The 65,016-nt window shown below is 42.5% G+C and overlaps 1 protein-coding gene across 1 annotated transcript; it reads left to right on the top strand.

Moving 5' to 3' along the window:
• Positions 1 to 27,363: 27,363 nt before the first annotated feature.
• LOC123042684 (barwin) lies at positions 27,364 to 28,138 on the top strand. The gene has a single exon (XM_044465083.1). It carries the CDS (start codon positions 27,453 to 27,455, stop codon positions 27,951 to 27,953), a length of 501 nt encoding a protein of 166 aa, XP_044321018.1. The 5' UTR covers positions 27,364 to 27,452; the 3' UTR covers positions 27,954 to 28,138.
• The last annotated feature ends 36,878 nt before the right edge of the window (positions 28,139 to 65,016 follow it).

Below are 65,016 nucleotides of genomic sequence, written 5' to 3'. Positions count from 1 at the left end.
CCATCCTACCACCCGGTGGTAGTTACCCCACATGCCTCATATACTACCATGTGGAACTATATATACTATTTTATTATTTTAAATATGTTCATACACTATATCTAAGATATTTCAAAGTAAGTTACATGAAAAAATTGCATATGAGCCCATAGTTTTTGTTATATTTGTAAAATATGTACATATTTGTACGTAAAAATGAGCATACTCAAAAAATGGTACATACTACCTAAAAATTAGTATAATACTACCTAATCATTGTTATATACTACATACTACACGTACATACTCCCGGTTCTGACAGATACTACATACAACATACAAAACGCAAGTGGTGGTAACTACCACTGCTTGTAGTATATATATATATATATACACACACACACACACACTAGTATTCTGTCCTCTACAACATTCACTTATAGCTATGTCTTCATTTGTGAATCTTTTGAACTAAGTGAATATGATCGGACCCTAATCTCTCTATGCTTTCTATCTCAAACTCCATCTGTTCAAATCATATGCATTCTATTGAAACTGTCAAATGTCTTCTTTGCATCCTTGTCAGCAGAAGACACAGAGACAAACATCAAGTCCTTTTAAATAATTCATCTTTATTGTTGAAATCCGGAGAAGCCGGAACAACCATCCGACAAACTTGGCGGGCGTGGGAACGTGGGACAACTCTGAGTATGTTGCATGCTTGCCACGTGTCCCACGAATGTGAACAGGCAGGGGCACCTGCGTAATTGCGTTGTGCCACACACCTACTTATATATACATGTCCCCTGCGGTCAAGAAAACCTTCTTCCACCTCTCCACCTCGTCAAAACCCTAGCGCCACCGCTAGCTCTCGACGAGGCCGGCGACGAAGCGCTTAGCTGTCGCGACTCCTCCGACGCCGTCCTCACGCCTGCCGCAGGCATCGTCCTCTCTGCCGCCGCCGTAGGTGTCCTCCGTCGCCAAGTTAGGGCACGGTGGATTGAACTGCGCGGTCTCCAATTCATCCCATATAGCAGTTCTTCGTGTGGTAAATATAACTCTATTTTTAGCATCTTTTTGATCCTCAATGATTCATCCAATTTACCAAAATTGGTTTCTATCTATACAAAGTTAGATCTATTCTGTCTACATCTCATACTGCGTAGTATATTCACTTAAGCCTCATATCTAGTTAGATTCCTCACTTGTACTTATTCACGGATTCGTACAAATCTGGAACCAACTCTCAACATATAAGTGAATGTCTTCGCAACATGAGGTCAATGTCTTTAAACTGATTTATCTTCAAAATCTTCTGAGAATGCATATGACCTCTTACCCTTCCCTCGTATCTCTAATGCTGTCACAGGTACATGTCCGTGGGAGAATCCCTAGGTTCTCATAGTCTGTATTCGTTTGCAGAATTCTTACAGCAACACATTAACTCTCCTGAAGCTAGTTCCTGTTTGACCAGCAAGCGAAAGCCCTTGAAGCCTTTGAACATATTGAAACCATTCAGTTTGAAGTTCATGGCTGCAGAGAAATCTGTAAGGAAGGGTGGCACACAACGTCGAGGGGGAACATCAAAGGATCTGCCTGATGATCTTGCAGAACTTTACAAGATAGATCCTAAAGAGGATTATAATCAGCGCAAGACATGAATCCAATGGATTCGACGCTATTGGGCTGAACAATTGTTCAAGTACAAGTTCGTGACCCAGGAGTACGCTGAGAAGAATGCTATCAAGAGTCCTTGGGGTGATATTCTCTATCGAGGCCTTCCCCCCAAGAACAAAGTTGAAGCCATTGCACAAGAATTCTATCCTTGTATGGTCCGTGGACCACAGCCTGAGAATGCCGATCCATCATCATTGCTCTGGTGTCGTGACGATAATCTCTTCAAGCACAACTTCCAGTATGCAAAGGCATCGGCAAAGGAAAACAAGAAGTCATGGGGATTAGACTTCAATCCTGGTCCCTTTGCTCCCCGTGATGATGGCACACGTGAAGCGGAATAAAATAGAATCGGCCCCTTTTTGAACCTTGATGGCCTCATCTCTTACATCTTGGTACAAGGTGCCAAAGTGGATCATTCTGATAATGATGCTGATACTGATGAAGCCCCAGCTCCTCTCCAAGGCCGCAGAAGCCAAAGAAAATTAAGGCTTCAACATCAGCTGCACCTCCAAAAGCTTCTTGTGTGAAGCCACTGGCCACTGCACCTCCTGAAGACAGTGTGCAGTCTGAAGATCTTTCATGCATCTCCAAGAAGATGGAGAAGAAAAAGAAAATCATCAAGAGTACTGATCAAACATTGACTCCTGCTGCCATTCTGCGTGAAGAGCACATCGATCTGTCCAACGATGACGATCTTGCTGATGATGCTCTTGAGCAACTGATCAAGAGCAAGGAAGAAGCTGAGATCTTCAACAACTTGCCTCTATTTGATGTGGCAATCATCCATAACTTCATTGATGAGTGGTTTGACACACCAAATCTCAACTTTGATGACTTGCAACTTCCCATTAGCCTCAGCGTCGCCTTCAATGGCGCCATTGCTTCTAAGCTAGCTATTGCTCAGCGCATCATCGAACTGAAGCACAAGATTAACTATGAAAAGGCTCAGTTCAAGAAGCATGTGGCCAAGCTTAGCGTGCAAAATGTCAAGAACTTCAAGATCATGCTTCACGAGCTCAAAGAGGCGTTTCACAAGAAGCGTGAAGAAGCTAGAGGCTCTCGTGAGCGCATGAAAAATCTGGCTGACAAGTGTGTGCTTGCCTACAATGAGGCTGAGAAGCGCAAGGCTCTTGGTCGTCCTGGCATCGACCCCATGATGGCTGCAAAGAAGAAGAAGCTACCAACTGTCCAACCTGCACCTTCAAGGCAAGATGAACCTTGCATTGTCTTCCCAAGCAGCATGACTGGCTCGAAGCCAAAAGTCACGTCAACCGCTTCAGAACAGAAGAAGACGAGGGCTGCAGAGGCTGAAGCCAGAAAAAGGAAAACCTCAGAAGCCTTTGATGCTGCTCCCTCCAAGAAGAAGCGCAAGACCAAGAAACATCGGGCTGCTCGCACAGAGCCCCTTGTTGTTGAACCCATCTTAGTGGTTCATCCTGCATCTGCAACCCAAGAACTACGAATGACTGTTCATGAGCCTGCTTCCACAGAGGCTCCTGAAGCTGAAGAGATTCCAGCAGTTGATCCCATCACTGCTGAAGACATTGGTCACCATGACAATGTTGAAGATGATGAAGTTCTTCCTCAAATTGAATACAATGTGGTATCATCGCCTGTTCTTACGAACAGCGAAATCATCAGCATTGGTCATCCTCTGACGCCAATTGCTCAGGATGCTTCATGGGCTGATCGCCCGCAACAACAAGACTCCCCCAGTACTCCCCAACAACAACAAGCCACACCATCCGTGCAAGTTGAAGAGGATGAGGACCTTCCTACTCCATCTCCAAAGGCGTCGCCTGTATTACAAAGGCTTCGCAAAGGACCAAGGCCTCAAGTCCCTCTTTCGAGCGTTCTAGAAGGAGAAGTGCATGATCAACCTGTTGCACGTCAAGTGTTTTCAGAAGCCACTCCAACTGTGAATGTCTCCATGTCTGAAGCCCCAGCTGCTGAAGATAATCCGGCTGCATCAGCCGATGATGAACTTCAAGAAGAACGTGTCCCTACTCCCCCATTCCTGAAGAAGTTGTTCATGAAGTGAACGTGTCTGTGCCTGACCTCCAGCTCATCAAGTGGAGGTTGAAAACCTTGAGGCTGCCAACACCAACACCAATGAAGCAAATGACATAGTCATGGTTGAAGCTAATGTGGAGCCTATCCCAAGCACCGTACCAGAAGTCAATGCTGAAAATGCTCCCGAAGCCAATGTCGCTGCCACTGCTCCTGTTCCGCCACCAAGGCTCTATACAATTGAGCAAGCATACAACCATGGCGAGCTAATCACAGTAAGATGGCCCGTTCTGGTCCCTCCGCCTAATGTCTCTGGTCCTCAGTTTGACTATCACATTGAGCATAGGCCTCAGGTCCAGAAGCCAAAGCCAAGACTGCCAAGGTTTCCAGGTACTGCCACATCTGTTGGGTCCTTCAATGCAAATGGCTTCAAAAGCCACAACACAGTCTTTGATAGCTCAAAGAACCCCTACACAAGGCCAAGAGTATCATCTGATCGCTTCTGGAGTCATCAGCAACGAAGCTATTACTCCTGTGTTCTGTATGATCAAGGGCGCATTTTCCCTCATATGCGCCTCAACGCTGAAGCCTTTGCTGGACTGCCATGCTTAGAAGAAGCACTTGACTGCTTTCATGATGCTGGTCTGCTCAGCTTTGTGACAGACAAAGAACATTGGAATGAAGAACTATTGCTTCAATGCTACCCTCCACATTCGCGGCTACAACAGAGATACAAAGACATGGGTTCTTGAGTGGATGACAGGAAATGTTCATCATGAAGCCAAAGCTCTTGACATCATTGAGCTTACTGGCCTATCCACTCCCGGAGAGCTGTATGAACTTGGTTGTCAAAACCACCGCAATACACTGGAGAGCATCTTCCACAAGCCAGAACCAAACATGAGCCAGATGTTGAGCATGATGAAGCCATTGCCACATGACGCTGAATACCCAAAGGAGTTCTTTGTTGATGACCTTGAGTATCTGCCATGCACTATATATCACATCATCAGGCGGACTCTATGGCCAATCAAAGGACATTCATCAGCTGCAAAACTTGAAGGAGCCATGAAGACATTTGTCTTTTACATCCTCAATGGCATTAGCTTCAATGCACAGGATTTCTTCGTCAGGCAACTGGCTGCATCTGGATCTGACCTTTTCGGACTGAAATTCTATGCTCCATGGGTCATGCGCCTCATCAAGCAACATTCTGCCATCAACTATCAGCCCTATGCTCGCAATCATGTGATCTTCTTACCAGAGGTTGATATGTCAGTTGAAGCCATATACTCTGAGCCTGCCAAGAAGCCTCTTTGTCTTCACAATGCTGAACACCAAAGCTTCACTCAGCCTATTGAAGGAGTCCAAGCATTAACTCGTGTCTATCCAATGGCTGGAAACACTCGTCTACCTCATCGTGCGCCAACTGAAGCTACTGAGAGCACAATTTCTCAAAGGCATCGGAAGCGCTCTCGGGTCCTCAATGACCGAGAACTTCTTGTGGCCCTGCATCAGAAACAAGATAAGCATCATTTTTGGCTCAAGCGTCAGATGCAAAGACTCTTGGTGGATGTAAATCGCATTCGAAACATTGCCACCAAGAATGCATTTGTCACTCACGAAACTTGTCGGCGATCATGGAAGAGTTTGACCCTGCTCAGTGCTGAAGCAGATCTTCAAGACGATGGCTTCACTGAAAGATTCAAGTTTGACTCCACTCCTCCATGGAATGCTGTCCTACGAAGAATTCCATCTCTTGAAGACTCTGACTATTCTTCCTCTGCGGCAACTGTGCATGCCAATATGATCGATGATGAAGATGATGCAACTTCACCGCCCCCTACTTCTGCACGCATCGACACTGCACCAAGTTCGTCTACACCGCCAAACAACAACGACAACCCTACTGCTTCACCTACTCCTCATGAGGATGAGTAGATGCTCTATGTCTCCAAGCCTTTTTGGCCATTACTGACAAAAGGGGGAGAAGCATATGAGTTGTTAGTCTTCAAGCGGGTTCATAAGGGCGGTTGCTTTATATTTTTTGCCTAGTGCTTACAATTCTTGCTTTTTGATACACTTCGTTCTTTGAGTTGTAACACTTAAACTTGATGGTCGTCTGCTACTTATTTGCGTTTCCACGTGCGATGATAACTTCCGCACTTAGATCATTCTGCAGACGTCCATTTTTCATTATGCATGTCATTCTCTTAGTTATATCATTTCGTGCATGATGAATTATCTTCATAAGTTGAAGAGGATCTCCACAAGTACAACCTGCCATGTGCATTTGCATTCCAAAAGCAAATTATTTATATGCACATCTTCAGGGGGAGCCCTTGTCACTTATGAAGACAATACGCTATCCTTTACAATTTCACATACTTCTTTCCCGTTGAAAACTTCAACCAGTTTGTCATCAATCACCAAAAAGGGGGAGATTGTAAGTGCATCTAGTGCCACCCCTAGTTGGTTTTGGAGTATTGACGACAAAGTTGGTTGAGGGACTAATGCATTTGTGAGAATTGCAGGATAACGCAGGAAGTGTCCCTCATTGATTCGGTTTACCTATCGGAGATGACCCTAAAAATGTATGAAGACATTGAAGACAATGGTGGTGTGTGAATATATTCACACTGAAGACTATGACATGAGAAGACATTGAGTGAAGACTATGGAGCGCGAAGACTGAGTTGTTTCGTTGTTTCCTTTTCTTCTTTGTTGAGTCATAGGAACCAGTGTACTGTTAAGTGGGGTCCAAGTGAACAAAGTTAGAGTGACTGAAGTGATGCTCAACCCAAATCCTATGTCTTCGAGGGAAGACAATGAGAGCAAATCTTATCCAGAGCTGGATGAGTCAGCTTTGCTTGTAGCCCAAGTAAAGTTGCCGTGTGTGTTTGAAATCTGACTGTTAGAACACGTGTCAGTTCCTTAGTGACCTAAGGTCATTTCGGACATATCAGGTCGGGTTGCCTTATGGCTATAAATAGTCCACCCCCTACACCATAAATTGGTGGCTGCTCAGAGTTAGTTTACGGCTTTTGTCGTTTTGAGAGCAACCCACCTCGAAGCCTTTGAGAGAGAAATCCTTGCGAGGACAAAGCCCAAACACCCAGAGCCAAAGAGTGTTAGGCATCACTGAAGTCTTTCTGTCTGTGTGACTTGAAGACTTATTACACTTGAGGACTGTGTATCCTCCAGCCGGTTAGGCGTCGCGTTCTGAGCATCCAAGAGTCATTGTGGATTGCCGGTGAACAAAGTCTCTGAAGGTTCAGGAGTCTACCTTGAAGACTTACCAGAGTGATTGGGCGAGGACTGTGTGTCCTTAGCTCAAGGGGAATAAGGTGAAGACGCAGTCTTCTGAGTTGAATCTCAGCCTCCCTAACCAGATGTACAGTTGTCACAACAACTGGAACTGGTCCAACAAATCCTGTGTCTTCAACAAGTGACTGGTTCTATCCCTTCCCTCCTTTACTTTGAGTTTGTCTTCGTGAAGTCATTGCTTATTTGTCTTATCTGTTTGACTTCATTGCTTGACTACTATTGTTGATTGGCTTCATACTATCTTCCATCCTGATCCTTACTACCTAGCTGCTATTAGTCTTTGTACGTTCACATTATTGCATACTTGACTATGGCTTGCTTGTTGTAGTTTATCTTTCGCTGCATATCAATTAGGTCATTTCTATTGTTTGTCTTTGAAACTTCCAAGTTTTGAAGACTTTAATAAAAATCGCCTATTCACCCCCCCTCTAGTCGATAACTAGCACTTTCAGTAAATCTTCTTAATTGTGGCATGAATATTCACATCCGAAAGATTCAAGACAAAAGTTCATATTGACATAAAGAATTTTAATACTTCAAGCATACTAATCAAAGCAATCACGTCTTCTCAAAATAGCATGGCAAAAGAAAGTTCATCCCTACAAAATCATATAGTTATGCTATGCTTCATTTTCGTCATACAAAGATGTTCCCAACTTCTATACCCCCGATGACAAGCCAAGCAATTGTTTCATACTTAAATAATCTCAAACTTTTTCAACCTTCATGCAATAGATGAGCGTGAGCCATGGATTTAGCACTATGGGTGGAATAGAATATGATGATGGGGATTGTGTGGAGAAGACAAAAAAGGAGAAAGTCTCACATTGACAAGGATAATCAACGGGCTATGGAGATGCCCATCAATTGATGTCGACATGAGGAGTAGGGATTGCCATGCAACGGATGCACTAGAGCTATGAATGCTCAACAAAAGAAAACTAGTGGGTGTGCATCCAACTTGCTTGCTCATGAAGATCTAGGGCATTTGAGGAAGCCCATCGTAGGAATATACAAGCCAAGTTCTATAATGAGAAATTCCCACTAGTATAAAAAGACAACTTATGAGACTCACTACATGAAGAACAAGGTCCTACTTTGAAGCACAATATATGAGACTCACTACATGAAGAACAAGGTGCTACTTTGAAGCACAAGTGTGGAAAAAGAGATAGTAGCATTGCCCTTTTTATTTTCTCTCTTTTTTTTGGGCCTCCCTTTTTTTGGCCTTTCTCTCTTTTTTTTTTATTTGGGCAATGCTCTAATAATGATGATCATCACACTTCTATTGATTACAACATAAGGATTACAACTCGAAGCTTAGAACAAGATATGACTCTATATGAATGCCTCCGGCGGTGTACCGGGATGGTGCAATGAATCAAGAGTGACATGTATGAAAAATAATGCATGGTGGCTTTGCCACAAATACGATGTCAACTACATGATCATGCAATGGCAATATGACAAAAGTAATGTATGTCATGATGATGATGATGGAAGTTGCATGGCAATATATCTCGGAATGGCTATGGAAATGCCATAATAGGTAGGTATGGTGGCTGTTTTGAGGAAGATATAAGGAGGTTTATGTGTGATAGAGCGTATCATATCGTGGGGTTTGGATGCACCGGCAAAGTTTGCACCAACTCTCAAGGTGAGAAAGGGCAATGCACGGTACCGAAGAGGCTAGCAAAGGTGGAAAGGTGAGAGTGTGTATAATCCATGGACTCAACATTAGTCAAAAGAACTCATATAGTTATTGCAAAAATTTAGAAGTCATCAAAAATCAAGTACTATGCGCATGCTCCTAGGGGGGGTAGATTGGTAGGAAAAGACCATCGCTCATCCCCGACAGCCACTCATAAGGATGCACAAGCCAGGTACACTTCATGTTTCAAATTTGTTACACAACTTTAACCATACGTGCATGCTACGGGACTTGCAAACTTCAACACAAGCATTTCTCAAATTCAAAATTACTCAACTAGCACGACTTTGATATTATCACCTCCATATCTCAAAACACTTATCAAGCATCGAACTTATCTTAGTATTCAATTCACTCAAAAGAAAGTTTCACATATCTTGAACACCAATTATATTACTATTAAGCAAATTACCATGCTAATAACGACTCTCAAAATAATCCAAGTGAAGCATGAGAGATCAATAGTTTCTTTAAAACAAATCCACCATCATGCCCTAAAAGATCTAAGTGAAGTACTAGAGCAAAAACTATGACTCTCAAAAGATATAAGTGAAGCACAATGAGCAAAACTATCAAGCTCAAAAGATATAAGTGAAGCACTATGAGCAAAACTATCAAGCTCAAAAGATATAAGTGAAGCACATAGAGTATTCTAGCAAATTCCAATTCATATATGGCTCTCTCAAAAGGTGTGTACAGCAAGGATGATTGTGGTAAACTAACAAGCAAAGACGCAAATAATACAAGACGCTCCAAGCAAAACACATAACATGTGGTGAATAAAAATATAGCTCCAAGTAAATTACTGATGGACGTAGAAGAAAGAGGGGATGCCTTCTGGGGCATCCCCAAGCTTTGACTTTTTGGTGTCCTTGGATTATCTTGGGGGTGACATGGTCATACCCAAGCATAGGCTCTTGCCACTCCTTGTTCCATAATCCATCAAAAGAATTCACTCAAAAGTTGAAAACTTCACAACACAAAACTCAATAGAAATCTCGTGAGCTCCGTTAGAGAAAGAAAACAAAGAACTACTTGAGGTACTGTAATGAACTCATTCTTTATTTATATTGGTGTTAAACCTACTGTATTCCAACTTCTCTATGGATTATAAACTATTTTACTAGCCATAGATTCATCAAAATAAGCAAACAACACACGCAAAACAGAATCTGTCAAAAACAGAACAGTCGGTAGCAATCTGTAACTAACGCAAACTTCCGGAACTCTAAAAATTCTACAAAAATAGGAAGTCCTGGAAATTTTTTCTATTTAACAGTAGCAAAAAGAATCAACGCAAAATCACGTTCCTGTGATTTAACAAAATTATATTCGTTCATGCAAAGTTTCTGCTTTTCAGCAGAATCAAATCAACTATCATCGTAGATTATCCTATAGGTTCTACTTGGCACAAACACTAATTAAAAGATAAAACCACATCCAAACAGAGGCTAGATGGATTATTTATTCCTAAATAGAAGCAAAAACAAAAATAAAAATAAAATTGGGTTGCCTCCCAACAAGCGCTATCGTTTAACGCCCCTAGCTAGGCATAAAAGCAATGATAGATCTAGGTATTGCCATCTTTGGTAGGCAATCCATAAGTGGCTCTCATGATAGATTCATATGGTAATTTTATTTTCTTTCTAGGGAAGTGTTCCATGCCCTTCTTTAAGGGAAATTGGAATCTAATATTCCCTTCCTTCATATCAATAATTGCACCAATCGTTCTAAGGAAAGGTCTACCAAGAATAATGGGACATGAAGGATTGCAATCTATATCAAGAAAGATAAAATCTACGGGTACATAATTCCTAATTTTAACAATAAGAACATCATTAATTCTTCCCATAGGCTTTTTAATAGTGGAATCCGCAAGATGCAAGTTTAGAGAGCAATCATCAAAGTCACGGAAATCTAGCAAATCACATAAAGTTTTGGGAATAGTAGAGACACTAGCACCCAAATCACATAAAGCATGAAACTCATAATCCTTAATTTTAATTTTAATAGTAGGTTCCCACTAATCATCGAGTTTTCTAGGGATAGAAACTTTCAACTCAAGCTTTTCTTCATAAGATTGCATCAAGGCATCAATAATGTGTTCGGTAAAGGCCTTATTTTGACTATAAGCATGAGGAGAATCTAGCACAGATTGCAACAAGGAAATACAACCAATCAAAGAGAAATTTTCATAATTAAATTCCTTGAGATCCAAAATAGTGGGTTTAGCAACATCTAGGTTTTTATTTCTTTCAATCCCACTTTCATTGACTTCATCATCGAGATCTAGAAACTCCGAATTCTTAGAACACCTTCTAGGTAAAGGAAGATCATATTCAGTTTCATCAAGATTCATATTGCAAAACAAAGATTTAATAGGGGACACATCAATAACTTTTAGATCTTCATCTTGATTTTCATAGGAATTGGAAGAACACACTTTAATAAAGGCATCTTTGGAAGCATGCATCCTAGCGGTTCTTTCTTTGCACTCATGAATGGAAATTCTCATCGCTTTGAGGGACTCATTTATATCATGCTTAGGAGGAATAGATCTAAGCTTTAAAGAATTAATTTCAAGAGAAATTCTATCAATGTTCCTAGCCAAATCATCAACTTTAAGCAATTTCTCTTCAAGCAAAGCATTAAAATTCTTTTGTGAATTCATAAACTCTTTAACACTACTCTCAAATTCAGAGGGCATCTTATTAAAATTTCCATAAGAGTTGTTGTAGGAATTTCCATAATTATTAGAAGGATTACTAGGATAGGGCCTAGGACTAAAATTCCCTCTATACGCGTTGTTTCCAAAACTATTTCTACCAACAAAATTCACATCCATAGTTTCATTATTATTCTCAATCAAAGTAGACAAAGGCATATCATTGGGATCAAGAGAAGTATTTTTAGTAGCAAACATCTTCATAAATTCATCCATCTTTTCACTCAAAACATTGATTTCCTCTATAGCATGCACTTTTTTACTAGAAGATCTTTCGGTGTGCCATTGAGAATAATTGGCCATAATATTATCAAGCAATTTTGTAGCATCCCCTAATGTAATTTCCATAAACGTGCCTCCCGCGGCCGAATCTAAAAGATTTCTAGAAGCAAAATTCAATCCGGCATAAATTTTTTGTATGATCGTCCATAAATTCAAACCATGAGTAGGGCAATTGCGAAGCATCAATTTCATTCTTTCCCAAGATTGGGCAACATGCTCATGATCAAGTTGTTTAAAATTCGTAATACATTTCTAAGAGTGATGATCTTAGCGGGAGGAGAATACTTAGAGATAAAAGCATCTTTGCACTTGTTCCAAGAATCAATACTATTTTTAGGCAAAGACGAAAACCAAATTTTAGCATGATCTCTTAGTGAAAACGGGAATAACTTCAATTTGACAATATTGTTATCCGTATCTTTCTTCTTTTGCATATCGCACAAATCAACAAAATTGTTTAGATGAGTAGCGGCATCTTCACTAGGAAGGCCGGCGAATTGATCTTTCATAACAAGATTCAGCAAAGCGGTATTGATTTCACAAGACTCACCATTATTAAGAGGAGCAATCGGAGGACTAAGGAAATCATTATTATTGGTATTCGAGAAGTCACACAATTTGGTATTATCTTGCACCATGGCAACAAGTAATCCAACACACAAGCAAACAGAAAGGCAACGGGAAAAGGCAAAAGGGAAAGAGAGGAGGAGATTGGGAAAGAGAGGGCGAATAAAACGGCAAGGGTGAAGTGGGGGAGAGGAAAACGAGAGGCAAATAATGTAATGCGAGAGATAGGGATTGTGATGGGTACTTAGTATGGTTGACTTGCTTGCGTGAGCCTCCCCGGCAATGGTGCCAGAAATTCTTCTTGCTACCTCTTGAGCACTGCGTTGGATTTCCCCGAAGAGGAGAGGATGATGCAGCAAAGTAGCGTAAGTATTTCCCTCAGTTTTTGAGAACCAAGGTATCAATCCAGTAGGAGACCACACACAAGTCCCTCGTACCTACACAAAACGATAGCTACTCGCAACCAACGTGATTAGGGGTTGTCAATCCCTTCACGGTCACTTACGAGGGTGAGATCTGATAGAGATGATAAATAATATTTTTGGTATTTTTGATATAGAGATGCAAAGTGAAAAGTAAAAGGCAAAGTAAAAACAAAGCAAATAATAAAGTGATGGAGATTGATATGATGAGAATAGACCGGGGGGCCATTGGTTTCACTAGTGGCTTCTCTCAAGAGCAGAAGTATTCTACGGTGGGTGAACAAATTACTGTTGAGCAATTGACAGAATTGAGCATAGTTATGAGTATATCTAGGTATGATCATGTATATAGGCATCACGTCCAAGACAAGTAGATCAAAATGATTCTGCATCTACTACTATTACTCCACTCATCGACCGCTATCCAGCATGCATCTAGAGTATTAAGTTAACAATAGAGTAACGCCTTAAGCAAGATGACATGATGTAGAGGGATAAAAATGCATGCAATAGGATAAAAACCCCATCTTGTTATCCTCGATGGCAACAATACAATACGTGCCTTGCTGCCCCTGCTGTCACTGGGAAAGGACACCGCAGGATTGAACCCAAAGCTAAACACTTCTCCCATTGCAAGAACTACCAATCTAGTTGGCCAAACCAAACGGATAATTCGAAGAGACTTGCAAAGATAACTCAATCATACATAAAAGAATTCAGAGAAGATTCAAATATTATTCATAGATAAGCTGGATCATAAACCCACAATTCATCGGTCTCACCAAACACACCGCAAAAAGAAGATTACATCGAATAGATATCCACAAGAGAGGGGGAGAACACTGTATTGAGATCCAAAAAGCGAGAAGAAGCCATCTAGCTACTAGCTATGGACCCGAAGGTCTGAAGTAAACTACTCACACTTCATCAGAGAGGCTATGGTGTTGATGTAGAAGCCCTCCATGGTAGATGCCCCCTCTAGCGGAGCTCCGGAACAGGCCCCAAGATGGGATCTCGTGGATACAGAAAGTTGCGGTGGTGGAATTAGGTTTTTGGCTCCGTATCAGATCGTTTGGGGATACGTAGGTATATATAGGAGGAAGGAGTACGTCGATGGAGCAACAGGGGGCCCACGAGGTTGGGGGGGGCGCCCCCCACCCTCGTGACCTCCTCGGTTGTTCCTTGGAGCACGGCCCAAGTCTCCTGGATCATGTTCGGTGAGAAAATCACGTTCCCGAAGGTTTCATTCCGTTTGGACTCCGTTTGATATTCCGTTTCTTCGAAATACTGAAATATGCAAAATATGCAAATAACAGCAACTCCGTTTGATATTCCGTTTGAACTAAGTTTTCGAATCATTCTTTTGTAAAAACTCTATATTTTGTGATGCTCATCCATTCTATCTCATCTATAACTATTCACAGGGTCAGCGGTCAGTGTTTGCAGTATGTCAGACCAAAGTGACAGCCAGAATCAGTCAGAAGAGCAGATTCACATGAGTGAGGGCACTAGTCCCTCTAGCAGCTCAGATGATGGCAGAAGGAGCACCCCAAGCAACTTGCCCAGAGCTGCCACCAGGTCCAGAAAGAAGAAGACCTCAGAATCTGAGGATGAAGACTATGTGGCAGCTGAGGATGAAGCCACTTCCAAGAAAAAGGTGCTCAGAAAGGAGTATGGCACAGCTGCAACAACTAAGCCTGGCATGAAGATCAAAGTCCCTACTAAGAGGACTCCCATGTCTAAAGCCAGAGCCTCTACAAATGCGCCACAGACATCAGAACCCAAAGAGGCTACTGCAGAAGGGAAGAAGAGGAAGGAAAGGGTCAAGAAGACCATGGCCAGAGTTGTTGGACAACCTTCCATGATGGAAGAGGAGGAAGAAGAGGTTGCTGCACCAGCACCCAAGGCTCAAAAGCTTATGGGTGATGCTATAAGGTCAGGGGCTGCATCATCAAAGCCCAAAGAAGCACCCAAAGCTGCCTCCAAGCCAAAGACTGCACCTAAGAGGATTACCAGGAGCATACCAGCTGCTGAGAAGAAAAAGGCCCCAGTGCCTAAAGTTGCTGCTGAAGAAGAAGTTGAAGGACAAGTTCTGAGGAAGCTGAAACCCAAGATTCCAGACCACAATGATGCTCATCCAGTGGCTGAGAACATGAAACTATGGAAAGATGCAGGGCTCAGACAGTGGAGGATGTCTGATCCATATGCAATCAGGAGAAGGACTACTATGGACTACATGTTCCACACTAAGGAATAGCAGGATTTCTACGAGAGAATGCTGCTGGACAAGAAGACAATTGTTTGTGACATGAGGTGGGTGGACTAGAAATTCATCAAGGAGAATGAGGAACACTATCCTGGAGTATATGACATCTTCAGTGCTTGTGGAGTTGCAGACTTTGTGGGACAGAAGTTCAGAAAGTGGAATAACGAGCTCATAATGCAATTCTACCCCACAGCACACTTTTATCCTGATGGTAGGATAGTCTGGATGTCTGAAGGTACAAGGTACCAATCAAAAATTGAGGAATGGGCAAATCTGATTAATGCCCCTAAGGAGAGTGAAGATGACTTGGATGTCTATGCCAAGAAGAAGAAGGATCACAACTCTATGGCACATATGTACAAGGAGATCCCACATAAAGCACTTGAAACTCATCAGTTTGGATATGTACACTTTCTTCTGTCAGGACTGCCAACCATCAACTGGATCCTTAGGCACACTCTCTTGCCCAAGTCAGGTGACCACAACATGATCAGAGGCCATGCTATCAACTTGCTACACATATTTGATGCGCCTCAGAAGTTCAAGGTCATGAGCCTCATAGTAGAGACAATCAAGAGGACAGCAACAAACCAGAAGAGAAGTTGTGGATATGCCCCACAAATCCAGGAGCTGATTAACTTGAAGATGGGCACAGGCACATATCAGTTGGATAAGGAGCACTTTCCTATCTATCCAGACTTTGAGGACAATGAAGTTGTGATGAATGAGGATGAACCATCTTCAGTGCAAGAATAGGAGAAGAAGGAGAAGGCAAGGACAGAGAAAGCTACCAGGATGCCAACCATGGAAGAGGCATCTTAGTACTTTTTGAAGAGCAAACAAGGTCAACTAGGCTACTTGATTGCATCCACTCTCAGGATTGAGAAAGGGCTGGCCACCTTGACTCAAAACCAGGAGAGTCTGGAGAGGATCATGGAGCAGAAGTTCTATGACTTGGACGTGAAAGTAACTGAGACCCAGTCTGTTGTTGAGCAGCTTCAGGATGACATGCAGGAGAGGAAGGGCAGGACAACCACAGATGCATTTGCTAGAGTACCACGAGCTCAGAGATCAGCTGCAGAGCCAGTGACAGACACCAGAGCCACTTCATCTGCACCAGCTATAGGTCCTACAGCTCCAGTGCAAGCAGCTTCAGCACCTACACCTCCAGCTCCATCTACATCGACTGAAGTCTTCGTCCAAGGAGCCATCTCTACACCACCACACCAAGATCAAGCCTGAGAGTCGATCTAACACTATGCATTTTCTATGAACTTTTTGGTAACTTGTTGCCAAAGGGGGATAAAAATGTATAGATCATAGGCTTCGAGAGAGAGAGAGTTTGCTTTTGTTCTCTCTTATTTTGGTGGTTGAACTTTATTTTCTTTGCTTGCTTGACATACTAAGTTATTGCCTGTGTGAGACATTGATGATCATGTGTTTGATCATAAGCTACACTTATGCTTGTTGGATGACATTATCCCATTTATCTCTATATGATCATTCACATTGCTTGGTGATGAGTGCATGTATTCAGTCTTTATTATTTTGAGCGCTCCATCAAGATGTATGTGACATGGAAGAGTAACCCATGAGCCTAATTCCTTGTGCATTTGCAGTCCAAAGCAAATCTTAAAACTATGCACAAATTTAGGGGGAGCTCTTGCTTATCACATACTTCTCAAAGCGACGATGTTTTTCAATCTTATTATCATTTGTCGAAGCTTTGATCTATATGTTGTCATCAATTACCAAAAAGGGGGAGACTGAAAGTGCAACTATCCCTAGGTGGTTTTGGTAATTCCTAACAACATATAGCTCATTGGGCTAATACTATTCCAAGACAAATATTTCAAGAAAGCTCAATGAATGGCATGGCATGGATGAGGAAAGTGTATCCCTCAAAATACTAAGGACAAAAGGATTGGCTCAAGCTCAAAAGCTCAAGACTCTGCATTTTATATTTTAGTGATCCAAGACCACATTGAGTCTATTGGAAAAGCCAATACTATCAAGGAGGGATGAGGTGTTGCTTAATGAGTTTCTTGCTCCACAGTGCTCAGTGATATGCTCCAAAAACCCTCAACTACTTTCTCATATCCTCATATGATACAAACCAAAAGTCAAACTCGGCCCCATCAATTCTTTATATCCGGCGCCACCGAGTTTAGATGTCATAGCCACTGCCACAAACCCTAGGCAAATCGGCCTCACCGATAGGGATCTCGGTCTCACTGAGATGGGATTGTAATCTCTCTGTTTCCCTTTGTAACGTTTCGGTCTAACCGAAGTGAGCGATCGGTCCCACCGAGATTGCAATGTAAACTCTCTGTTTCCCTTCATAACATTTCGGTCACACCGAAATGAGCAAATCGGTCCCACCGAGTTTACCTGACCAACTCTCTGGTTAGCTTATTACCAAAATCGGTCTCACCGAGTTTGTGTAATCGGTCTCATCGAGATTACATTATGACCTAACCCTAACCATATCGGTCCCACCGAAAAACCTAACGGTCACTAGGTTTACTAAATTGGTCTGACCGAGTTTGTTGATTCGGTCCCATTGAGATTGATAAATTATGTGTAACGGTTAGATTTTGTGTGGAGGCAATATATACCCCTCCACCTCCTCTTCATTCGTGGAGAGAGCCATCAGAACAAACCTACAATTCAAACTTACCATTTCTGAGAGAGAACTACCTACTCATGTGTTGAGGCCAAGATATTCCATTCCTACCATATGAATCTTGATCTCTAGCCTTCCCCAAGCTGCTTTCCACTCAAATCTTCTTTCCACCAAATCCAAATTCTGTGAGAGAGAGTTGAGTGTTGGGGAGACTATCATTTGAATCACAAGAGCAAGGAGTTCATCATCAACACACCATTTGTTACTTCTTAGAGAGTGGTGTCTCCTAGATTGGCTAGGTGTCACTTGGGAGCCTCCGACAAGATTGTGGAGTTGAACCAAGGAGTTTGTAAGGGCAAGGAGATCGCCTACTTCGTGAAGATCTACCGCTAGTGAGGCAAGTCCTTGGTGGGCGATGGCCATGGTGGGATAGACAAGGTTGCTTCTTTGTGGACCCTTCTTGGGTGGAGCCCTCCGTGGACTCGCGCAACCGTTACCCTTCATGGGTTGAAGTCTCCATCAACGTGGATGTACGATAGCACCACCTATCGGAACCACGACAAAAACATCAGTGTCTCCAATTGCGTTTGAATTCTCCAAACCCTTCCCGTTATATTCTTGCAAGTTGCATGCTTTACTTTCCGCTGCCCATATAATCTTTGCATGCTTTCTTGAATTGTGTGAAGATAGTTAAAATCTGCCAAAGACTAAAATTGGGAAAAGGTTAAGTTTTTAATTGGTAAAGTAGTCTAATCACCCCCCTCTAGACATACTTCAAGATCCTACAATCATCTACTCGAAAAGTTACTTCCGAATTTGAGGCAATATGATGTCAACTACATGATCATGCAAGGCAATATGACAATGATGAAACGTGTCATAATAAATGAAACGGTGGAAAGTTGCATGGCAATATATCTTGGAATGGCTATGGAAATGCCATAATAGGTAGGCATGGTGGCTGTTGTGAGGAAGATATAAGGAGGTTTATGTGTGATAGAGCATATTATATCACGGGGTTTGGATGCACCGGTGAAGTTTGCACCAACTCTCAAGGTGAGAAAGGGCAATGCACGATACCGAAGAGGCTAGCAATGATGGAAAGGTGTGAGTGTGTATAATCCATGGACTCAACATTAGTCATAAAGAACTCACATACTTATTGCAAAAATCTACAAGTCATCAAAACCAAGCGCTACACGCATGCTCCTAGGGGAAGGTTTGGTAGGAGTTAACCATCGCGCGATCCCGACCTCCACACAAAGGATGACAATCAAAAGAGCACCCCATGCTACAAATTTGTTACACAACTTTTACCATACGTGCATGCTACGGGACTTGCCAACTTCAACACAAGTATTTCTCAATTTCATAATTACCCAACTAGCATGACTCTAATATCACCACCTCTATATCCCAAAACAACTATCAACCATCAAATTGATCATAGCATCCAATTCACTTCCTATGATAGTTTTTATTATACCCAACTTGGATGCCCATCATTCTAGGACCAATTTTATAACCATAGAAAATACCATGCTATTCTAAAAGAGTCTCAAAATAATATAAGTGAAGCATGAGAGTTCAATAATTTCTACAAAATAAAACCACCACCGTGTTCTAAAAAGATATAAGTGAAGCACTAGAGTAAAATTGTCTAGCTCAAAAGATATAAGTGAAGCACATAGAGTATTCTAATAAATTGCGATTCATGGGTGTCTCTCCCAAAAGGTGTATACAGGAAGGATGACTGTGGTAAACTAAAAAGCAAAGACTCATATCATAGAATACGCTCCAAGCAAAACACATATCATGTGGTGAATAAAAATATAGCTCCAAGTAAAGTTACCAATAGACGAAGACGAAAGAGGGGATGCCTTCCGGGGCATCCCCAAGCTTAGGCTTTTGGTTCTCCTTGAATTTACCTTGGGGTGCCTTGGGAATCCCCAAGCTTAGGCTCTTGCCACTCCTTATTCCATAGTCCATCGAATCTTTACCCAAAACTTGAAAACTTCACAACACAAAACTTAACAGAAAACTCGTAAGCTCCATTAGTATAAGAAAATAAATCACCACTTAGGTACTATTATGAACTCATTCTAAATTCATATTAGTGTAATATCTGCTTTATTCCAACTTCTCTATGGTTCATACCCTCCGATACTACTCATAGATTCATCAAAATAAGCAAACAACATATAGAAAACATAATCTGTCAAAAATAGAACAGTCTGTAGTAATCTGTATCAGTCGAATACTTCTGTAACTCCAAAAATTCTACCAAATTAGGAAAACCAGAGCAATTTGTGTACCAATCCAGAGCAAAAATAATCAGATCAAAATAACTTTCCTGTGAATTATCAAAACTAATTTACTTGGCGCAAAAGTTTCTGATTTTCAGCAGGATCAACACAACTATCACCGTAAGCTATCCTAAAGGTCTTACTTGGCACTTTATTGAAAAAAAAGATATAAAACATGATTACTACAGTAGTATAATCATGTGAACACACAAAAACAGTAAAGGTAAATATTGGGTTGTCTCCCAACAAGCGCTTTTCTTTAATGCCTTTCTAGGTAGGCATGATGATGACAGTGATGCTCACATAAAAGATAAGAATTGAAACATAACGGGAGCATCATGAAGCATATTACTAACACATTTAAGTCTAACCCACTTCCTATGCATATGGATTTTGTGCGCAAACAACTTATGGGAACAAGAAACAACTAGCATAGGAAGGCAAAACAAGCATAGCTTCAAGATTTTCAACACATAGAGAGGAAAGTTATTATTATTCCTACAAACATATGTTCCTCCCACATAATAATTTTCAGTAGCATCATGAATGAATTCAAAAATATAACCAGCACATAAAGCATTCTTTTCATGATCTACTTGCATAAAATTTTACTACTCTCCACATAAGCAAAATTCTTCTTATTCGGAATAGTGGGAGTATCATAAGAGACTCGAATACTATAAATTGTTTTCACATTAAAAGAGTAATGTTTAGAAAAGGGGTAATAATAATCATGACAAGATTTATAAATATAATGATCACTACTTTTTATAGCATAAATGTCATCACAATAATCATCATAAATAGGAGGCATGCTATCATCATAATAAATTTGCTCATCAAAACTTGGGAGGCTAAAAATATCATCTTCATTAAACATAGCATCCCCAAGTTTGGGACAAACATTAATTGCAGCAAATATATTCTCAAATGTGTCATCCTCATCAAACATAGCTTCCCCAAGCTTGTGCATTTTCATATCATAAGCATAATCACTCTCATCATTAATAGTATGAATAGCACCAATAGTATAGCAATTATTATCATCACAATGAGTAATAGGAGCAACATCAATTGGGAGGGATACCTTTCTACCTTTGCTTCTCCGTCTTTTCTTTTTCTTCTTCACATCATGTGTGGGTTTAACCCTCTTTTTTGAGCTCCTTATTAATGAGATTGGTTGAATAGAAAGCTCCTCCTTGTTACCTGATTCATCATAAGAAATAATAGGAGGATATTGAGAAGTCTCTTCCCTTTCATTAATATTCTCTTCATCTTCTATTGGTTTTCTTGATTTTATGTAATTGGCAATATAAGGATTTTCAATGCAATTCACCGCACAATACATATAAATTTCCTATAGATCAATATCAAGAAATTTCTCAAGGTTATATTCTGTAATATCCTTAGTTAAATGTTTCATTTATTCATAACCCAAAAGCAAACTAAGTTCGTTATGATGCACAAGGGAAATCAAGTCATCACAACTTTTGGACACGATTCGATCATGAAAAAATTTGCATTGGACATTTAAATGACCACGTTCATTGCAAAGTTCACAAGTATGGCTAAGAAATTTTAAATTTTCAGCACAAACATCTAGCCTCTCTTGCAACCATTTAGTTTCTAAATACTTATGCCTCTTGTAGGATCTATCTTCCCTATTTGGTGCGTACTTGCAAACTCTATGCACTCCACAAAAGTTGACATGCTTATAAGAGACATTTTCATCATGACTAGTGCAATCATCATTAGTACCATGGATATTCAAAGAGTTCATACTAACAACATTGCAATCATGCTCCTCATTCAAAGATTTAGTGCCAAACATTTTATAGACTTCTTCTTCTAGCACTTGAGCACAATTTTCCTTTCCATCATTCTCACGAAAGATATTAAAAAGATGAAGCATATGAGGCAAACTTAATTACATTTTGTTGTAGTTTTTCTTATAGAATAAACTAGTGATAAAACAAGAAACGAAAAGATTCGATTGCAAGATCTAAAGATATACCTTCAAGCACTCACCTCCCCGGCAATGGCGTCAGAAATGAGCTTGATGTCTACTACGCAACCTTCTTCTTGTAGACGTTGTTGGGCCTCCAAGTGCAGAGGTTTGTAGGACAGTAGCAAATTTCCCTCAAGTGGATGACCTAAGGTTTATCAATCCATGGGAGGCATAGGATGAAGATGGTCTCTCTCAAGCAACCCTGCAACCAAATAACAAAGAGTCTCTTGTGTTCCCAACACACCCAATACAATGGTAAATTGTATAGGTGCACTAGTTCGGCGAACAGATGGTGATACAAGTGCAATAAGGATGGTAGATATAGGTTTTTGTAATCTGAAAATATAAAAACAGCAAAGTAACTAATGATAAAAGTGAGAGTAAAGGGTATTGCAATGCTAGGAAACAAGGCCTAAGGTTCATACTTTCACTAGTGCAAGTTCTCTCAACAATAATAACATAATTGGATCATATAACTATCCCTCAACATGCAACAAAGAGTCACTCCAAAGTCACTAATAGCGGAGAACAAACGAAGAGATTATGGTAGGGTACGAAACCACCTCAAAGCTATCCTTTCTGATCGATCTATTCAAGAGTCCGTAGTAAAATAACATGAAGCTATTCCTTCCGTTTGATCTATCATAGAGTTCGTACTAGAATAACACCTTAAGACACAAATCAACAAAACATACCCTAATGTCACCTAGATACTCCAATGTCACCTCAAATATCCGTGGGTATGATTATACGATATGCATCACACAATCTCAGATTCATCTATTCAACCAACACAAAGAACTTCAAAGAGTGCCCCAAAGTTTCTACCGAAGAGTCAAGACGAAAACGTGTGCCAACCCCTATGCATAAGTTCACACGGTCACTGAACCCACAAGTTGATCACCAAAACATACATCAAGTAGATCACATGAATATCCCATCGTCACCACAGGTAAGCACGGCAAGACATACATCAAGTGTTCTCAAATCCTTAAAGACTCAATCCGACAAGACAACTTCAAGGGGAAAACTCAATTCATCACAAGAGAGTAGAGGGGGAGAAACATCATAAGATCCAACTATAATAGCAAAGCTCGTGATACATCAAGATCGTACCACCTCAAGAGCACAAGAGAGAGAGAGAGAGAGATCAAACACATACCTACTCGTACATACCCTCAGCCCCGAGGGTGAACTACTCCCTCCTCGTCATGGAGAGCGCCGGGATGATGAAGATGGCCACCGATGAGGGATCCCTCCTCCGGCAGGGTTCCGGAACAGGGTCCCAACTGGTTTTTGGTGGCTACAGAGGCTTGCGGCGGCGGAACTCCCGATCTAGTATGATCCCCGATGTTTTTAGGGTATATGGACATATATAGGCGAAAGAAGTCGGTCAGGGGAGCCACGAGGGGCCCACGAGGGTGGGGGCGCGTCCAGGGGGGTAGGGCGTGCCTCCCTGCCTCGTGGCCACCTCGAAGCTTCCCTGACTTCCACTCCAAGTCTCCTGGATTGCTTCCGTTCCAAAAATAACTCTCCCAAAGGTTTCATTCCGTTTGGACTCCGTTTGATATTCCTTTACTTCAAAACACTGAAATAGGCAAGAAAACAACAATTTGGGTTGGGCCTCCGGTTAATAGGTTAGTCCCGAAAATTATATAAAAGTGTTTAGTAAAGCCCATAAACATCCAAAACAGGTAATATAATAGCATGGAACAATCAAAATTTATAGATACTTTGGAGACGTATCAGGGTGCGTGCGATGATCTCTCTCTCTCCCAAGTTTGCCGATTTGCTAATCTCATAGCCTAACGTGTCGAGCTCGAAGGAAACGGGACATAGCAGTTTACCCAGGTTCGGGCCACCTTGCAGTGTAAAACCCTACTCCTACTTTGTGGTGGATTTGCCTCGAGGGCTGAGAAGGAACTGGTACAGTGGAGAACAACATCAGGAGGTGTGTTCTTGGGCTCAAGTGAGCTGGCGAGCTGGTGAGGGTGGAATGGATCCGATCCACCTTCTCCCTCTCTTGCCCATGGTGGCTAGGTCCTATTTATAGCGGCCTTGGTCCTCTTCCTAAATCGAGGCGGGAAGGGATCCCACAACGACCAAATTTGAAGGGAGACAACAAGTACATCTTATGCTGACTAAAGTGGTCTTCCCTGTAAAAGCCTCTGGTCATGACGATGCGGTGGGCTCAGCGATGACCTCCGTCCTGCCGCCCTGGCAGTCTTGGTCTTGTTGCATGGGAATGAAAATCTTTGGCTGCTTCCTCGGGACTCCACGCCTGCTGCTTGCCTCCTTTGCACCAAAGAGGAAACTCATAAACTGCGCACGTTGGCACCTGCCTGGCCATGATCATCATGGCTCACGTCACCCGAACCTCACGAGGTGAGCCTTGCATAGAAATCTCGCCTGAGGAGGCTGATCCCCTTGGAGGTCTTGGTGTTGTCCGCCTCGCGAGGCCTGGCCCCTCGTGAGGGTCTTGAGTGGTTGACGTCAAAACTGGGCCGTACCAGGCCGCCGATGGAGCCATACCACGGGCCACAGGCAGGCAAGTCTGGGTACCCCCCGTATCCAGAATGCTGACAACCCCGCTGCCATGGGAGGATAGGACAAAAGATGTCATGCAAGCCCTTTCCCATAAGCACATATGACTATATATGGAATACATGCCTACTTTACATTGATGAACTGGAGCTAGTTCTGTTTCGCCCTAGGTTATAACTGTTGCATGATGAATGCCATCTGACATAATTATCCATCACTAATCCAACGCCTACGAGCTTTTCACATATTGATCTTTGCTAAGTTACTTTCGTCGTGCTGCTGTTACAATCGCTACAAAATTGCTACTGCTACTGTTACTGCCAGTACCGTTATTTCCATACTACTTTGCTACTAAAAACTTTGCTGTAGATACTCGCGAATATTACAGGTGTGGTTGAATTGACAACTCAACTGCTAATACTCGCGAATATTATTTAGCTCCCTTTCTGTCGAATCAATAAATTTGGGTTGAATACTCTCCCCTCGAAAATTGTTGCGATCCCCTATACTTGTGGGTTATCAATGTTGATTTCTCGCGGTTCAATGTCGTCAAGTGTAGAAGGAAGATGATGTCGATTACCCTAGGATTTGTGTCTAATTTTTTGCTTTTCTATGGATGATCATAGTTGGACAATTTTAACGTGTAGCCTTGGCCTTCTACGAAAACCAAAACGACCATCTCCGATCTCCTTCTAGCCGCTAATCTAGTGCAATTTAACGTAACGGTCGATGATGCCACACAACTATGCGACAACTATCTAGACTTGCTTTACAGAAACTATGCTTGTATAAAAGACACTTCCACTGGTTGGGAGAAAGAGCAATTGCACTTTGGACCTAAGGAAACACAACTCAAACACTTCTTACCAAATAAAAGGTGATGCACCTGCATTTGCAAGGGATATGTTGCTAGTTTTGACTAGACATATTTTTGCTCATTTGCATGGTAAACACTTCTTACAGACTAAACAACTGATGCCCCGAATGCGCCACCTACCCGCAAACATGACGATCAATGCACCTTCATCATGGCATAAAGACATCTCTATGCAGAAGCCACCAACAGCGTCACTAATAGATAACAATGAGCTGGATCTGGTCGAACTAGTAATATCTGGTCCCGGCCGACGCTGCAGCCACCAAATGTCAGCAAACAGCTAGCTCGTGGGGACGAATCTCTAGAGAGCCAAAATGGGGGCACCCACCCCGAATAATTGGGATGAGCTGCGGGGCAGGAGCACCGGAGCTTGGCACCGACGTTGTTGCGTCTTCCACCTGCTGGAGACACAAACAAGGGAACAATTGCACCATCGGCAGTTGTTGCACCGGGCAGGAGGGGGCATGCCTTCCCCACCGCGAGCACCTACCGCTGCCATCAACCGCGTGGGCTTAGCCCAACGACTTCCTCCGATGACAGTGATGAGAGAAGGGAGGCAAGGAACTGGCCTGGCAACTCGATCAAGGGTATGCCTGTGTCGCTTAAGAGGCCATGAGGGAGACCAGTCAGGGGGTAATTAAGGGTTTAGATCTTACAATATAAAGTTGAAGACGATTTGTGGCACCCAGGGACGGGAGACGAGTGCATGTAGCCACATGATTGCATCAAGATCCGAAAAGTAGTTTATGGTTTGAGCTTAATTGCTGAATGCATGCAACTTTTTGGTACAACTTTTGGCATAGGCCACATGCCCCATCCATCCCACCTCCAATGCTTTTCATTTGTACTTGTAAATTTGAATCTATTACATCTTTTGAATCAAAAGTTCAATTTATATTTCGTTTGCATATTCATGTCCCTTGTGTCGAAAGCTTTGAAACAAGCCCCTTTTGAATACGTTTTGATAAATTCTAAAACTTAAGTGACTTTCAACTAGTAAAACTTAATAGAATGAATGATAAATTTAGCAAGTTTCAAAGACTAAAACTGAAACCCTAAGCCCTAAGCCGGAAGTCCTAAACCGTATACCCCTATCAAATGTAACTTGGTGAAACTTATGATGATTCTCTAGTTTTAATATTTGAAACTTAATAAAATTTTAAAAAAAGATATATAAATGTATTTAAAATTAATTTTGTTCAAAAGGACTTGTTGCAACGAACACGAATATGCAAACGAAACTTAATTTAGACTTTTGGTTCAGAAGATACAATAGATTCAAATTTTGAGATAAAATGAAAACACATGAGAGGTGGGGTGGGTGACTCATGCAGCTCTGCCAAAAGCTGGCAAGCATGGACCCCAGTACGGCGATTAAGAGCTAATGACATAAACTATCTAGTAAACCAATCTTAAAGCAAATGGGTTGCCGCATGCCTTTCTGCCCTGGTGGATTTTTCGATGTGAAGTGTGGGTATACAAAAAATTGCAGCGGAAGCATCTATATACTATATAATTAATTGTAATCTAATTGTTGTGATTATATGTCGAGTGAAATTATGAAGATGTGAGGTTCGCTTTTGTTTTCGCGTTTTTTCTTTGGACTTGTTCTAGGCAGTTGGTGTTGTCGGTATCTCAATGAATTTGTGAGAACTCTATCTCATAACAATAAATCAAGCTATCTTATCTAAAACTTCAATTATGCGCAAAGATATATCTTCCCTCTAGCTTTCGACCACGTGTTTGCAATTGCAGCCGCATAAATTTGTAGAAAGTGACACGCTGACATGATTACATAGGCATCCATCCACACTTGTAACAATTTTGCTAAATTTTCCAGCTAGGTAGCAGGACACGTGTGCCACAGCCCTTAAAAGCATATCTGCACATGTCCTTATGAGCTGTTCATGCAATTGATTCCTAGTTTGTAGAAAATTCGTGGAGGCTGCGAAGAGAAGAAAAGTCTACCATCACCTTATCATATATTAATTTCCAGCGTTCCATTCCACCTCTATATAATAAATGGTAGTGGCGAAGAGCGACTCCCATTCGAGTGTCAGCACCTGCTAGCTACCACTCCTCACATCCTCTGGTACGATCACCCTCCTCTGCTGCGTTGACGAAGATGGCCGCACGCCTTGCGCTCGTGGCGGCGCTCCTTTGCGCCGGTGCCGCGGCCGCCGCGGCGCAGCAGGCGAGCAACGTCCGGGCGACCTACCACTACTACCGCCCAGGTCAGAACGGCTGGGACCTGGGCGCCCCCGCCGTGAGCGCCTACTGCTCCACCTGGGACGCCGGCAAGCCGTTCTCGTGGCGGTCCAAGTACGGCTGGACGGCGTTCTGCGGCCCCGCTGGCCCCCGCGGCCAGGCGTCGTGCGGGCGGTGCATCCGGGTGACCAACATGGGCACGGGGGCGCAGATCACGGCGAGGATCGTGGACCAGTGCGCCAACGGCGGGCTGGACCTCGACTGGGACACCGTGTTCGTCAAGATCGACACCGACGGCATGGGGTACCAGAGGGGCCACCTCATCGTCAACTACCAGTTCGTCGACTGCCGCGACAACCGCATCAACTTCCATGGAAAGAACGAGACGCTCCCAGCCAGCACTCATGCGGTTGAGTAATTAAAAGTCGCTGTACGTAGTAGCAGCACATGCATGATGCTCAGATGCCGCATTGTTGCGCTGTACGCACACATGTATGAATGCATGGCACGGATCAAGTGGAATAAATTTCATGTATGGATCTTATCTTATGGTTGTGAGTTGTAACTGCGGAAAGTGGAATAAATCTCAGAAGTTGGCAGAAATCAGGTGCGTGAAGTAGCAGCTGAAACAATGCTAGTAGAGTTTGGGAGTTGTATTAGCCTCAGGTCAGTCCGGCTGCCGGCTTGCTTGGCAGCGGCGTTCTTCAACGAACACGTCGCGCCCTTTGGAGAGCGTATATATCCCGGCAGGGTTGCTGTCGTACGGATGCCGGTGGTGCCCCGGATCTTAACGGCGTGCAGCAATCTGTGTAACAATGGCGATAGTGACGACGCACCTGATCCCGATGGACGTGGCGTGTTGTTGACTATATTGTTGTTGGACTGCGAGAGAGATGGAGATTATTATTGGAGCTGACTGTGAATGCAACAGGTCGTCCATGAAGAGGCCTTGATGGACTCGAACAACACCTGAAATGGTTGCCAATAAAAAGGTGATGGTAAAGACTTGGTGATACTCAGTTTTCCCTCCGTCAGATTGGCTCGTGGCTTGCTAGGAAGCCTAACATAAATTCTGGCTCCTCCTTAGTCGACGGGATTGATGAAGCCATCATAGATTTCTTCATAGTCGACGGAAACGTCTTCTCCCATTCAATGTACATTGTCGCATGACCTAAAGTAAATCCAAAAAAAGTGAGCGCCAATGTCAAGCCTAGGGTTTGAACTCTACTAGACAAGAGATGCCTCTGTCCTCGTAACCATCCAAACAGAGTTATTTACCCAAAACCACCACATTATGGGCTAGGGTAACAGATCGATACCATATTTGAGGCAGAGCATACAAAACCACCAACAATGGGTCTAATCTGTAACGCGGAGCAATGACGTTGCATTTTAGCCCAGAAAATAGCGAATCCGACAGGTGGGTCCCGCCTGTCGGGCTGACGTGGCGCGTGTTGACGGACGCCGTTAGACGGCGAGAGACGGCCATTTCGGCGCGCCCGTTTAAGTGGCCGCACCGGTCGGTGTTCGAACCAGACCAACCTGTTCATCACTCTCGCTCTCCTCTCTCTCGACCCCGACCACCGCCGGCGCCGGCACTGTCGACTCGCCGCCTTTCGCCGCTCCGCCATGGTTTCTTGGAGCGAGCCGTCCTCGAGCTCTTCTTTGGACGGCGAAGAAGTCACTAGCCAGGTATGCGTGTTCGCCTCTGGCCTCCCTCATGGATTAGGGTTCATCCCGCTAGGGTTAGGGTTCATCATTTGGGGATTTTTTAACTAGGTCGCTAATTTGTGCAATTTATGTGCTGGTTAGCTTCCTAGGACAATCTCTTGCTATGAATGGAGTGGCATTGCTCACGAACTGTCGTCTTGTTGTCTGCATCAACAACCTTGCATCAGGCTTGTTGCATTTGAATCTGTGGACACAGGCAGATGTTTTCTTGCGTGTGCTGAGGAGAAGGTATGTTGGTTAGTAGAGTACTCTTGGTTAGTACTGTAAGTAGATTAGCTTAGTTAGTTTTTGGTCCATTCACTTGCCAGTAATCCAATTTTGTGTATCAAAGATTTGTTCCTGGATAGTTGTTGCTTCAGTACTCCAATCTTGTGTTGCTTCAGTTGATGTAATAGTTGTTGCCCATAATCTATGCATAAAATATATGCATATACAATCTTATAGATGAAAAATATATTATATATGCTATTATAATTGTTTCTGCCTAGAATTTGTGCATACAATTTTCACAATATATCTATTACTTAATGATGTAATATTTGATGCATAGAATATAATTCAGTGGATAGAACTAAACTATAATTTCATACAATATTATATAATTTGTGCACATTTCTTACAATTTCTTATTGAGAATATATTTATTTAATTGTAGGCAGAACTAAAGTGCAACTATCTGGAGTGGATAGACCAAGAGTGGTCAGTGGCTATGCAGTTCTCCCTCACTAAATTGTGGAGCATGTATGACGAAGATATGAAGGACAAGCACACAGAAAATGTTGAGCTTGCTGAAAGAAATTTCAAACTAGTTGGAGAAAAGAGGAAGATGGAGGAAGATCTTAGGTTTTTCAAACTGGACTTTGCTAAAATGGTTGCTGACAAGGAGGATGCTATCACAGAGTTGGGCAATGTTAGGTTGGCTCTAAGTGATCTCAAAGAGGAGATGGAGAAGAAGAAGCTGGCAGACCATGGTTGTACCAATCTTCATCAGGTACTTAGGGCAAAGGCAGAGAAAGAGAGGGACAAGCTAGTTGTAGAGAGAGACCAAGTTGTGACAGAGAGGGACCAACTGAAACAAGATAGGAAAAAAGTGGAGTACATCATTGCAGATCTGCTCAAACAGAAACATGGGTACAAGGACAAGATCAAGAAGTTGAAGGAGATATGTGATGATTTTTAACTATGTATTGTGGTGTGGTTTAGGGTAGCACCGCAGTTGATATGAATGTGCTCTTATGCACTTAATAAGCTGTAATGCTTTATGTATTTTTATGTCCAATACTTGTGTTGTGTACTTTGAAGACTTGTGTTGTTTACTCCCAAGAACTAATGTCCAACTTATTATCATTGCATCTTTGGATCAATGCCCTACTTATTAATGTATTTTGTTTGTATCAACTGAAATGTTTGTGGTTGTTTTTCCATAATATTTGCAAAGAACATATATTCTAAAGTGATTTGTTACCATTTACTTTGCACAGAAAATATATTCTAAAGAGAACCATAATGTTTGTGGTTGTTTTGGCATGATCTGTTTTGCATAGAAAATATATTCTAAAGTGATCTGTTACCATTTACTTTGCACAGAAAATATATTTTAAAGAGAACCGTAATGTTTGTGGTTGTTTTGGCATGATCTGTTTTGCACAGAAAACATATTCTAAAGTGATCTGTTACCATTTACTTTGCACAGAAAATATATTCTAAAGAGAACCATAATGTTTGTGGTTGTTTTGGCATGATCTGTTTTGCACAGAAAATATTTTGCACACATCATATATTGCACACATCACAGAAAATATTTTGCACACAGAGAAAATATTTTGCACACATCACAGAAAATATTTTGCACACAGAGAAAATATATTCTAAAGAGAACATTTACTTTGCACAGAACAACTCCACAGAACATATATTTGCAGAGAATTTTAACAGCAGGAGATAAACAAGGATAACTTCACAGTGCCATACATAGGTTCATAATGCCATACATAGGTTTAACAAACAAAGGTTCTGAGTGCCATAGTGCCATAGTGCCATAATGCCATACATAGGTTCATAATGTCATAATTAAAGTGATGTACTGCCTAATTTAGCACACATGCACTTGCATACAGACTTCTAATTTGAGCATTTAGTAGTTGCCACTGGCATAGAAGTACCCCTCCATCCTCTTGCTCATGTACTTTGTCCTCTTTGGCCTACTGCCTGCAGGCTGGCTAGTAGAAGCTTCTGCAGAACTTCTTGGAGGCTTGAACCTTTTTGCCCCCCCCCCCACCAGCAGTAGTGGAAGATCTTGCACCTCTCCCAGCAGTAGGAGAAGAAGTAGCACCCCTTCCAGGAGTAGAAGCAGACCTTGCTCCTCTTCTAGCAGCAGCAGATGAAGTAGCACCCCTTCCAACAGCAGTAGATGAGGCTCCTCCCCTTCCAGCAGCAGGAGCCGAGGCTGCTCCCCTTCAAGCAGCACCCCTTCTAGCAGTAGTCTTTGCACCTCTTACAGCAGCAGGAGAGGAGTTTGTAGTAGATGATGATGGTGCACACCTAGCACTTCCAGTAGCTGATGAAGCTGCACCCTGGTGCCATTCAGGTACAGTCCTGTTTTCCTGTAATTAAAAAATTAAACAACTTTATAATAATCAGTCAATAGAAATGAACACTCAAGTAATTTCAAAATGAAAATACCATGTGCTTGTTCCTCCTGATTTGCAAATCAGGCCTTCATGGCTTAGGACAACTTGTGTACTTGTGTCCTTGCAGCTTGCAGTTCCCACATGTTATAGTAGCCATCCTAGAAGTCTGTTTTGCTTGAGGTGGCTCAAACTTCCCTTTTTTCCTTTTCTCTTCTGCTGGCCCCTTCTTGTCATCTTTGAACTATGGTGGTTCAATGTCAGGTGTTGGAGTTTTCACCCAGCTATCTGGACCAGGAACAGGGTAAATTACTGGCTTATATGCCTCCAAGTACATAGATTTCTTGAAGAACACATTGATATGATCCTCTGGCAGCTGTTTAGACCTATAGATGGCAGAACAAGCATGGTTGCAAGGAACTCCAGTGATGTCCCATTTCTTGCACCCACATATCTGTATGTTTGTGTCAACACCATAGGTCTTGTCTCCACTAGTGACATGGAAAAGTCCTTGGGCAGCTATCAGTGCTTTGCAATCCCTTGCATACTTCTTGTTCATCTCCAACTTCTCTGCATAGGTTGGTGCAATCTCCCATCTAGTACATTTTCCATCCTCTCTCTTCTGGTGGAACCTCACTAGGAACTTGTCCTTGATCCCATTGATCATTGTGACAATTGGCTTGTTCCTTACATCTAGAATGTACTTATTAAAAACTTCACTTAAGTTATTCACCACCAAATCAATTTTGCAATTAGTGTCCATTGCATGCCTAGACCAAGCTTTAGCAGGAATTCTTGACATCCACTCCCAAGCAGCAGTGCACTCAGCCTTCATGCTTTCCATGGCCAAATTAAAGTCATGTTCAGTGTAAGCATAGGCAGATGCATCCATGCATCTCTTCAAATCCTCTCCTCCAAATCCTGCTCTCTGGAAGTTTGCATAGATGTGCCTCAAACAGTACCTATGATGGCAGTTTGGGAAATACTGCTGTCACTACATTAAGTAGACCCTGCATGAAAGTGAATTGAAATAATTTTAAATGATTGTAAATGATTAAAAATGATTTTAATTGAGTTTATATGATTTTAAATGATTTTATATGACTTTATATGATTTTATATGATTTCAAATGATTTTATATGAGTTTATATGATTTAAAATGATTTTATATGATTTTATATCACTAAACATGATGGGTTCACTTTGATGATCAACTAGTCTTGATTGGTCACCCTAGGCTATCTATACCTAAGTGTCGACAAGAAGGGTTACGACTCGACGCCTACCAACTAGTCATGATGGCATCACTTTGATGATGGATATGTTCTTTGATACCACATGGGTCACCCTAGGCTATCTATGCCTAAGTGTCGACAAGAAGTGTTACGACTCGACAACTACCAACTAGTCATGATGGCATCACTTTGATGATGGATATGTTCTTTGATACCACATCAGTACTAGGAAAAGGGCTATAGATAAAATGGACACTAATGGCGCATCAGACATGTGGTGCGCCACTACTATATACTAATGGCGCACCATGTGTTGGTGCGCCATTAGTGTCCAAATACTAATGGCGCACCACATCCACGATGCGCCATTAGTAACAATATTTTTTTCGAAACTAGCAATGGCGCACCAGGGGATAGAGCGCCATTACTAGTTAAACTAGTAATGGCGCACCACATCCACGATGCGCCATTAGTAAAAAAAATCAATTTTTTTTCATTTTTTTTCAAAACTAGTAATGGCGCACCAGGGGATAGTGCGCCGTTACTAGTTAAACTAGTAATGGCGCACCAGATCCATGGTGCGCCACTACTAATTTTTTTCAAATTTCTTTTCAAGTTTTTTTTTCAAAACTAGTAATGGCGCACCGTGGGAGTGGTGCGCCATTACTAATTGAACTAGTAATGGTGCACCTCTCCCACGGTGCACCATTACTAACTTGGCCCAAAAATTCCCCCAAATGCACCCCCCCCCCGACCGCCTTTTTAGTTTTAAAAAAATAAAAGAAAATGATGAAAATGTCAAAAAAATAAAAGAAAATAAGTTTCCCATGTGATATGTGGTCTAGTTGTTGGGAAAATTTACAAATATGAATTTCGACTTTATTGAAATGCACATAACTTTTGCATACGAACTCGGATTAAAAAGTTTTCTATATGAAAAATCATTGAAAGTGCAACTATCCCTAGGTGATTTTGGTAATTCCTAACAAATATTTCAAGACAAATATTTCAGGAAAGCTCAATGAATGGCATGGCATGGATGAGGAAAGTGGATCCCTCAAAATACTAAGGACAAAAGGATTGGCTTAAGCTCAAAAGCTCAAGACTCTGCATTTTATATTTTAGTGATCCAAGATAACAGTGAGTCTATAGGAAAAGCCAATACTATCAAGGAGGGATGAGGTGTTGCTTAATGAGTTTCTTGCACCACAGTGCTTAGTGATATGCTCCGAAAAACCTCAACTACTTTCTCATATCCTCATATGACCCAAACCAAAAGTCAAACTCGGCCCCATCGATTCTTTCTATCCGGCGCCACCGAGTTCAGATGTCATAGCCACTGCCACAAACCCTAGGCAAATCGGTCTCACCGATTGGGATCTCGGTCTCACCGAGATGGGATTGTAATCTCTTTGTTTCCCTTCGTAACGTTTCGGTCTAACAGAAGTGAGCGATCGGTCCCACCGAGATTGCAATGTAAATTCTCTGTTTCCCTTCGTAACATTTTGGTTACACCGAAATGAGCGAATTGGTTCCACCGAGTTTACCTGACCAACTCTCTGATTAGCTTATTACCAAAATTGGTCTCACCGATTTTGTGTAATCGGTGTCACCGAGATTACGTTATGCCCTAACCCTAACCATATCGGTCCTACCGAGTTGCATGTCGGTCCCACCGAAAACCCTAACGGTCACTAGGTTTACTAAATCGGTCTGACCGAGTTTGTTGATTCGGTCCCACCGAGATTGGTAAATTGTGTGTAACGGTTATATTTTGTGTGGAGGCTATATATACCCCTCCACCTCCTCTTCATTCGTGGATAGAGCCATCAGAACAAACCTACACTTCCAACTTACCATTTCTGAGAGAGAACTACCTACTCCTGTGTTGAGGCCAAGATATTCCATTCCTACCATATGAATCTTGATCTCTAGCCTTCCCCAAGTTGCTTTCCACTCAAATCTTCTTTCCACCAAATCGAAATCCTGTGAGAGAGAGTTGAGTGTTGGTGAGACTATCATTTGAAGCACAAGAGCAAGGAGTTCATTATCAATGCACCATTTGTTACTTCTTGGAGAGTGGTGTCTCCTAGATTGGCTAGGTGTCACTTGGGAGCCCCCGACAAGATTGTGGAGTTGAACCAAGGAGTTTGTAAGGGCAAGGAGATTGCCTACTTCGTGAAGATCTACCGCTAGTGAGGCAAGTCCTTCGTGGGTGACGATCATGGTGGGATAGACAAGGTTGGTTCTTCGTGGACCCTTCTTGGGTGGAGCCCTCTGTGGACTCGCGCATCCGTTACCCTTCGTGGGTTGAAGTCTCCATCAAGGTGGATGTACGATAGCACCATCTATCGGAACCACGACAAAAACATCCGTGTCTCCAATTGCGTTTGAATTCCTCAAACCCTTCCCTTTACATTCTTGCAAGTTGCATGCTTTACTTTCCACTGCCCATATACTCTTTGCATGCTTGCTTGAATTGTGTGAAGATTGTTTGACTTGTGCTAAGATAGTTAAAATCTGCCAAAGACTAAAATTGGGAAAAGGTTAAGTTTTTAATTGGTCAAGTAGTCTAATCACCCCCCTCTAGACATACTTCAAGATCCTACAAGTTGTATCAGAGCTTTGGCCTCCATTTGCTTTGATTTCCATAGCTTTTGGTGGTCATAGCCTTGGTTTCACAACCTAGGAGAGTATGGCGTCTAGCGAGGGAAATTATCACCGTAGAGGTCCTTACTTTGATGGTACTAATTTTGCTAGTTGGAAGCATAAGATGAAAATGCATATTCTCGGACATAACCCCGCCGTTTGGGCTATTGTGTGTATTGGCTTGCAAGGTGAATTCATTGATGGGAGAGAACCAAACCATGAAGCTAGCTCGGATGAGTTGAAGATGCTGCAATACAACGCTCAACCTTGTGATATCCTCTTCAACGGATTGTGCCCCGAAGAATTCAACAAAATCAGTCGTCTTGAGAATGCAAATGAAATTTGGGATACTTTGATTGATATGCATGAAGGTACCGACTCCATCAAGGAATCCAAACTGGATGTGCTCCAAAGTCAACTTGACAAGTTCAAAATGAAGGATGGTGAAGGTGTCGCTGAAATGTACTCTAGGCTTGCTCTTATCACAAATGAGATTGCGGGCTTAGGAAGTGAAGAGATGACCGACAGATTCATCATCAAGAAGATCCTAAGAGCATTGGATGGAAAATATGATAGCGTGTGCACATTGATTCAAATGATGCCCAATTACAAGAATCTCAAGCCAACAGAAGTCATTGGAAGAATTGTTGCTCATGAGATGTCACTCAAGGATAAGGAGGAACTTCACAACAAGTCAGGTGGTGCTTACAAAGCCTCAAGTGAAGCCCCTACATCATCATGTGAGAAACAAACCTTCAATGAAGAATTGAGCTTAATGGTGAAGAACTTCAAAAAATTCTACAAGAGTAGAAGCAAAGAGAGAAGCTCTAAGTCAAGGTCCTACAATGACAAAAGATCTTCCAGTCGAGAGCGCAATTGCTACAATTGTGGGAAACCCGGACACTATTCCAATGAGTGTACAGCAACCTACAAAAGTGGAGAAGATTCTCCCAAGAGAAGAAGTAGAATAGAAGAATCACCGCCAAGAGAGAGAAGGAGTAGAGATGATCGTTATTAACAAAGAACACCCCAGAGAAGCAAGGATTCGGAAACGAAGGACAAGTCCTCAAGGAGCTACACAAAACGAAGACATCAAGCTCATGTTGGTGAATGGGTATCCGGTTCCAACTCTGAACATCACTCCGAGAGAAGCTATCACTCCGACTCCGAACATACTCAAGATGAAGGTGTTGCCGGTCTAGCACTTGTGTCAACCAACTCCTACGACATATTTGATTCACCAAATGAAGGACTTGGAAGATGCTTCATGGCTAAAGGCCCTAAGGTAACACACCCCGAGTATGTTGATTTCAATAGTGATGAAGATGACTTGTTAGGTGATGATGATTTACTTGTTGACAACTCTAATGATGAATACTATGATGAAACGTCAATTAATCATGCTAATCAAGATAAAACGAATGACAATGATAAGGAGAAGATTGAGCTTCTAACTAAATAACTAAACACTCTTATGTTAGCTCATGAAACTATCTTCGAAAATCATCGAGAACTTTTAAGGGCTCATGAGAAGTTACGCTTTGAAAAGCTCAACCTTGAGCAAGAGCATGAGTTCTTAAAGGCAATCAATGATGATCTTCGCAAGAAAAGTTCTTCTTACATTGCCAAGCATTTACTCTTATCTACTTACATGCCTCAAGTCAAGTCCATTAACAAAAACAAGAAATATTCTTCCTCTAGTAGTAACAATCATCATGATAAATCCAATATTGTTGCTTCTAGTAGTTCTCTTGATTCCACTAATGATTCTCCTAGCCAAGTTACACTTGATCAAGAAAATAGCTTATTAAAGGGAATTATAGAGAAAGGTGTTTACAAGAGCCTTGCCGAGAGTAAGCAATTTGAGGAAATTGTACGCAAGCAAGGAAGGCACCAGAAGAACCAATGTGTTGGTTTTGAACGAAAGTTCAATGCCAATGGAGTTGAGTGGGAAGAAGATCAATACCCCAAGACGAAGTTTGTTCCTCAACAAGAGAAGTATGATCCTACTTCCTTCAAAGGGACACAAGCTCAAGATGATCTTCCACCACAAGACCACAAGCAAAAAGGCAAGGACAAGCTTCAAGAGGAGATTGATGCATTTGAAGAAGCTCCTAAGGCCTTGGTCAAGTGGGTTCGCAAGACTATGTCAAGTTCTACTCCATTAAGTACGACTACAACTCCAAGGATTCCCATCAAGATGATGTGGATCCCGAAGAAGAAGAACTAGAGAGTTCTTGAGGGTGACTCCGCCAACATTCTTCACTCATATCATTATAGCAAGGGAAAGTGCAATCAACTTCCACATCTTGCACCAGTTCAAGGAGTCACAAACCCTCTTGTTGGTAAGACAAGGGACAAGGTAACCTAATGCTTTCATGGACATCATCTTGTGCGTGCATCACTCTATGTATATGGATATACTTGTTTGTTCCTTGTGGGACTAACCCATGTAGGTATTGAAAGTGCAACTCACTCCAAAGGATTGCTCCAAATGACCTTCATCAACATTGAGCATTCACATCTTCAACACCTACATGAAGTCATCATCGACAAAACCCAAGGTTAGTTTATCCCTCTAAGGGGGGATCTCACATCTAGGGGGGGCTTAACTCTAAGAATTGAGTCAAAGCAACTCTAATGGTGTGAACACATCAATGCATTATGTAAAAGTGGTAACCCCACTTGAGCTTAAACGATGAGTATGACCTATGATCAAATGTTCTCATTTGACTCCTAAGTCAATATACTCATATATAGATGACCTAGTCATCGCTAATTGTTTGATAGATGCTAGAATTGGTTGTGCATGCTTTGCCACATATTTCATTTGCCATTTTATTGTGTGAGCATGTTGGTTGCATATTTAACTCATTCGAGGACATCCACTTGTTGCTTTGATTGATTAGTTTATTTTTCTTTTGCCAAGTGGATGAACAAGAATGCCTAAGAACCTTCTCTAGCTATCTATGCTTTTCTTGTCTCAAACTCTATTCATGCTACATCACAAAATTTGATCAAGTCAGATTCGAACCACTCTTTGTGGGGAGCACTCGGAGTCCCCGATTCGTCATGGACTTAAACTTCCAAAACTTCTTTGTGCATTTTGGTCTGACCAATTCTTCCATTTCGGTCATACCGAGATCACTAAGTCGATCTATGTTTTCAATCTCGGTGCAACCGATTTGAACTTTTCGATCTCACCGAGTTGCTGTAACTGTCAACAGTTATGCATCTCGGTGCCACCGAGTTGTTCCACTCGGTCACACCGACAGGGTTGGGCTATATATACTCACGGGCAAAATTTGGAAAACTTTCTCCAAACCCCTTCGCCCGCGCATAGCTCGCTTTGCCACCTGGGTCTCCGGATCGTCGACTTCGTCGCCAGCCGCCTCCTGTCACTGGTCTCCGCCGCCGTCAACGGAATTCAACCCCGCCGTTGCCGCCGTAGCGACTTCATCGCCAAGCTAGGGCATGGACTCGATCACAGTGCTATCCCCATCTGATTCCTAGCACATTGTGTTCATTATGATTCTTGCGACGATTGAAACGATTCTATCCACTCAAAACAATCCTTAGAATAGATGCGATTTGGAAATTTAGGGTTAGGTTTCTGCCGAAACCATCTCGGACCCACCGAGTTGTATAACTCGGTTCCACCGATTCGGCTAAGGCCATTTGCTACCTCTTGAGCACTGCGTTGGATTTCCCCGAAGAGGAGAGGATGCTGCAGCAAAGTACCGTAAGTATTTCCCTCAGTTTTTGAGAACCAAGGTATCAATCCAGTAGGAGACCACGCACAAGTCCCTTGTACCTACATAAAACGATAGCTACTCGCAACCAACGCGATTAGGGGTTGTCAATCCCTTCACGGTCACTTACGAGGGTGAGATCTGATAGAGATGATAAATAATATTTTGGTATTTTTGGTATAGAGATGCAAAGTGAAAAGTAAAAGGCAAAGTAAAAACAAAGAAAATAATAAAGTGATGGAGATTGATATGATGAGAATAGACCCGGGGGCCATAGGTTTCACTAGTGGCTTCTCTCAAGAGCATAAGTATTCTACGGTGGGTGAACAAATTATTGTTGAGCAATTGACAGAATTGAGCATAGTTATGAGTATATCTAGGTATGATCATGTATATATGCATCACGTCCGAGACAAGTAGATCGAAACGATTCTGCATCTACTACTATTACTCCACTCATCGACCGCTATCCAGCATGCATCTAGAGTATTAAGTTAAAAACAGAGTAACGCCTTAAGCAAGATGACATGATGTAGAGGGAAAAATTCATGCAATATGATAAAAAACCCATCTTGTTATCCTCGATGGCAACAATATAATACGTGCCTTGCTACCCCTGCTGTCACTCGGAAAGGACACCACAAGATTGAACCCAAAGCTAAACACTTCTCCCATTACAAGAACTACCAATCTAGTTGGCCAAACCAAACCGATAATTCGAAGAGACTTGCAAAGATAACTTGATCATACATAAAAGAATTCAGAGAAGATTCAAATATTATTCATAGATAAGCTGGATCATAAACCCACAATTCATCGGTCTCAACAAACACACCGCAAAAAGAAGATTACATCGAATAGATCTCCACAAGAGAGGGGGAGAACATTGTATTGAGATCCAAAATAGAGAAGAAGCCATCTAGCTACTAGCTATGGACCCGAAGGTCTGAAGTAAACTACTCACACTTCATCGGAGAGGCTATGGTGTTGATGTAAAAGCCCTCCGTGGTAGATGCCCCCTCTGGTGGAGCTCCGAAACAGGCCCCAAGATGGGATCTCGTGGATACAGAAAGTTGTGACCATGGAATTAGGTTTTTGGCTCCGTATCTAATCATTTGGGGATACATAGGTATATATAGGAGGAAGGAGTACGTCGGTGGAGAAACAGGGGGCCCACGAGGTAGGGGGCGCGCCCTGGGGGGGCGCGCCCCCACCCTCGTGTCCTCCTCGGTTGTTCCTTGGACCAGGGTCCAAGTCTCCTGGATCACGTTCAGTGAGAAAATCACGTTCCCGAAGGTTTCATTCGGTTTGGACTCTGTTTGATATTCTGTTTCTTCAAAATACTAAAATAGGCAAAAAACAACAATTCTGGGCTGGGCCTCTGGTTAATAGGTTAGTCCCAAAAATAATATAAAAGTGGAAAATAAAGCCCAATATATTCCAAAACAGTAGATAAAGTAGTATGGAGAAATCAAAAATTATAAAAACGTTGGAGACGTATCAAGCATCCCCAAGCTTAATTCCTGCTCGTCCTCGAGTAGGTAAATGATAAAAAAGAATTTTTGATGCGGAGTGATACTTTGGCATAATTTCAATGTAAATGTAAGTGCATCTAGTGCCACCCCTAGTTTGTTTTGGAGTATTGACGACAAAGTTGGTTGAGGGACTAATGCGTTTGTGAGAATTGCAGGATAACGCAGGAAGTGTCCCTCATTGATTCGGTTTACCTACCAGAGATGACCCCTAAAAATGTAAGAAGACATTGAAGACAATGGTGGTGTGTGATGATATTCACACTGAAGACTATGACATGAGAAGACATTGAGTGAAGACTATGGAGCGCAAAGACTGAGTTGTTTCGTTGTTTCCTTTTCTTCTTTGTTGAGTCATAGGAACCATCGTACTGTTAAGTGGGGTCCAAGTGAACAAAGTCAGAGTGACTGAAATGATGCTCAACCCAAATCCTATGTCTTCGAGCGAAGACAATGAGAGCAAATCTTATCCAGAGCTGGATGAGTCAGCTTTGCTTGTAGCCCAAGTAAAGTTGCTGTGTGTGTTTGAAATCTGACCGTTAGAACACGTGTTAGTTCCTTAGTGACCCAGGGTCATTTCGGACATATCAGGTCGGGTTGCCTTGTGGCTATAAATAGCCCACCCCCTACACCATAAATTGGTGGCTGCTCAGAGTTAGTTTACGACTTTTGTCGTTTTGAGAGCAACCCACCTCGAAGCCTTTGAGAGAGAAATCCTTGCGAGGACAAAGCCCAAACACCCAGAGCCAAAGAGTGTTAGGCATCACTGAAGTCTTTCTGTCTGTGTGACTTGAAGAATTATTACACTTGAGGACTGTGTATCCTCCAGCCGGTTAGGCGTCGCATTCTGAGCATCCAAGAGTCATTGTGGATTGCCGGTGAACGAAGTCTGTGAAGGTTCGGAAGTCTACCTTGAAGACTTACCAGAGTGATTGGACGAGGACTGTATGTCCTTAGCTCAAGGGGAATAAGGTGAAGACGCGGTCTTCTGAGTTGAATCTCAGCCTCCCTAACCAGACGTACAGTTGTCACAGCAACTGGAACTGGTACAACAAATCTCGTGTCTTCAACAAGTGACTGGTTCTATCCCTTCCCTCCTTTACTTTGAGTTTGTCTTCGTGAAGTCATTGCTTATTTGTCTTATCTGTTTGACTTCATTGCTTGACTACTATCGTTGATTGGCTTCTTACTATCTTCCATCCTGGTTCTTACTACCTAGCTGCTATTAGTCTTTGTATGTTCACATTATTGCGTACTTAACTATGGCTTGCTTGTTGTAGTTTATCTTCCGCTGCATATCAATTAGGTCATTTCTATTGTTTGTCTTCGAAACTTCCAAGTTTTGAAGACTTCAATAAAAATCGCCTATTCACCCCCCCTCTAGTTGATAACTAGCACTTTCAATTGGTATCAGAGCAAGGTACTCCCTTGTTTTGTGTGATTCAGTTTAACCACCTGGAGTTTAGCTATGTCGACTGTAGGGATAATCCAAGTCTCCACTGCTTGTCCCGTGTTCGATGGAACTGAATATCCCTACTGGAAGAATAAGATGCGCATGCATCTTGAAGCCATTGATGTCGACCTCTGGTATGTCGTCAAGAACGGCGTTCCCAAAACTGGTGAAGGTGTCACCCCTACTGATGTCAAGAAGTTCATTCAACTGGACTCCACTGCGAAGAACATCATCTGTGGTCATCTGACCAAAGGACAGTATGGCCGTGTGAGTGCTCTGGAAATGTCAAAGCTAGTCTGGGACTGGCTATCCAAGGTCAATGAAGGCGTCTCTACACAGAGAGACCAGAGGATCAGTCTGATATACTTGAGAGGCTCAACACACATGAGTTCCAACTTTCTGAGAAAAGAGATATCTATGGTCCCAATTATGGCCGAACTTGCGCCTTGAAGGCAAAAGTGGTTTCCTCATCTGAAGAAGAATCTGACTGCGGTTCTGATGATCCTGAAGACATTGGAAAGGAACTTGCCATGCTTGTGAAGAAGTTCCAGAGGTTCACCAAGAATAAGGGCTTCAGAAAGTCTTCACGATCTAGCTCAAGAAATGATGAAGCTTCCACTCATGACAACAAGAAGAGAACATGTCACAAGTGCAAGAAACCTGGACACTATATCTCTGAGTGTCCTCAGTGGGACAATGAGAAGAAGAAGAAGAAGAGTGAGGAATATGATTATGATGACAAGAAGAAGAAGAAGAAATCTTCAAAGTCTTCTTCTAAGTCCTCATCAAGGTCTTCATCACATAAGAAGAACTCATCTGGAAAGGCTCGTGCTTTTGTTGGCAAGGAAATGGATTCATAGGAGGAGTCTGCTTCTGAGGAGGTGGAGGTGGAGTCTGAAGAAGAGTCCGACCCTGGTGTTGCAAGTCTGGCTCTAGCCACAGCCTATGTTGCCAAGTCCATCTTCAACACTGAAGACAATGACTTCCACACCAACGTTGAACCTGATGACATGGACGATCCTGCTCCCACCTACTGCTTCATGGCACATGGTGCCAAGGTAAAATCACACGATGCTTACTTTCAAACATCAAGTGAAGATGACTCTGATTGTGAATCCAAACCCATCTACAAAACACTTGCTAAAATTGCTACTGAACAACAAAGGGCTATGGAACATACTCAAAAACTATTAGACAAAAGTGATGACCTGTTGGACACGGAAATGACATGTTCGCAGTCCTTAGTAGAAGACATAAAAAAAATCTTCATGCTAAGTACCAAGAACTTGAAAGTCTTCATGAGACGCTCTCAACCACATATGAAAGGCTCTCCTATGATTATCTTCAAAGGAAGCAAGAGCTTGAGAAATATAAAGCGACTCATGAGATCTTCAAAAAGAGAATGAGTCATTTCGTGCTCAACAGATCAGTTCCGCTCAGGATGGATTTGAACCACCATGTTTAAAATGCATTGAGCGTGATAACGCTACCTCTGTTGCTGAATGTTCCAATGACGCTGCTGTTGCATTGTCTTCAACTACTGATGTGGAAACTAACCCCTCTACGGAGGATACCACTGCTATTGCTGATGAAAATGCTAGGTTGAAGACATTGCTTGAAACAGGGATGTATAAAAGTTTGAAAGGACATCAGGCACTTTGTGATGTCCTCAAAAAGCAGATTCTGAACCGAAACCCTAGGAAAGAGGGTGTTGGGTTCGAGAGGAAAATGAATGCTGATGGTTCCTACTGGAAGCCTGAGCAGTATCCCAAAACCACATGGATTGCTGCAAAGGAACTTTCAGTGGATCCATCCACTTTATCTGGCTTTACCTGTGCTAATCCTATTATCATTGATGAATCCTTTGATGCAAACTATAAACTGTTCAAAAATCAGAATGGTGAAGTGTTTGCCAGGTATATTGGTACTAACTGCAGGAATGGACCACCTATGAAGAAGATCTGGGTTCCCAAAAGTTATCTTGAGAATCTTTCAGTGAATGTCATCATGACACCACCTGGGAAGAAGACAAAACCCCAGACCAAAGGCATCATATGGTCCAACGGCTTCATACGAATACAGGACTCACTTGAGTCACCCTAACGCCAATGTTTTGCAGGGAAATCATACTCAAACTTATGAATATGAACGTGTGTCCTCAAACCGACATGTTCATAGGACTAAGAACTTTTCTGCTTATTCATATGAGTATCATTCATCTCCTGCAAGGCTATTTGCTAGGGCTTCAAAGCCGAAATTCTCAGATGCTGCATTTAGACTCATTGCTTCTAAGCCACCCCTGAAGATGTGGGTGGTGAAGAAGAATTAACTCTCTTTTGCAGAATATGGTCTCCAGCCAGCAATCAAAGGTGTCCGATATTATTGCTGGGGACCTAAAACACAAAGGGATGCATGATAAAATGACTTACTATGTATTCCACATATGAATCGCTTACCTGTCATACTGTGAGCTCTAACTTTCATCTAAGCTGTGATAATCCTAGTGTGCGTCAAATGCTTATGCTTCACAACATACCTTGTGAAGCCTATCCTCCTAACTGCACTGTAGGGTATGACACCTCGTGCTTCAGAATGGATTATGGACAGCGGATGCACTAATCATATGACTGGTGATCGAAGTCTTCTCATGGACTCAACCTTACGTCCATCCGACAAGAGTCAAATCACATTTGCTGACACTGGTAAAGGCAAGGTATTGGGTCTAGGCAGAGTTGCAATCTCAAAGGATCAACACAAGGATAAAGTGATGCTTGTTGAATCCCTTGGATTCAACTTAATGTCTGTCTCAATGCTTTATGACTTAAACATGATTGTGATATTCGGAAAATATTGTTGCCTTGTACTAATGGAATCTGACAAGTCTCTAGTCTTTGAAGGGTATAGGAAAGGTGATCTATACATGGTAGATTTCTCAGCAGGTCCACAGCTTGTCGTATGTCTTCTTGCAAAAGCTTCAGAATGATGGCTCTGGGATCGAAGGCTGGGGCATGCTAGCATGAGGAACTTACACAAACTCGTCAAGAAGAAGCATGTCATTCGCATCGAAGGTGTCAAGTTCAAAAAGGATCATTTGTGTGGTGCCTGCGAAGCTGGAAAGATGACGAGCGCTAAGCACCCCTCGAAGACAATCATGACGACATCTCAACCCTTCGAGTTGTTGCACATGGACTTATTTGGCCCTACTCACTACTCTACCCTCACAACAATAGCGTGTCTCTATGGCTTCGTCAGTGTTGATGACTACTCAAGATATACATGGGTGCACATAATTCTCTACAAGACTGAAGTACAAGATGTCTTCAGACGATTCGCCAATCGAGCAATGAATAATTATGGCATCAAGATCAAGCATATCAGAAGTGATAACGGCACTGAATTCAAGAATACCAGGCTTGATCTCTATCTGGATACAATGGGAATCACTCATGAGTTTTCAGCTCCATACACACCTTAGGAAAATGGCATTGTAGAGCGCAAGAATAGAACCCTCATTGAGATGGCTCGAACAATGCTCGATGATTACAAGACACCAAGAAAGTTCTGGCCTGAAGCTATTGATATAGCATGTCACATCATCAACCGTGTTTACATCCACAAGCTTCTGGGCAAAACATCCTATGAGCTCCTTACTGGCAAGAAGCCAAATGTCAGCTACTTCAGAGTCTTTGGTGCTAGGTGTTGGATCAAGGATCCCCATCACAAGTCAAAATTTGAATCCAAAGCTCACGAAGGCTTCATGCTCGGTTATGGAAAGGATTCGCACTCTTACAGAGTCTTCAACCTCTTTCACTACAAAATTGTTGAAACTGTGGACGTGCGATTTGATGAAACCAATGGTTCACAACGAGAGCTCCTGCCAAGCACATTAGACGAAGCTCCTTCTAGCGAATCTATCAAGCTGATGGGAACTGGTGAAATCATGCCCTCTGAAGCACAGCCTGAAGAGGAACTTATCATTTCTGCACCAAACCAACCTGAAGACAATGCTCAAACCGATGACAATCCTCCCAATGATGACAATGATCAGCATGTGCAAGGGCTTCGTCCAGTTCATCCTCGTGTTGCAAATGAAGTACAAATTGAGAAGATAATTGATAGTATCAATGCACCTGGTCCACTTACTCTCTCAAGAGCAACACAGTTAGCAAATTTCTGTGGGCACTTTTCATTTGTGTCAATATCAGAACCCAAGAAAGTTGCTGAAGACTTTATGGAACCTGAATGGATTCAAGCCATGCAAGAAGAACTTCAATAGTTCAAGCTGAATAATGTTTGGGAACTTGTCAAGCGCCCTGACCCTCACAAGCATAACATTATTGGCACTAAATGGATATATCGAAACAAGCAAGATGAGCATGGTCAAGTCGTCAGAAACAAAGCATGTCTTGTGGCTCAAGGCTATACTCAAGTTGAAGGAATTGACTTTGATGAAACATTTGCTCCCGTAGCAAGGCTTGAAGCTATTCGCATTCTGCTAGCCTATGCTAATCACCACAACATCTTGCTATATCAAATGGATGTGAAGAGTGCATTCCTCAACGGCAATATTGAAGAAGAAGTGTATGTTGCTCAACCACCTGGCTTTGAAGACCCAAAACATCCTGATATGGTGTACAAACTAAACAGCACTGTATGGCCTCAAACAAGCTCCTCGCGCTTGGTATGATACGATTAAAGACTTCCTGAAGAGCAAAGGCTTCAAACCTGGATCCCTCGATCCCACACTCTTCACGAAGACATATGATGGTGAACTGTTTGTGTGCCAAATATATGTGGATGACATTATCTTCGGTAGCACCAACCAGAAGTATAGTGATGAGTTTGGATACATGATGCAAGAGCAATATCAGATGTCCATGATGGGTGAGCTAAAGTTCTTCCTTGGTCTTCAAATTCGTTAGCAAATAAATGGCATCTTCATATCTCACGAAAAATATCTCAAAGACTGTTTGAAGAAGTTTGGCATGCAAGATTGCAAAGGTTACACGATGCCAATGCCAGCCAAACATCATCTTGGTACCGACGACAATGGTAAAGAGTTCGATCAAAAGGTATACCGCTCCATGATTGGTTCTTTACTTTACCTATGTGCATCTAGGCCAGATATTATGCTTAGTGTTTGCATGTGTGCTCGATTCCAAGCGGCACTAAAGGAATCGCATCACTTAGGTGTGAAGCGAATTCTTAGATATTTGGCTTACACCACAACACTCGGATTATGGTATCCAAAGGGCTCAAAATTTGATCTGGTTGGATCCTCGGATGCTGATTATGCTGGTGACAAGGTGGATCGCAAGTCTACATCAGGAACATGTCAGTTTCTGGGACGATCACTTGTCTGTTGGTCTTCAAAGAAGCAAAACTGTGTATCACTCTCAACTACTGAATCTGAATACATTGCTGCTGGATCTTGTTGTGCTCAGCTTCTGTGGATGAAGCAAACTCTCAAGGACTATGGCGTCAATCTGAAACAAGTACCTCTCTTCTGCGACAACGAAAGCGCCATCAAGATTGCCAACAATCCAGTTCAGCACTCGAAGACAAAGCACATTGAAATTCGTCATCATTTTCTCAGAGATCATGTCATGAAGAAAGATATTGACATCATTCACGTCAACACTGAAGAGCAACTGGCAGATATCTTCACAAAGCCCCTGGATGAGAAAAGGTTTTGCAAGTTACGGTGTGAGCTAAATATCTTGGAATCCTCAAATGTCCTATGATCAAGCACACATCCTAACACTTATGCATGTTGATGACTTAGATGTGCAACACACGAAGTAAAGTATATCTTCAATCAAAGAAGAATTACATTCTGAGTGTGAATACATTAACGTGGAATTTGACTTCGGAGCGCCACGATAATTGTGCCCTGTGTCTGGGTCTAATACTTCCTATACGGTGGGTAACGCCACCACCAAATTTCTTGGTTTGAAGTGTTTCACTCATGGCGTTATTGTTGAATATCTTCGCAATTGATTTAACTTCAAAATTTCAACTAATCTTCATGATTTACTTCACTAGGTTGATTTGATTGCTATATATATATATATATATATATATATATATATATATATATATATATATATACTAGTATTCTGTCCTCTACAGCATTCACTTATAGCTATGTCTTCATTTATGAATCTTTTGAACTAAGTGAATGTGATCGGACCCTATTCTCTCTATGCTTTCTATCTCAAACTCTATCTGTCCAAATCATATGCATTCTATTGAAACTGTCAAATGTCTTCTCTGCATCCTTGTCAGTAGAAGACACAGAGACAAACATCAAGTCCTTTTAAATAATTCATCTTTATTGTTGAAATACGGAGAAGCCGGAACAACCATCCGACAAACTTGGCGGGCGTGGGAATGTGGGACAACTCTGAGTATGTTGCATGCTTGCCACGTGTCGCACGGATGTGAACAGGCAGGGGCACCTGCGTAATTGCGCTGTGCCACACACCTACTTATATATACGTGTCCCCTGTGGTCAAGAAAACCTTCTTCCACCTCTCCACCTCGTCAAAACCCTAGCGCCACCGCTAGCTCTCGACGACGCCGGCGACGAAGCGCTTAGGTGCCGCGACTCCTCCGACGTTGTCCTCATGCCTGCCGCGGGCATCGTCCTCTCCGCCGCCTCCGTAGGTGTCCTCCGTCGCCAAGTTAGGGAACGGTGGATTGAACTGCTCGGTCTCCAATTCATCCCATCTAGCAGTTCTTCGTGTGGTAAATATAACTCTATTTTTAGCATCTTTTTGATCCTCAATGATTCATCCAATTTACCAAAATTGGTTTCTATCTATACAAAGTTAGATCTATTCTGTCTACATCTCATACTGCCTAGTATATTCACTTAAGCTTCATATCTAGTTAGATTCCTCACTTGTACTTATTCACGGATTCGTACAAATCTGGAACCAACTCTCAACATATAAGTGAATGTCTTTGCAACATGAGGTCAATGTCTTCAAATTGATTTATCTTCAAAATCTTCTGAGAATGCATATGACCTCTTCCCCTTCCCTTGCATCTCTAATGCTGTCACAGGTACATGTCTGTGGGAGAATCCCTAGGTTCTCATAGTCTGCATTCGTTTGAGAATTCTTACAGCAACACATTAACTCTCCTGTAGCTAGTTCCTGTTTGACCAGCAAGCGAAAGCCCTTGAAGCCTTTGAACATATTGAAACCATTCAGTTTGAAGTTCATGGCTGCAGAGAAATCTGTAAGGAAGGGTGGCAGACAACGTCGAGGGGGAGCATCAAAGGATCTGCCTGATGATCTTGCAGAACTTTACAAGATAGATCCTGAAGAGGATTATAATCAGCGCAAGACACGAATCCAATGGATTCGACGCTATTGGGCTGAACAATTGTTCAAGTACAAGTTCGTGACCCAGGAGTACGCTGAGAAGAATGCTATCAAGAGTCCTTGGGGTGATATTCTCTATCGAGGCCTTCCCCCCAAGAACAAAGCTGAAGCCATTGCACAAGAATTCTATCCTTGTATGGTCCGTGGACCACAGCCTGAGAATGCCGATCCATCATCATTGCTCTGGTGTCATGATGATAATCTCTTCAAGCGCAACTTCCAGTATGCAAAGGCATCGGCAAAGGAAAACAAGAAGTCATGGGGATTAGACTTCAATCTTGGTCCCTCTGCTCCCCGTGACGATGGCACACGTGAAGCGGAAGAAAATAGAATCGGCCCCTTTTCGAACCTTTATGGCCTCATCTCTTATATCTTGTTACAAGGTGCCAAAGTGGACCATTCTGATAATGATGCTGATACTGATGAAGCCCCAGCTCCTCCTCCAAGGCCGCAGAAGCCAAAGAAAATTAAGGCTTCAACATCAGCTGCACCTCCAAAAGCTTCTTGTGTGAAGCCACCGGCCACTGCACCTCCTGAAGACAGTGTGCAGTCTGAAGATCTTTCATGCATCTCGAAGAAGATGGAGAAGAAAAAGAAAATCATCAAGAGTACTGATCAAACATTGACTCCTGCTGCCATTCTGCGTGAAGAGCACATCAATCTGCCCAGCGATGACGATCTTGCTGATGATGCTCTTGAGCAACTGATCAAGAGCAAGGAAGAAGCTGAGATCTTCAACAACTTGCTTCTATTTGACGTGGCAATCATCCATAACTTCATTGATGAGTGGTTTGACACACCAAATCTCAACTTTGATGACTTGCAACTTCCCATTAGCCTCAGCGTCGCCTTCAATGGCGCCATTGCTTCTAAGCTAGCTATTGCTCAGCGCATCGTCAAACTGAAGCACAAGATTGACTATGAAAAGGCTCAGTTCAAGAAGCATGTGGCCAAGCTCAGCGTGCAAAATGTCAAGAACTTCAAGATCATGCTTCACGAGCTCAAAGAGGCGTTTCACAAGAAGCGCGAAGAAGCTAGAGGCTCTCGTGAGCGCATGAAAAATCTGGCTGACAAGTGTGTGCTTGCCTACAATGAGGCTGAGAAGCGCAAGGCTCTTGGTCGTCCTGGCATCGACCCCATGATGGCTGCAAAGAAGAAGAAGCTACCAACTATCCAACCTGCACCTTCAAGGCAAGATGAACCTCGCATTGTCTTCCCAAGCAGCATGACTGGCTCGAAGCCAAAAGTCACGTCAACAGCTTCAGAACAGAAGAAGACGAGGGCTGCAGAGGCTGAAGCCAGAAAAAGGAAAGCCTCAGAAGCCTCTGATGTTGCTCCCTCCAAGAAGAAGCGCAAGACCAAGAAACATCGGGCTGCTCCCACAGAGCCCCTTGTTGTTGAACCCATCTCATTGGTTCGTCCTGCATCTGCAACCCAAGAACTACGAATGACTGTTCATGAGCCTGCTTCCACGGAGGCTCCTAAAGCTGAAGAGATTCCAGCAGTTGATCCCATCACTGCTGAAGACATTGATCACCATGACAATGTTGAAGATGATGAAGTTCTTCCTCAAATTGAATACAATGTGGTATCATCGCCTGTTCTTACGAACAGCAAAATCATCAGCATTGGTCGTCCTCTGACGTCAATTGCTCAGGATGCTTCATGGGCTGATCGCCCGCAACAACAAGACTCCCCCAGTACTCCCCAACAACAACAAGTCACACCATCCATGCAAGTTGAAGAGGATGAGGACCTGCCTACTCCATCTCCAAAGGCGTCGCCTGTATTACAAAGGCTTCACAAAGGACCAAGGCCTCAAGTCCCTCTTCCAAGCGTTCCAGAAGGAGAAGTGCATCATCAACCTGTTGCACGTCAAGTGTTTTCAGAAGCCACTCCAATTGTGAATGTCTCCATGTCTGAAGCCCCAGCTACTGAAGACAATCCGGCTGCATCAGCCGATGATGAACTTCAAGAAGAACGTGTCCCTACTCCCCCCATTCCTGAAGAAGATGTTCATGAAGTGAACGTGTCTGTGCCTGACCCTCCAGCTCATCAAGTGGAGGTTGAAAACCTTGAGGCTGCCACCACCAACACCAATGAAGCGAATGACATAGTCATGGCTGAAGCTAATGTGGAGCCTGTCCCAAGCACCGTACCAGAAGTCAATGCTGAAAATGCTCTCGAAGCCAATGTCGCTGCCACTGCTCCTGTTCCGCCACCAAGGCCCTATACAATTGAGCAAGCTTACAACCATGGCGAGCTAATCACAGTAAGATGGCCCGTTCTGGTCCCTCCGCCTAATGTCTCTGGTCCTCAGTTTGACTATCACATTGAGCATAGGCCTCAGGTCCAGAAGCCAAAGCCAAGACTGCCAAGGTTTCCAGGTACTGCCACATCTGTCGGGTCCTTCAATGCAAATGGCTTCAAAAGCCATAACACAGTCTTTGATAGCTCAAAGAACCCCTACACAAGGCCAAGAGTATCATCAGATCGTTTCTGGAGTCATCAGCAATGAAGCTATTACTCCTGTGTTCTGTATGATCAAGGGCGCATTTTCCCTCATATGCGCCTTGACACTGAAGCCTTTGCCGGACTACCATGCTTAGAAGAAGCACTTGACTGCTTTCGTGATGCTGGTCTGCTCAGCTTTGTGACAGACAAAGAACATTGGAATGAAGAACTATTGCTTCAATGCTACCCTCCACATTCGCGGCTACAACAGAGATACAAAGACATGGGTCCTCGAGTGGATGACAGGAAATGTTCATCATGAAGCCAAAGCTCTTGACATCATTGAGCTTACAGGCCTATCCACTCCCGAAGAGCTGTATGAACCTGGTTGTCAAAACCACCGCAATGCACTGGAGAGCATCTTCCACAAGCCAGAACCAAACATGAGCCAGATGTTGAGAATGATGAAGCCATTGCCACATGACGCTGAATACCCAAAGGAGTTCTTTGTTGATGACCTTGAGTATCTGCCATGCACTATATATCACATCATCAGGCGGACTCTATGGCCGATCAAAGGACATTCATCAGCTGCAAAACTTGAAGGAGCCATGAAGACATTGGTCTTTTAGATTCCTCAATGGCATTAGCTTCAATGCACAGGATTTCTTCCTCAGGCAACTGGCTGCATCTGGATCTGACCTTTTCGGACTGAATTCTATGCTCCATGGGTCATGCGCCTCATCAAGCAACATTCTGCTATCAACTATCAGCCCTCTACTCGCAAACATGTGATCTTCTTACCAGAGGTTGATATGTCAGTTGAAGCCATATACTCTGAGCCTGCCAAGAAGCCTCTTTGTCTTCACAATGCTGAACACCAAAGCTTCACTCAGCCTATTGAAGGAGTCCAAGCATTAACTCGTGTCTATCCAATGGTTGGAAACACTCGTCTACCTCATCGTGCGCCAACTGAAGCTACGAAGAGCACAATTGCTCAAAGGCCTCGGAAGCGCTCTCGGGTCCTAAATGACCGAGAACTTCTTGTGGCCCTGCATCAGAAACAAGATAAGCATCATTTTTGGCTCAAGAGTCTGATGCAAAGACTCTTGTTGGATGTAAATCGCATTCGAAACCTTGCCACCAAGAATGCATTTGTCACTCACGAAACTTGTCGGCGATCATGGAAGAGTTTGACCCTGCTCAGTGCTGAAGCAGATCTTCAAGACGATGGCTTCACTGAAAGATTCAAGTTTGACTCCACTCCTCCACGGAATGCTGTCCTACGAAGAAGTCCATCTCTTGAAGACTCTGACTATTCTTCCTCTGCGGCAACTGTGCATGCCAATATGATCGATGATGAAGATGATGCAACTTCACCGCCCCCTACTTCTGCACGCATCAACACTGCACCAAGTTCGTCTACACCGCCAAACAACAATGACAACCCTACTGCTTCACCTACTCCTCATGAGGATGAGTAGATGCTCTATGTCTTCAAGCCTTTTTGGTCATTACTGACAAAAGGGGGAGAAGCATATGAGTTGATAGTCTTCAAGCAGGTTCATAAGGGCGGTTGCTTTATATTTTTTGCCTAGTGCTTACAACTCTTGCTTTTTGATACACTTCGTTCTTTGAGTTGTAACACTTAAACTTGATGGTCGTCTGCTACTTATTTGTGTTTCCACGTGCGATGATAACTTCCGCACTTAGATCATTCTGCAGACGTCCATTTTTCGTTATGCATGTCATTCTCTTAGTTATATCATTTCATGTATCATGAATTATTTTCATAAGTTGAAGAGGATCTCCACAAGTACAACCTGCCATGTGCATTTGCATTCCAAAAGCAAATTATTTATATGCACATCTTCAGGGGGAGCCCTTGTCACTTATGAAGACAATACGCTATCCTTTACAATTTCACATACTTCTTTCCCGTTGAAAACTTCAACCAGTTCGTCATCAATCACCAAAAAGGCGGAGATTGTAAGTGCATCTAGTGCCACCCCTAGTTGGTTTTGGAGTATTGACGACAAAGTTGGTTGAGGGACTAATGCGTTTGTGAGAATTGCAGGATAATGCAGGAAGTGTCCCTCATTGATTCGGTTTACCTACCGGAGATGACCCCTAAAAATGTATGAAGACATTGAAGACAATGGTGGTGTGTGAAGATATTCACACTAAAGACTATGACATGAGAAGACATTGAGTGAAGACTATGGAGCGTGAAGACTGAGTTGTTTCGTTGTTTCCTTTTCTTCTTTGTTGAGTCATAGGAACCACCGTACTGTTAAGTGGGGTCCAAGTGAACAAAGTCAGAGTGACTGAAGTGATGCTCAACCCAAATCCTATGTCTTCGAGCGAAGACAATGAGAGCAAATCTTATCCAGAGCTGGATGAGTCAGCTTTGCTTGTAGCCCAAGTAAAGTTGTCGTGTGTGTTTGAAATCTGACCGTTAGAACACGTGTCAGTTCCTTAGTGACCTAGGGTCATTTCGGACATATCAGGTCGGGTTGCCTTGTGGCTATAAATAGCCCACCCCCTACACCATAAATTGGTAGCTACTCAGAGTTAGTTTATGGCTTTTGTCGTTTTGAGAGCAACCCACCTCGAAGCCTTTGAGAGAGAAATCCTTGCGAGGACAAAGCCCAAACACCCAGAGCCAAAGAGTGTTAGGCATCACTGAAGTATTTCTGTCTGTGTGACTTGAAGACTTATTACACTTGAGGACTGTGTATCGTCCAACCGGTTAGGCGTCGCGTTCTGAGAATCCAAGAGTCATTGTGGATTGCCGGTGAACAAAGTCTATGAAGGTTCAGAAGTCTACCATGAAGACTTACCAGAGTGATTGGGCGAGGACTGTGTGTCCTTACCTCAAAAGGAATAAGGTGAAGACGCGGTCTTCTGAGTTGAATCTCAGCCTCCCTAACCAGACGTACAGTTGTCACAGCAACTGGAACTGGTCCAACAAATCCTGTGTCTTCAACAAGTGACTGGTTCTATCCCTTCCCTCCTTTACTTTGAGTTTGTCTTCGTGAAGTCATTGCTTATTTGTCTTATCTGTTTGACTTCATTGCTTGACTACTATCGTTGATTGGCTTCATACTATCTTCCATCCTGATCCTTACTACCTAGCTGCTATTAGTCTTTGTATGTTCACATTATTGCATACTTGACTATGGCTTGCTTGTTGTAGTTTATCTTCCGCTGCATATCAATTAGGTCATTTCTATTGTTTGTCTTTGAAACTTCCAAGTTTTGAAGACTTTGATAAAAATCGCCTATTCACCCCCCTCTAGTCGATAACTAGCACTTTCAGTAAATCTTCTTAATTGTGGCATGAATATTCAGATCCGAAAGATTCAAGACAAAAGTTCATATTGGCATAAAGAATTTTAATACTTCAAGCATACTAATCAAAGCAATCACGTCTTCTCAAAACAGCATGGCAAAAGAAAGTTCATCCCTACAAAATCATATAGTTATGCTATGCTTCATTTTCGTCACACAAAGATGTTCCCAACTTCTATACCCCCGATGACAAGCCAAGCAATTGTTTCATACTTAAATAATCTCAAACTTTTTCAACCTTCACGCAATACATGAGCGTGAGCCATGAATGTAGCACTATGGGTGGAATAGAATATGATGATGGGGATTGTGTGGAGAAGACAAAAAAGGAGAAAGTCTCACATTGACAAGGATAATCAACGAGCTATGGAGATGCCCATCAATTGATGTTGACATGAGGAGTAGGGATTGCCATGCAACGGATGCACTAGAGCTATGAATGCTCAAGAAAAGGAAACTAGTGGGTGTGCATCCAACTTGCTTGGTCATGAAGATCTAGGGCATTTGAGGAAGCCCATGGTAGGAATATACAAGCCAAGTTCTATAATGAGAAATTCCCACTAGTATAAAAAGACAACTTATGAGACTCACTACATGAAGAACAAGGTCCTACTTTGAAGCACAATATATGATACTCACTACATGAAGAACAAGGTGCTACTTTGAAGCACAAGTGTGGAAAAAGAGATAGTAGCATTGCCCTTTTTATTTTCTCTCTTTTTTTTGGGCCTCCCTTTTTTGGCCTTTCTCTCTCTTTTTTTTATTTGGGCAATGCTCTAATAATGATGATCATCACACTTCTATTGATTACAACATAAGGATTACAACTCGAAGCTTAGAACAAGATATGACTCTATATGAATGCCTCCGGCGGTGTACCGGGATGGTGCAATGAATCAAGAGTGACATGTATGAAAAATAATGCATGGTGGCTTTGCCACAAATACGATGTCAACTACATGATCATGCAATGGCAATATGACAAAAGTAATGTATGTCATGATGATGATGATGGAAGTTGCATGGCAATATATCTCGGAATGGCTATGGAAATGCCATAATAGGTAGGTATGGTGGCTGTTTTGAGGAAGATATAAGGAGGTTTATGTGTGATAGAGTGTATCATATCGTGGGGTTTGGATGCACCGGCGAAGTTTGCACCAACTCTCAAGGTGAGAAAGGGCAATGCACGGTACTGAAGAGGCTAGCAAAGGTGGAAAGGTGAGAGTGTGTATAATCCATGGACTCAACATTATTCAAAAGAACTCATATACTTATTGCAAAAATTTAGAAGTCATCAAAAATCAAGTACTACGCGCATGCTCCTAGGGGGGTAGATTGGTAGGAAAAGACCATCGCTCGTCCCCGACCGCCACTCATAAGGATGCACAAGCCAGGTACACTTCATGTTTCAAATTTGTTACACAACTTTAACCATACGTGCATGCTACGGGACTTGCCAACTTCGACACAAGCATTTCTCAAATTCAAAATTACTCAACTAGCACGACTTTGATATTATCACCTCCATATCTCAAAACAATTATCAAGCATCAAACTTATCTTAGTATTCAATTCACTCAAAAGAAAGTTTCACATATCTTGAACACCAAGTATATTACTATTAAGCAAATTACCATGCTAATAACGACTCTCAAAATAATCTAAGTGAAGCATGAGAGATCAATAGTTTCTTTAAAACAAATCCACCATCATGCCCTAAAAGATCTAAGTGAAATACTAGAGCAAAAATTATCACTCTCAAAAGATATAAGTGAAGCACTATGAGCAAAACTATCAAGCTCAAAAGATATAAGTGAAGCACTATGAGCAAAACTATCAAGCTCAAAAGATATAAGTGAAGCACATAGAGTATTCTAGCAAATTCCAATTCATAAATGGCTCTCTCAAAAGGTGTGTACAGCAAGGATGATTGTGGTAAACTAACAAGCAAAGACGCAAATAATACAAGACGCTCCAAGCAAAACACATAACATGTGGTGAATAAAAATATAGCTCCAAGTAAATTACTAATGGACGTAGAAGAAAGAGGGGATGCCTTCCGGGGCATCCCCAAGCTTTGACTTTTTGGTGTCCTTGGATTATCTTGGGGGTGACATGATCATACCCAAGCATAGTCTCTTGCCACTCCTTGTTCCATAATCCATCAAAAGAATTCACTCAAAACTTCAAAACTTCACAACACAAAACTCAATAGAAATCTCGTGAGCTCCGTTAGAGAAAGAAAACAAAGAACTACTTGAGGTACTGTAATGAACTCATTCTTTATTTATATTGGTGTTAAACCTACTGTATTCCAACTTCTCTATGGATTATAAACTATTTTACTAGCCATAGATTCATCAAAATAAGCAAACAACACACGCAAAACAGAATCTGTCAAAAACAGAATAGTCGGTAGCAATCTGTAACTAACGCAAACTTCCGGAACTCTAAAAATTCTACAAAAATAGGAAGTCCTGGAAAATTTGTCTATTTAACATCACAAAAAAGAATCAACGCAAAATCACGTTCCTGTGATTTAACAAAATTATATTCGTTCATGCAAAGTTTCTGTTTTTCAGCAGAATCAAATCAACTATCATCGTAGATTATCCTATAGGTTCTACTTGGCACAAACACTAATTAAAAGATAAAACCACATCCAAACAGAGGCTAGATGGATTATTTATTCCTAAATAGAAGCAAAAACAAAAATAAAAATAAAATTGGGTTGCCTCCCAACAAGCGCTATCGTTTAACGCCCCTAGCTAGGCATAAAAGCAAGGATAGATCTAGGTATTGCCATCTTTGGTAGGCAATCCATAAGTGTCTCTCATGATAGATTCATATGGTAATTTTATTTTCTTTCTAGGGAAGTAATCCATGCCCATCTTTAAGGGAAATTGGAATCTAATATTCCCTTCCTTCATATCAATAATTGCACCAATCGTTCTAAGGAAAGGTCTACCAAGAATAATGGGACATGAAGGATTGCAATCTATATCAAGAACGATAAAATCTACGGGCACATAATTCCTATTTTCAAAAATAAGAACATCATTAATTCTTCCCATAGGCTTTTTAATAGTGGAATCCACAAGATGCAAGTTTAGAGAGCAATCATCAAAGTCACGGAAATCTAGCAAATCACATAAAGTTTTGGGAATAGTAGAGACACTAGCACCCAAATCACATAAAGCATGAAACTCATAATCCTTAATTTTAATTTTAATAGTAGGTTCCCACTCATGATAGAGTTTTCTAGGGATAGAAACTTTCAACTCAAGCTTTTCTTCATAAGATTGCATCAAGGCATCAACAATGTGTTCGGTAAAGGCCTTATTTTGACTATAAGCATGAGGAGAATCTAGCACAGATTGCAACAAGGAAATACAACCAATCAAAGAGAAATTTTCATAATTAAATTCCTTGAGATCCAAAATAGTGGGTTTAGCAACATCTAGGTTTTTATTTCTTTCAATCCCACTTTCATTGATTTCATCATCGAGATCTAGAAACTGCGAATTCTTAGAACACCTTCTAGGTAAAGGAAGATCATATTCAGTTTCATCAAGATTCATATTGCAAAACAAAGATTTAATAGGGGACACATCAATAACTTTTAGATCTTCATCTTGATTTTCATAGGAATTGGAAGAACACACTTTAATCAAGGCATCTTTGGAAGCACGCATCCTAGCGGTTCTTTCTTTGCACTCATGAATGGAAATTCTCATGGCTTTGAGGGACTAATTGATATCATGCTTAGGAGGAATAGATCTAAGCTTTAAAGAATTGATTTCAAGAGAAATTCTATCAATGTTCCTAGCCAAATCATCAACTTTAAGCAATTTCTCTTCAAGCAAAGCATTAAAATTCTTTTGTGAATTCATAAACTCTTTAACACTACTCTCAAATTCAGAGGGCATCTTATTAAAATTTCCATAAGAGTTGTTGTAGGAATTTCCATAATTATTAGAAGGATTACTAGGATAAGGCCTAGGATTAAAATTCCCTCTATACGCGTTGTTTCCAAAACTATTCCTACCAACAAAATTCACATCCATAGTTTCATTATTATTCTCAATCAAAGTAGACAAAGGCATATCATTGGGATCAAGAGAAGTATTTTTAGTAGCAAAAATCTTCATAAGTTCATCCATCTTTTCACTCAAAACATTGATTTCCTCTATAGCATGCACTTTTTTACTAGAAGATCTTTCGGTGTGCCATTGAGAATAATTGGCCATAATATTATCAAGCAATTTTGTAGCATACCGTTCCATAAACGTGCCTCCCGCGGCCGAATCTAAAAGATTTCTAGAAGCAAAATTCAATCCGGCATAAAATTTTTGTATGATCGTCCATAAATTCAAACCATGAGTAGGGCAATTGCGAAGCATCGATTTCATTCTTTCCCAAGATTGGGCAACATGCTCATGATCAAGTTGTTTAAAATTCATAATACGTTTCTAAGAGTGATGATCTTAGCGGGAGGAAAATACTTAGAGATGAAAGCATCTTTGCACTTGTTCCAAGAATCAATACTATTTTTAGGCAAGGATGAAAACCAAATTTTAGCATGATCTCTTAGTGAAAATGGGAATAACTTCAATTTGACAATATTGTTATCCGTATCTTTCTTCTTTTGCATATCACACAAATCAACAAAATAGTTTAGATGAGTAGCGGCATCTTCACTAGGAAGGCCGGCGAATTGATCTTTCATAACAAGATTCAGCAAAGCGGTATTGATTTCACAAGACTCATCATTATTAAGAGGAGCAATCGGAGGACTAAGGAAATCATTATTATTGGTATTCGAGAAGTCACACAATTTGGTATTATCTTGCGCCATGGCAACAAGTAATCCAACACACAAGCAAACAAAAAGGCAACGGGAGAAGGCAAAAGGCAAAGAGAGGAGGAGATTGGGAAAGAGAGGGCGAATAAAATGGCAAGGGTGAAGTGGGGAAGAGGAAAATGAGAGGCAAATAATGTAATGCGAGAGATAGGGATTGTGATGGGTACTTGGTATGGTTGACTTGCTTGCGTGAGCCTCCCCGGCAACGGCGCCAGAAATTCTTCTTGCTACCTCTTGAGCACTACGTTGGATTTCCCCGAAGAGGAGAGGATGATGCAGCAAAGTAGCGTAAGTATTTCCCTTAGTTTTTGAGAACCAAGGTATCAATCCAGTAGGAGACCACGCACAAGTCCGTCGTACCTACACAAAACGATAGCTACTCGCAACCAACGTGATTAGGGGTTGTCAATCCCTTCACGGTCACTTACGAGGGTGAGATCTGATAGAGATGATAAATAATATTTTGGTATTTTTGGTATAGAGATGCAAAGTGAAAAGTAAAAGGCAAAGTAAAAACAAAGCAAATAACAAAGTGATGGAGATTGATATGATGAGAATAGACCCGGGGGCCATAGGTTTCACTAGTGGCTTCTCTCAAGAGCATAAGTATTCTACGGTGGGTGAACAAATTACTGTTGAGCAATTGACAGAATTGAGCATAGTTATGAGTATATCTAGGTATGATCATGTATATAGGCATCACGCCCAAGACAAGTAGATCGAAACGATTCTGCAGCTACTACTATTACTCCACTCATCGACCGCTATCCAGCATGCATCTAGAGTATTAAGTTAAAAATAGAGTAACGCCTTAAGCAAGATGACATGATGTAGAGGGATAAATTCATGCAATATGATAAAAACCCCATCTTGTTATCCTCGATGGCAACAATACAATACGTGCCTTGCTGCCCCTGCTGTCACTGGGAAAGGACACCGCAAGATTGAACCCAAAGCTAAACACTTCTCCCATTGCAAGAACTACCAATCTAGTTGGCCAAACCAAACGGATAATTCGAAGAGACTTGCAAAGATAACTCAATCATACATAAAAGAATTCAGAGAAGATTCAAATATTATTCATAGATAAGCTGGATCATAAACCCACAATTCATCGGTCTCAACAAACACACCGCAAAAAGAAGATTACATCGAATAGATCTCCACAAGAGAGGGGGAGAACACTGTATTGAGATCCAAAAAGAGAGAAGAATCCATCTAGCTACTAGCTATGGATCCGAAGGTCTGAAGTAAACTACTCACACTTCATCGGAGAGGCTATGGTGTTGATGTAGAAGCCCTCCGTGGTAGATGCCCCCTCTGGCGGAGCTCCGGAACAGGCCCCAAGATGGGATCTCGTGGATACAGAAAGTTGCAGCGGTGGAATTAGGTTTTTGGCTCCGTATCTGATCGTTTTGGGATACGTAGGTATATATAGGAGGAAGGAGTACGTCGGTGGAGCAACAGGGGGCCCACGAGGTTGGGGGGTGCCCCCCACCCTCGTGACCTCCTCGGTTGTTCCTTGGAGGACGGTCCAAGTCTCCTGGATCCACTACAGGAAACAGGTAATTTGCCGTCTGTGAGTTACAGACGGCAAAGACCTAAATCCAGACGGCAAAGACTTTGCTGTCAGGAAGGAGACGGCCAACTCAGACGGCAAAGATAAGTCGGCAAAGAATACTTTGCCGTCAGCTTTTTACCGGCAAGATGGCAAAGACTTTGTCGTCATCCAAATTCTATTTTTGCCGCCAAGTCGAATAATAGCATACGGCAAAGAAAACATCTTTGCCGTCAGCTAGGATGTGCCTTTGCCGTCAGCCTCGTCCACCCAAGAAGGCAAAGAACTTTTTATTATTTATTAAAATAGTGATCAAACAATTCAGTTCCAGAAGCGTTGGTCAAAGCTACATGGTCTCTCTATTTAAAAAAAAGCTACTTGGTCAAAGGCGTAGATAAATTTGTTCGTAGCCATTTCACAGCCAACATTATAAGAATCAATGACAAGCGAACAGATTTTACAAGATAGAACAAGTGTATTTACATAGTATATCCATCGTCATCACTCACTGATGAATCAAAAAACTAATTCTATTTCAATTTCTGAGAAAAAAAGGACGAACTGGGCAACTGCCCTTGCAGCACACACGCTGCCGGGGAGGTTGAGATCCGCGCCGCCAGCGCACAAGGGGCCGGGAGGTGGAGGGCCCGTGGCAGGAAGGAGGAGGATGCTGCGACCGCCTGGCCTTGCTCGCGCCGGCCGCCGCCCTGGCCCGCGCTCGCCGCTGCCCTCTCTCGAGCCAGCCCGCGCCCGCTTCCCAGGCTCGCCCGCGCTGGCCGTCGCCCTCGCCCGCGGCTGCCTACTGCGTAGCTGCTCCGGCCCGCGCCCTCCACCCAGACTCGCTAGCTCGCGCCGGCCGCCGCCCTAGCCCTGGCGAGGTGGCGGAAGGACGGGCAGGAGGGTGCTGGGCGTGGCGGCGGACGGACGTGCGAGAGGGCGCTAACCGTGGCGTGCCACTGCTTGGAGACGGGTGGGCGCTGGGCTCAGCGTTCGGCTGCTCGTGGACGCGGGCTGGAGTGGCCCGGCGGCTTGTGGCTGCTCGTGGGAGAAGTAGGGAGTAGGGAGCAGGGAGCAGGAGAGAGGAGGGCACTGGCCGGCGGGGTGCTACTGCTCGGGGAGGTGGAGAGAATCAGAGAAGAGGGAGCACGGGGGAGGAGATGGGAATCCTGGGTGGGATAGGTAGGGTCATGGCCTCGTGGTATCGTGGGTGGGGGCTTACATGGGGGTGCGTGCATCATGGAGTGGGTGGAGGCGTGCGTCCGCCGGCCGGCGTGAGATGTGTGTGTGAGATATTGCCAAGTCATCAATCCGTGTGATGGATCCGCGTGATGAGCTTCTTCTTTGCCGTCAGTAAAAAAATCGCAGACGGCAAAGATTTTGCCGTCTGTGATTTCTTTTGACGGGTGCGGGCGGCCCAGATCTTGCCACCTCATCGATCCATGGGATCGATCCGTGTGATGTTCTTTCTCTTTGCCGTCTGCGATTTTTTTTACACATGGCAAAGAGCTATCTTTGCCGTCTGTAAAAAAATGCAGACGGCAAAGACTTTGCCGTCTGTGATTTCTTTTATAGACGGCGAATAGAGCCCTTTGCCGTCTGTAAAAAAATATCTCAGACGGCAAAGAGTCTTTGCCGTCTGTGTTTTTTTACAGACAGCAAAGTGTGAATTTGCCATCAGTTGTTCTTTGCCGTCAGCTGTTGTCGGCAAAATTTGTCTTTGCCATCTGGCCCGATGAAATGCTGACGGCAAAGAACAATTCTGACGGCAAATCTCTTGTTTCCCGTAGTGATCATGTTCGGTGAGAAAATCACGTTCCCGAAGGTTTCATTCCGTTTGGACTCCGTTTGATATTCCGTTTCTTCGAAATACTGAAATAGGCAAAAAACAACAACTCTGGGCTGGGCCTCCGGTTAATAGGTTAGTCCCATTATAGATACGTTGGAGACGTATCACCATTGCACAAGTAATTCTCTGTCTGACCGAGAATTGCAAATCGGTGTGACCGAGTTCAGAACTTTGTGAAACCCTAGCAGTCTCGGTGCCACCGAACTGTGACTCGGTCTGACCGAGTTCACTAGTTTAGGTTCCAATAGCTGCTTCGGTATCACCGAGTTTACAAATCGGTTGATCCGAAATGCTTTCTGTGGAAAACTAAAACTAAGTTTTCGAATCATTCTTTTGCAAAAACTCTGTATTTTGTGATGCTCATCCATTCTATCTCATCTATAACTATTCACAGGTTCATCAGTCAGTGTTTGCAGTATGTCAGACCAAAGTGACAGCCAGAATCAGTCAGAAGAGCAGATTCACATGAGTGAGGGCACTAGTCCCTCTAGCAGCTCAGATGATGGCAGAAGGAGCACCCCAAGCAACTTGCCCAGAGCTGCTACCAGGGCCAGAAAGAAGAAGACCTCAGAATCTGAGGATGAAGACTATGTGGCATCTGAGGATGAAGCCACTTCCAAGAAAAAAGGTGCTCAGAAAGGAGTATGGCACAACTGCAACAACTAAGCATGGCATGAAGATCAAAGTGCCTGCTAAGAGGACTCCCATGTCTAAAGCCAGAGCCTCTACAAATGTGCCAGAGACATCAGAACCCAAAGAGGCTACTGCAGAAGGGAAGAAGAGGAAGGAAAGGGTCAAGAAGACCATGGCCAGAGTTGTTGGACAACCTTCCATAATGGAAGAGGAGGAAGAAGAGGTTGCTGCACCAGCACCCAAGGCTCAAAAGCTTATGGGTGATACTATAAGGTCAGGGGTTGCATCATCAAAGCCCAAAGAAGCACCCAAAGCTGCCTCCAAGCCAAAGACTGCACCTAAGAGGATTACCAGGAGCATACCAGCTGCTGAGAAGAAAAAGGCCCCAGTGCCTA

This window comes from Triticum aestivum, chromosome 2B (genome assembly GCF_018294505.1).
Source record: "Triticum aestivum cultivar Chinese Spring chromosome 2B, IWGSC CS RefSeq v2.1, whole genome shotgun sequence".
Classification (NCBI taxonomy): Eukaryota; Viridiplantae; Streptophyta; class Magnoliopsida; order Poales; family Poaceae; genus Triticum; species Triticum aestivum.
This window is presented reverse-complemented; position numbering and strand designations above follow the sequence as displayed.

Bases quoted from the DNA above. Each gene is read 5' to 3' on its own strand.
- LOC123042684 (XM_044465083.1), top strand. From the start codon at position 27,453: ATGGCCGCACGCCTTGCGCTCGTGGCGGCGCTCCTTTGCGCCGGTGCC.